The sequence below is a fragment of the Melitaea cinxia genome, chromosome 9, assembly GCF_905220565.1.
Source record: "Melitaea cinxia chromosome 9, ilMelCinx1.1, whole genome shotgun sequence".
Taxonomy (NCBI): domain Eukaryota; kingdom Metazoa; phylum Arthropoda; class Insecta; order Lepidoptera; family Nymphalidae; genus Melitaea; species Melitaea cinxia.
Window position 1 is genome coordinate 144,951 of NC_059402.1, and position 72,089 is coordinate 217,039.

The 72,089-nt window shown below is 36.2% G+C and overlaps 1 long non-coding RNA gene across 1 annotated transcript; it reads left to right on the forward strand.

The window, feature by feature from the left end:
* The first annotated feature begins 31,221 nt into the window (after positions 1-31,221).
* LOC123656445 lies at positions 31,222-51,837 on the forward strand. The gene is made up of 3 exons (XR_006743540.1): positions 31,222-31,232; positions 42,646-42,648; positions 51,686-51,837. It is a non-coding gene; the product is annotated as an uncharacterized LOC123656445 (long non-coding RNA).
* Positions 51,838-72,089: the final 20,252 nt, after the last annotated feature.

Genomic DNA, 72,089 nt, shown 5'->3' on the forward strand with positions numbered 1-72,089 from the left:
CGACTCGATTGAGAGCCAATCATCTCTGATTGAATCAACGCCTACGTCTCGGCCGACTCCACAACACTCGCTTATATACGCGTTACATAGTTGCTTGAACTTGCTCTATGTACGAGTATATTGTTATTTATTTTTTACGTTTAGATCAGTGGGCCACTTAAAATTTAATTATTTATGTATATTATATTTAAAGTTACATTTGTTCCGATGTTTACCACGTTTTATATTTTGTTCGGATCTCAATATGTATTCTATCTCATTCTCTCCTATACACTTATATTTCTTTGTTTATCGTGATGCATTATCGTTTCATGAAGTTTCAAATCACAGCGATTTTAAAGAAGTTTACTTCTATGAAATCACATAAATATTTTAAAAAGAAGAAAGAAGAAATTTTTCACAGACGTATTTTCGAAAAAGAGGAGGAAAACACAATTAATCTAACAAACGGTAGAAGTTACGACCGTACGTTTAACTTTTACATAACATTGCGAAACATCTTGATCTCAAATTCAAACATTGAACCCTCACATACTCATGCAAGCAGCGGTCTTCGTGAAGTTGCTCTTCCGCAGTTTAGTGGAAACTATTTTAATAAGCGTCAAGCACAAACAAGCGCGAGCACGTTCGCGAATCGCGCCAATATTAACATACTGCCGGCGGTCGGCGAAGTCCGCAAATATTTGTATAGCTTATGATGAGAAATTCGGAATTCATATTTTATACATTTTGGTATCTCTATTAAATATTAATAAAGTTTATATTTGGTTTTAAATTTCGGGAAAATACGTAATAATTTTATCTAATCTAAGATAGGTACAGAAAAAACATTGTTGTAAATTTGTAATGGTAAAATGTGCGTCGAATATATATTCGATAAAGAATAATTACAGTATAACAAATTGGCATAAAAGCAGAAAAGAAGATATTAAACTAATATGTAATAACATAAAAGCATGATGTTTTCAAAACAAAAATACTGGCAGAAAAATATTAAATTTTGTATTTGTATATATATAAAAAAACTTTTTTTTAATTTTAAATCCGGCCAGTGTCTAATACAAAGACTGTTGTAACAATTGAGTAGTTCGATTACATCTTGTTGTTTTTATATTAAACTCAAAGATGTATTTTTAAAACATTTCGCTAATATAAACGAAGCGCCACCGGCCTCGCTAAGCAGTATTGTAACAGAGACTCTTTGATAATATATCCCTCAAAGTGTAAAGGTTATATTAATATTGTCTATAAACGTATCTTGAATTTGTCGTAACAAAATATTTAACAAATTTAATTATGTCTGCGATAATAATGTTACATATTAACTTACGCTTCTGCCTGTAATATCCCACTGCTTGGCACAGGCCTCCTTCCCCATGTAGGAGAAGGATCAGAGGTTAATTTCACCACGCTATTCCAATGCGGGTTGGCAGATTTTATGGATACATGTACTGTATATTTTTCTGTGTTTTGGTTGGTTACGATTACTATACGAAATTTAGATTTAAAGTTTTAATTAAATTCTAGTTATCTGTTTCTTAAGTATCACCAATTCTTCGAAGTCCAATAAAAAATCTTGTAAAGAACAAACACACTAAAACATTGATTTTTGTGTATATATTTCTAGAAACTCATTTTGACACAGTGTCTATTATTGTCAATTTTGTTTATGTTACGGTAATATAAAATACATATATAATGTCTATAATTGTATTTGCTCGCAAACAAAAAAAAACCGACTTCAATTACATCGACGAGTAATACAACGTAGGCAGACGAAAAAATAGTCAAGTAAGTACGTGTTATCGAAGATTAATCAAAAAGTTGATCTCGATGAAATTTAAATGTGACCACATGATAAACATCGGCTTTCAATTAAATTAAAAAATCATCAAAGTCGGTACAACCAGTAAAAAGTTATACGCTATAATACAACGTAGGTCGACGAAAAATTAGTCAAGTAAAAACGCATTATTAGATATAACTCGAAAAGTAGTGATTAGATCTTAATAATAAATTTAAATGGGACGAAATGACACACGCCACCTTTCGATTAGAACAAATTGTCGAAATCGGTCCACCCAGTCAAAAGTTCTGAAGTAAAATATATAAAAAAATACAGTCGAATTGAGAATTCCTCCTTTTTCGGAAATCGGTTAAAAACACTATTCTTAATGAAACAACTTAAAATGTATTTTAAAATAAAAATAGTAATGTTTAATTACTCATCGTTAGAAGTTCTATGTTGACACAAATGAAAGAAAATTGAGTAATCGACATGAGTACCGGTAAAATCACATGACCTGCTGTAATTAAAGTAAAATAAACTGCCTTGCTACGCGCTCGTAGGGCCGTAGACATTAACGTAGGCAGGAAATAAGCCTTTCTTTTTCTGAAACAATAAAGGAGGAATTCTTTCAGGAAACCAAAGGCCTATTTCTATACCAGCTAATATAGCTCAAGATGAAGATGATTTTCATAAAAAAATGTGACCAATATAAAAAGAAATTTGAAAGATTGACGTTTTGTCCATTAATTTTAAAATTCTGTTGTCGGCGTCGCGCTGCGGTCGATTGATTGATGATGTTTTGATTTATAACTCACGCTATCTGCAGGCCATAGTTCTGAACTATATGCAATAATAATCAATTAAAATACTTAGATAATATAATAAAGTGAAAGCTTTCTTTTTAATTTTTTTTTTGTGAAAATGTCAAAAAGATTTTCGTAAATTTACTTTTGTTACAAACCTTATTAAAATTAAGATGACATTGTTAGGTAACGCACTCGCCACTAGATGGCGTTGACCTCAGTTACATCAAAGTTATACGGAAGAATGGATACACTTTCCTGATTACGAATCGTCTAATGATGTAAGGCACTTCTGATAGCACACTAGTCTCACTAGTCGCACTTAGTTGTTGCACGCTCTTCATTGAGTGTCCTTCCTGTACCTTTTGACCGATTGCTTTCAGAAAGTCTCAGGTTCAATACAAGTCTCTATTCGCTTCGCTAGAATAAACATTATTCTACGCAAAGTCCCTCTTTTATTGCCTTCCTCCCTGTCCGTTCGTCACGCCGCACCTGCATCACTTCTCTATCTATTCCCCGCTACACTTTGTTAAACTTTCTAAAAATTGCAAATTTTATGAACATGTTACATGTATGTTTTGCTATGTATATTGAATGTCCCATGCTAATTATTTTTTTAATACAATGCAGCAAAAGGAGTGATTTCAATGAATTCACGTGTATTTTCAATCCTACTAATAATAAATGCCAAAGTTTGTTAGGATGGATGATATTAATAGATTATTAAATACATATCGAAAGATTACATTTTACTTTGATAATATTTTATTCGTTTTACAGATATTTTACCGAAATATTTGAAGTTGTCTTTACATCTTTCAAATTGATGAATCACAACGATGGCTTACCATAAGTTTTGCAATATCTTAAATTTTAAATCACGTTATTCTGTTTATCTACAAGTACAACGTAGGCAGATGAAATTATAGTCAAGTAAATACGCAGTATCAAAGCTAAGTCAAAAAGGTATAATAACCTTGGGGGGATTGGTGTATGGCCGGCAACGCGCTCGTGATGCTTCTGGTGTTGCAGGCGTCTATAAGCTACGGTAGTCGCTTACCACCAGATGAGGCGTACGCTTGTTTGCCGACCTAGTGATATATAAAAAAAAGGTTCAATTAAAAATATTTTACTAAGCACTTTCAATTTGTCGGTAAAAGAACTACTTGGTATAAAGTGAAATTTATTTGAACAGTTAAAATGTTAATTGGCCATCAAGGTCTGATTTATGATTACAACATTTTGTTCTCGTACATAACTATTTCCAACTTTAATTAAAGGTATTTTTAACAACAACGCTTTTCATAAACATTTACCTAATAATTAAAATAATTAATCGCGCTCTCGTCATTGCTAAATAATGACTCCCAACAATATAATAAGGAGCACGCTCTCGAGACGAGACCGCAGTAAACAACAAAACAAACTACGTCCATAGAACTCATTGCGTCGTGGAGCAGATCATTACCGGTAATTGTTGTCTGAGGGTCCTTCTGTATCGATTGGAAGGATATTTACATTAATGTGATAGGTTATTGAGAGTGATTTATGGATAAAGAACTGTAGTTCTCGTCAGAATTACCATTCACTCGCCGAGGAACATAACAAAACAATTACCATATCAATGAGGGTAAAATGCGACTTGCGCTTCACAATCCACAAATAAATGCCGGTAGTTCAGAAAATATTGTTACTGAAACATGGATATTCAATTATCAAAACTAGATGTGACATTGTGTGGTTTTCGAAAATTTACGATCGATCGATCTCGATCACATTTCACCCTGTAATATCCCACTCTTTTCCCGTGTTCGAGAAGGATTGAAGCTTAATCCACCACGCTGCTCCACTGCGATCTGGCGGACGACAATTTATTTTCAATTATGTTTCTTAACATTTGGAATTTTTGTTAAGCTGTTTTATATTTTTCGTATATGTTTATAGGCGTCCGGAATTCGCCATTTCAAATTTTTTATTTTGTTTTTATATTATTATTATTATTATTATATACCCGTCACTCGGGTCATCAAGACGAATCTAACGAGACCTCGAACGTCACACACGATTTTTTAAGCCGTATACTGCAGTGGAAAACATAGAAATCTACATATATATATATATACAAAGATACATAGACACATACGTACATACATACACTTGAAAAAAATTACTCTTCTTCTGCAGTTGGGAATAAAATATTTTTAAAGAAGAGTTTTCTAAGCTAACACTTCTAAGTAACTCGAGTAAACTATAAAAAAAACGCACGGCGATATAAAACAAATATTTTATGTAGTACAAAATAATGGCAGGGCAATTAAGAGCCCGTTGATGTTATTATTATGACACACGCATTAATTATTCTTACACAAAAGTAAATTAAAACACAATATTAATTTACGATTTGAATTTATATTCAAATAAAGTTAATAAATTAAAATTTACGAAGCCTTTGATGCTCACACCGTTTGTGGCAGCCTTAATACACGTCACGCGACGACCAAAGATATTTCATTTAATATAATTAACAACAAAGTAATAAAAAAGATAAAAGTCGTTGTATAATGAAAACGAATACTCCGAAGTGTGTGTTACAATTATTATGCTATCGATGCTCATGCAATACACGCGGGCACACGAGCTCACGTTGGTAATTGGCTTTTATTACTTCGAAAAATATTTAAGTTTACTATTTTGATGTTGTTTAAAGTTCAATAGCTGTAACGATTACATATGATTTCAAAAGAAACTTTAATTACCAAATAAAAGAAAATTATAAAAATAATAAAGATAATTATATTATTTTATTATTTTATGGTATTGTTTGTGCGTAAGTCATGGCGGACATGTTTCCTGTAGGATAACCGCCCTTTGCAATTTACGGAAAAACTAATTTAATACTCTCTCTATATTTAATTAATTTATATAACGTTATTTCAATAAAGTAAAAATGTTTTCCTTGTGCACCGTAGATACATGAATTCCTATTTAACTTAATATTGCCTGGGCAATAGCATTATGTGATCTATCACAGTCAGACGATGATGATATGATGATGATGTATATGATGAGATGCTGTTGCGTTGGCGGTTGGTTCGATACATGACAAACGTTTCTATTGGCCATACAGATGTTTGTGGCCATACATGGTCTGGGTATTTGTGTCCTTGTGGTCCTTCCCACTGTGCCTCGGAGAGCACGTTAGGCTATCGGTCCCGAATGTATTATAAACGAACATATATTCGGTCGGTTGAAAAATATTGCTTGTGACGTATCAATGTCAAAGTTACAACTTTTGGATTTATCATACGTTTGCCATCATATCACTGTGAGCTCAATCCAATCACTCGCTTGGGCTCAAGTGAAGGACTCCGTGACAGCAAATAACAAAAGTTATAAAATTAACGAAGTTCAAACACTTTTGTTACAAGCAGTAGCTAAAGTGGATAGCCAAAAATGGCCGTCATGTGTCAGTCATGTGATAACCACGATTGAAACAAAAATGTACTAAATACTATTTTTTACGTGCTACCTCTTAACTTGTAACTGCATGTTCCGATATAGATGATTCTTCTCCACTTAAATTCTGGTGCTTGTCGAGTGGTCCCATTTAAATTTTAGTAAGGTCTAACGACAAGTTTTTAGTTATCCATTATAATGAGTATTTAAACTCGTTTTTTTGTGTGAATGCAAAATTATAAATAAATAAAAAATTGTTTAAGTGAAATACCAAGTTTCACAGAAATATCTTTTTGTCATCGGTAAGGATAATAGAGTGCCATGCAACTAAAAATCTTAGATTTAAAATGGACTTACGATCATGTAGCACTTAGATAACAATATATGAAATGATATTATATTTTATATTAAATCAGAACGTGAAAGAAATACAATAGAACAATAACACACTTCTACGAAAATAAAACGTAATATACCGAATAAATATTAATATTTGAGGAGGCGAACAGAAATCTTAGAGTAATGTAATTTGTAAGAGCGAAGTGAGCAAACACGTGGCGCTGGTGTTTACTGAACGACACACTATTGTTCCATACTGTAACATAATGTACCTATATTTATTTATTGATTTATTATTTATTTATTTATTTATTTATTCATTTATTTATTTACAGAAAAAAATGATACAATTTATGTGATAATCAGTACAGCAAACACAATTAATAGTTTGACAGTGCACTGTTTTTCTAAAGTAATAAAACTAAAGTACACTCGATATACACTTATGATTGAACAGAAATTTTAACGGAGGTGGGCTACAACAGGAAATATTCTGCTCAGAATCTGGAACAGTCTAACTGGGGAAGTTCCTCGACCGTACCGAAGATTACAGCTAAATAATACCGCCTACAAGCAGTGCTGTGTTCCTGTGGCGAGGAAGGTGACCAGAACTTCTAGGGGGTCGGGGGCAGGGTGGGCCACGCATGAGCTTCCAGTGTTACAGTTTATGAGCTACGGTATTTACTTACCGTCAAGTGAGCCATACGTTTATTTGCCGACGTAGTTAATTTCATCATTTTTTGGTTAATTCAGAATTACTAAACATTAGTTCTGAATTATTTTTACTTATTTATAATATACATCTTTCTAATAAAGACATGAGGATCTGAACGGAACAAATAAATTATGAGAATTTTAAGAATGGCACTTGCATTTGTCAGATCTCGATTAAATTTAAATGGAACGACGTGACAAACACAACATGTCGATTAAAAAAAGTGCAATCGAAATTGATCTACCCAATAAGAGTTCTGAGGTAACATACACGTAAAAAAGTACATTCGAATTGAAAAACTCCTTCTTTTTGTAAGTCGGTTAAAATAAATTCAAAACGAATTCAGTTTCAAAAACTAACTTTCTTGAATTTAGGTCAGGAATCTAATATCCCGATGAGCGGAGGAAGATCTAAGTGCCTGCGAGTGTAGAGCGCAATTAGACGCCCATTCAGCGGTTCCACGCCAAAGTACATGAATGAAAAGATTTAATTATACAACTAAGAGACAATTCAAAACGTTTCAATTCAATTTTGCTAAGTGAATTGTTAACCGTACTGTTTAGTGTAAGTTATAAATAAGTTAATTATAATGCAAAAGATATCAAAATATAATAAGTTCTTCGGTCGGTTCATTAGCTCAAGTACGTCAATAAGAAAACTTTGAAGATAAATTAAGAAGTTCTGATCGATCGACTTTTGATCATTCTCAAGGTGGACTCTATTTGCGTTGCTTTACTTTTAGGTAACACTCTCGAGGATAAACTTCTAACAATACGACGTAGAAAGCACGCGGTAATCATTCACTTAAGTCAAAGCATTAATGATACCTATACACATCGATGTATGTTCGTAGTTTGTTGATTGTTTAAAATGTAGTTGTGGTGTACAATAAGTATAAATAAATCATAAATATAAATAAATAGATTACGACGCATTATTTTAACATCTCCTCACCATCTATAGACCATACATTTTACATTTCAAGTCTCTTACTTCAAAAATATAGGACTTTCATACAAACTTCCAACCCCCGTTTAACCCCCTTAGGGGGCGATTTTCGTAAAATCCATTCTTAGCGGATGTTTACGCCCTATAAGGAGACTACAAATTTCAAGCTTATAAGTATTATAATTTCGGAGATCTCGTGATGAGTGAGTCAACCTACCATCCCCCGTTTTAACCCCAAAAGGGAGTTGATTTCTAAAGATACATTATTTGGACACCTTCTCACTATCCATCTTACTTCAAAAACGTAGGACTTTCATACAAACTTTCGATACCCGTTTTACCCCTTAGGGGTCGAATTTCGTAAAATCCGTTCTTAGCGGATGTCTATGTTTAATAAGAAGCCTACCTGCCAAATTTCAAGTTTGTAGGTGTTATAGTTTCGGAGATTACGTGGTAATATACATATAATATCGATTATCATCATTATTATCATTTCAGCCTATTACAGTCCACTGCTGGACATAGGCGTCCACAAGTTCGCGCCAAAAATGGAGTGCACTCACGTATTTTGCCCATAGTCACCATGCTGGGCAGCCGGGTTGATGACCGCAGGGCTGGCTTTGTCGCACCGAAGACGTCTTCCCGTCTTCGGCCTGTGTATTTCAAAGCCAGCAGTTGGATGGTTATCGGGCCATCGGTCGGTTTTTTAAGTTCCAAGGTGGTAGTGGAACTGTGTTATCCCTTAGTCGCCTGTTACGACATCCACGAGAAGAGAGGGGGTGGCTATATTCTTAATACCTTAACCACACAGCAAATATATTATAGCCTAACACAATTAACTTGAATGGAAATACATCAAGCATTTCTATCACGATTCTGTTCGGTCTTAGTCTATAAAACATTTTTTAGCTCGCATTGTAAATACTCTGGGGAACTGGTGTGTGAAGACGGCTAACACCATCGGTGGTGGTTTCTGTACCACGTATCCACCAACCCGTAGTAGAGTGGATTATGCTCCTATCTTTCTCCTACATGGAGAGGGAGGCCCAGCAATTTATCATTGCAAATACGTGGAAGGCTTTTCACACTGACATAGTTCAAGTAAATTAATAATGACTAATAATTGAACGGTATAAAAGTAAGCTGACCTAATTTGGCGCTGTTCGTCTTCATTCAATATTTGATTCCTCGTTGATCGGGAAACTTCATAAAGCTATCAGCGAGGATGAACCCTCCGCGGAAATCAAACTCTCGTAAAAGTTTACTTCGGCGCGTGATCCTAAACTTGGACATTGAACTTTTATACAGAAATATTTGGTTACGAAGAACTTATTGGATTTGTGATTTAGTGATAAATACGATAAGTTTGAAACTTTATTAGATAAATCGATCGTAATATTATACCTATATACACAAAGTTAAAGACTTTATTGTCAAATTTATTATGGTAAATTCAAAGCCATCATCATTACTCTATTATTATATTATACCTCTATTACATATATCTACTATTTACCTCTATCTCCTTCAAAATACAGCTAATGTAAAAGATAAAAATCAAGTAACCAATACAATTTCCATATTTAACCTTCCAATCTATACAAATAAATAAAATTGTTAGTGTCTGTTTGTAATATTAAAGTGACCGCTTTTTACTAAATGCATATGGATGTATACACGGTAAATATACCAAAATAATATTTTTTTACAATTTTTGTCTGTCTGTCTATCTGTCTGTCTGTCTGTTTGTCTATTGGCTAATCTCTGAAATGGATGGGCTGATTTTGACGGGATTTTCACTGGCAGATAGCTGATGTAGTAAGGAGTAACTTAGGCTACATTTATTTTAAAAATTAATTTATTTTATAACTCCGCGAACTGACAAATAACTTTTTTGTTAAATTCCACGCGGACGAAGTCGCGGGCAGAGCGAGTTTAAGAAATATATTTCACTCGCCATAATAGCGCGTTATTTTCTTTTACAGTTTGATTATTTGAATCCTCCTCATACTTATCAAAATAGTTAATCTAGTCTATATTGAGGTATTATCGCATAAGATGGTGTTAATTAATCCTCGCGCCAGACCAGCGACGTCGAGGCGCCGCATAATACGTGACACGTCGATGCTGTGCCTCGCACCTACCTCTTCACTTTAATTCATATTGATACTCAACACACAATATTGTATCCAATTACAAACATACACAGCTACGAAAGCAGACATGATAGAAGATAGAAAATTATAAAGTTGGTACATAGAAGTAATGATTATTTACACACCGCTTAATGACGCTTCTCAACCTCAAACATTTTAGTAGTAAATATCTAAGTGCATCCGTAGTTTACTGCAAGAAATTTTCGGACAAACCGACATACAAAAGTAAAGAGCATGGCTTGGTGATGTCACGTTAACGTTTTGTAAATGTAGGTTATTGTCAAACTTTCAACGTACAATCTAGAAATTCCTATATATATTCCTTATAGAACCTATCTACAATTCTTCAATCATTGAATAAGAACCTTAGAATAGAAAACGGAATACATTGGAGGTAATTTTCCGCTTGTTGCCATCTTTACACTTTGCATATAAGGTGGTTTCAATCGAAGACGTGGGAAGTGATATTTTGATCAAATATTAGCTGTTCTTGCGACTTCGTCCGCGTGGAATAGTGACTATATATGTTCAACGTGATTCTTCAAATTGACATTACTTTTTTTGTTTATGAACCGATTGACATGAAACAAACACTAAATGTTAAGCTAAGCTTGCCACAATATATTAATAAAAACTACATCTAAATTAGATAAGCCGTTTCTGTGATTAGCGTGCACAAATGCACAGACAAACAGACAAAAATCTGACAATCATTGTTTTGGATGATGTTGCGTTGATAAAGATCCCAATAATATTTTTTCTCATATACCTTAAATGTACAAACAGCGATCCGCTACATTTTTATTATCACTATGTATTGATTGAACTCAGCTGTCGCTTGATGCGTCTCGTTACGTTTCTTATTCAGATGCGAGTTTGCTACTAGTTATTGAATTATATTCTGAATTCTAATCCATTCAATGAAATACATTTAATGATCTAAATATTGCTTATTATAGGCTTCCCAAGTCGCGGATATGATCCAGGTTGTTGGCACTCCTCAAAAAGGCTCGCTGCAAATTTCGGTTCATCATTATGAACTAATTAATCACTGTTTAAATAATTATAAAATATTTAACCCAATAATAACGCTCTGTTTTCTATTTTCTTTTGAAACTAAATATGTCCAGGTATACCTTAAATTAGTAATTTAATCACAGTCTGAGCTACGTCCAGTGTCTATTAATGTAATAAATCGTCCTATAATATATGCGGTTTACTTAGTGATAGCTGATAAACTTTCGAATTTAGCCCGGAACTAAATCAACATACGATCATACGATGTTGGCACGCGAAATCGACAGAAGACAAGTCAAAAACTTTTATGATCAACGCGAGGTGATTCAATGCTAGTTGACTTTTTTATATTTCAATTTTCATGTATAATATTAGTTCGAAAATTACTGTTATTCTGTTACGCTTCTAAGCGGCAAAGATGAGGAGATTATATAAAATTACGAATGAAGCTTGAGCTTTCTGAAAAGACTTAAAAAATCCTGACAGGATGAAACATGAGTTCAATTTGCCCTCAAAGTTACGAAGTACATTTTATACGTAACTTCACTTTTAAGGAACTTTGTAATGTAAGCTTCCTTCCGTAATAAAGTAACACTCACTGTCCCGAACATATAACATGATACGTTGATATTATATAAGAATAATATTGGTAGAAATCAAACCCTCAAGTTTAATTCATATTAGATCATGACCTCTGAGACCCAAACTTTGGCAGTAATTAACAGGAACGTACTATGTAAGAACAATCTGGTCGTGTGTTGTGACGTAACGACATCGAAAGCTCTTTGAACAACATGTTTGAGTTATTAATATTTAATAACAATTTCTAATTTGGGTTGAGACGTCAACATTCAAACAGAGAACTAAATGTTATTAACAACTTTTGTGTTTTTTTTTTTGGATACCAGCGTAATATATAACAAGACCTTGTTTTGTCTATTAACTTACTCACTTAACCATCTTAAGAATTCTAAGACTTACGAATATAACTTACAAACTGAGGTAGGGCACAGCAGGAATTTCCTGCTCAAAATATGGAGCAGCCCGACTGGGGTAGTACCTCGACCTTACAGAAGATCACAGCAAAATAATACTGTTTTCAAGCAGTATTGTGTTCCTGTTGGTGAGTAAGGTGACCAGAGCTCCTGGGGGGAATTGGGGATAGGGTCGGCAACGCGCTTGCGATGCTTCTGGAGTTGCAGGCGTCTATAAGCTACGGTAATCGCTTACCATCAGGTGAGCTGTACGCTTGTTTGTCGACCTAGTGGTATAAAAAAAAAACATCTAGAAAGGATTTTCTACAGAATTTTCACAGATCATGTACTGGCTTCTGGAGCGATAAAAAGGTTCAGAACAAACGAATCTAAGTCTCTATTATTGCGACGTTATTGGATTATATAGAGTGTGTGATTTCGACACTTTTGCCTCACATTTTGTTTACATGGCATTTACAGCGGTAGTCTTGTACACCTCCATATTCAGTCTCAAAAAACAGTCAATGTTTGTATATTTAATGATACGATAGATCAGTTTGATATCATCGAAGTGGATAAATTAAAACAAAAATTTGGTTGTGTGTGAAGTTAGTTTACGGACGATAGTTTAACGTGACAACGTCATGACAAAACATCTCCTTGGACGCACAGGCCAATCGACTGGAAGAGAGATGCGACGCAAGCGTACAATGAGCGTAACGGGACTGTACGGGTTAACGCACATTGAGCAATATGATTGTTTTGCTAATTAGTAACCTCTTTAATTTAGCTGATTTATTACGAAATTGTTATTTTTCTTATGCAGATTTCTAATGAAATTGATATTTGTTTGCTACGAATGACGTCAAATGACGTCTGTACTTCTGCCTATATATACACAAAATAATCTGAATAAATTTAGTGTTAGATCGACTTTCATTGGGTTTGGTTTCCCTCATAACCTTCCCTCACATGTCATCTCTCACTCAACCATAGACTGTACCATACAGTTTTTTTGGTCCTTCGAGAATACAGCCTTGCTGCTGACAAGCTACGCAGTCATTCTGAACCTGCAAGCTACAAGACAACAGTCTTACTTCGAGGATACATACAGTCGTTTTGATCCTTCGAGAAAAAAAAAAACAAATATTTCTTCGAGAAATCACTCAAGAAAACAGTCAATCAAGACTATAAACTCTACGGATTTCCATCGACATTTGGAGAGTCCACATACAGTGGCCACAACGCTCACGTGGAATTTGTGTGACTGCGAATCGGTTGACTGGCTTCCCAGAAGCGGGTTCCACCAGTTAAATTGAGAAGGCGCAATCAAGGTCGCACTATCCACTGAGAGATTGGCCTGGACCCCTGAAGACGGTCCTATCAATTTTACATCAACGTCAGCATTAAAAAATAAATATGGAAAATATCCTGCAACGACAACAAGAAATTGTCGAAGCAATAAAAAAGATAGAGAGGAACTTCAACAAAGATTCCGTATCCCGGAAGACCCGTAAATACTTGGACGAGCGACTCGATGTCCTTGACAAATTATGGGCCGAGTTCCAAGGTAACGACCAACGGTTGTCGCTCTACCATAACGATACTGATCCTTATTTTAAAGAAAATCAATACGTACAGGCAAGAGAGTACTTTGATTCTGTACGCATCAAGGTAGCGTCATTTTCGCCAGCAAGGGAGACTTCTGTGTCACCGACACCAGGAGCTGGCAAACCACTGGAATCACCTGCGATTCCGACAACACCAAAGCTGCAGCCAAGACTCACATTGCCAACAAGATCAAATGCCACTAAGATCTCAACGTCGGATCGAGGTCAGGCAACAGAATTGATGTCACTGCAAAGAACAAACTTCCGAGCTTTTCATCGACAAATAAATCGCTTGAAAGTAGATGAAATCCAAGACAAATGGGAGCTGGAAGACGAGTTACGCAACATACAAACGCGCTGGAACGCAATAGACGCTTTGCACTTGCAAATAGATAATATCCTACAAGGATCGGATACCCAGTACGATAGTGAGTTTTACGCCTACGAAGATTCATATAAGTCAATCAAAAGGGCGTTGAATCTTAAACTCACATCGACCATTCATCACGAAAAATCGACACCACAGATCGACTTGCCTACATTTACAGGCAAATATACGCAATGGCCTACGTTTTATGACTTATACGTAGAAAGTATTCATAATAACAATTTGATTACAAAAACTCAGAAGATGCAACACCTAAAGAGCAAATTACGAGGAGATGCTGAACGAATCATCCAACATCTAACTATCTCAGCGGACAACTACGACACAGCGTGGGAATTGTTGACACACAGATATAACAATCCACAATTGTTATTTACTAAACAAATCGAAATCTTTATCAATCTGCCAGCCGCTCAAAAACAATCAGCGTACGAGATTAGACGTATTTACGACACGTCAATGGAATGTATCTACGCTATTAAAAACCTGGGTATCGATACAAGTACCTGGGACCCATTACTAGTTCATATTATTACAAAAAAGCTGGATACAGTCACCTATAACGACTACAAGGAAGCCCGGAAAATGCCACGAGAATTACCTTCACTCTCGGAGCTAATGGACTTCTTAGAGAGCAAATTCATCGCTTTAGAACCAAGCGGCATAAGAGATAGAGAAATGTCGTCATCATTCAAAAAATATAATCAACAAAAATCAGTTAATAACAAGACTTACAAGCCACAATTCCAAAAAGAACATCGGTATGGAAAATTAATAAATAAAGAATATCAAAGCGTTGCGACATACATGTCAAATTGCCCGATTTGTAACAAGAAACATCCCTTATACAAATGCGAGAAGTTTATCAAATTAACACCGGGCGAACGTTATCGAATTATCGAAGATTTTAACCTTTGTCATAATTGCTTGTACACACATAACAAGAATTTATGTACGTCAATGAAAAAATGCAAACTATGTAAAAAGAGTCATAACACAATGTTACATGACGCCTATACTATAAACATTAATAAGCAGTCTACAAACTCGCTGACTGACATGTCTAGTGGGTCATCAACCCAACTGAATACTCCATCTCCGCAGAAATATCAAGTTTCCTCCTGTGTCCTGAATAGGCGGGGTAGTACTAAGACTACTAAGAAACATGTGAAAAGTAATAAGAAATATGAAAAAGATAAAACCAAATTTTCTGTAAACGAGGACCTTCTACGAGCCTTATTAAAAAATCAAACAAGTGTCATAGAAGCGCAATATAACATTCTTCAGAGGAATGAAGAAATAATGAACAAGCAATTCGGAATACTACAGAAATATCTAAAGAATTTTTCTTTTGCTAGTAATCGAACTGAGAAGATAGCTAACAATGAATTACACATTTTGTCATCCTCAGTCTCAGCTATGATTATATCAAACCTACGACACTTGCAAGAAAGCGTTATAAACACTTTAACAAGCCTCGCAAACGGTCATTTAGAAGATCATTTTTGCTGCCTGAACAATTGGAAGAACAATTAAATATCATATACCGACATATACCGAATGACCTGACTTTGTCTGCTGATAAAAACGATTTTAAAGAACTTTATAAGTTAATGAAGGTCAACGGCGACATTGGTTCTTCTTATTTGATAATCGAAATCAAGATTCTTTTGGTAATTAAGGAAAATTTTGAACTGGATAGAGTAATAACCCTTCCTCAGCAGCATTATAACGTAGAATTTATCGCACCATACATTGCATTCAATCTACAAAAGGACTTACTACTCATCTTGACAGAATCAGATGTAGAAAATTGTGTCCACATACAGACAAACAAATTATTATGCGCTCTCGATAAGCCGATATACGAATTACAAATAACCAGCGGAATGTGTAACTTGAGTATACACAATACAACAATATGTAAAACAAAGGAGGCACCATGTCGCGTGCGCTGGGTCAAGTTACATAACAATAACATGTGGCTTTATTCCTGCTGTGGGAAATGCACAGTGCGCATATTTTGCATTGACACTGGAGTTGTATTGACAACACTGACCGGGAATGGCCTTTTACAAATCGGTCAAGGTTGTACAATAAAAGGTGACACCTTCTCTATATTCACTCAAAATAGTTACATGAGCCAAGTTAAGGTCCAAGAAAACATACCGATCCCAGCCGATTATTCAATATTAAATTCCATAATAAATACTTCGGATTTCCAACTGTTTACACCCGAGGATCATGAAGACTTGTGGCGCCGGATGAAGTCTCAGATCATTAACCTCAAGGAGCAGGAAAACGCATCACTCAGTATACACGATATACATCAGTACTCTGTCTTGTATATAATCTTAGGGTCTATCATTGTTGCGGGATGTCTCTACGGTACCATGCGATATCGCAGAAACAAAATTATACAGAGCAGTGCTGTGAAAGACGTCTCCACGACCGCAGTTCCAGTTGCAGCAGATAAGAACGAAGACCAGGAGGCCCCTGCTCCCCCGAGCGCGCGACCGCGATTCGTTCGACTGGACATACCAATTAAAGAGTAGTGCAGTGATGATTATTATATAAGTTATTTAAATCTAGGTACTTAAATTTTAATTGTATTGTTATTATTGTTATTGTAGATTTTAATATCAAAATTATCTTTCTTCTTTGAGTCGGCAGGATGTACGGGTTAACGCACATTGAGCAATATGATTGTTTTGCTAATTAGTAACCTCTTTAATTTAGCTGATTTATTACGAAATTGTTATTTTTCTTATGCAGATTTCTAATGAAATTGATATTTGTTTGCTACGAATGACGTCAAATGACGTCTGTACTTCTGCCTATATATACACAAAATAATCTGAATAAATTTAGTGTTAGATCGACTTTCATTGGGTTTGGTTTCCCTCATAACCTTCCCTCACATGTCATCTCTCACTCAACCATAGACTGTACCATACAGGGACAATGGGCGAAACGGGACAGTGAATCATCCTTTTTCGTGCATGCAGCCGGCGTTCATCGATTTATTCGACGTTGTCACGTCAAAATGTTTTTAAGTTTAATAATACATATTTATAGTTAATTTGTTTGATATACTTTTGGTTGACTGAATTTTGTGGTTTTCCCTTCATTATTAAATCATAACTTTGGTGAAATATGACTTTGAAAACAAATTACTGAGGTTATTTTATTTTATGTTATTTACACAGTTTGTTTAATAACTTCAAATACGATTATGGTAAAGAGCCTTACAAAGATAGTTTTATTCTAAATTCAAATCTAATCTAGTTTTCATTTTCATACTGTGCGAGAACATAATAATGTTATTGAGAAAACTGCCACCAAACACAGCAGGGTCGTTGTTTTAATGAATTCAATTTGACAAAAACCTCCAAACTCACGACACTTATACTAATGAAACAAACTAGGACCGGTTGTAAAGTTGAAATACAATTATAATCAAATTGGTTATAGAGTTAGAAGAACATTTAAATGTTAATTTGGATTTTCAGTCTAATTCAAGTAGTTTGGGCTTCCACTCTCTCTAACGCATACTGAACAAAACTACATATTACGGGAGTTATATATATTGTGTAGTTAACTCTCTTTTGTACTCTTTTATGTTTTGTTTTTGTATGAAAGTATCTAATATGCTTGTATATGATACATACATAATTGTAAGCGTATGTTCCAGAGACAAATGACGCTTGAATTTTCTGAAGATGAGTGAATACTTACATACAGAGTGTGTGTCTTGGATACCTCTCTCTTAACACCAATTTGATCAATGAAAATCTTCTAAGTGTAATTGAATGATGAAACGTAGTCAGAGTGAGTGTTATATCAGTTTCAGAACAATAAATTTCCATCTCTATGTGTAAATTATGATAAGTCTATAAACCGAAAAATTTATTATCTTGGAATTCGGTAAAAGGGTTCAAAACAACCCACCAGGGTGAGCGCGTCAACCTCGCGCTGCTGTCCCACGAGACGACATTAAGACTCTCTTTTTTAGACACGTTGAAAATATTTACCACCAATATTAATGTTTTGATGGAAATGTATATCTTGTCCTGTCTCTTTAGAAGACGTTGCTATTAGCGAATAGAAATCATAACATTTTGACCGCAGCTTTGTTTTTTAAAAACATTTAATCAATGTAAATTATATGGCATGAACAGAAGGTTGTTGAAGAAACAAACAAAAAAACAATTTCATTGAAAAAATGTACTACAATATACTTGCCTATGTATGCTCGTACCACTTAAATTACCAATTATTGTCATACTGGTACGAGTATTACAACAAGTTTTAAAAGACGTTCAGGACGCAGAAACAGCAGTAGGTAAAAGGGATTTTTAAATTTAGATACACGTGGGGTTTTTAACATATCTTTCATCGCTTCAGCCTGTAATATCCCACTACTGGGCATAGGCCTCTTTGCCAATGTAGCACAAGGATCAGAGCTTAATCCACCACGCTGCTCCAATGCGGGTTGGCAGATATTTCCCTACTATGAGTAACGATCGCTATCAGGTGTACATGATAACAACCGGGACCGACGGCTTAAAGTGCTCCATGGCTGTAACCGCTGCGCCAACGCGGCATCGGATATCTTACATAACAATCACAATCACATGGGTTCACTACGAGGTACTTTACGATGTTGACTTAGGTTAGCTTTGATCCCTTCTTGCCGCGACAACGAAATCGTAATTTCCGTTAAAACATTCCTAAGGGTCAGAGAACAGAGGACTATTGGGACCGTTCCTGTAGTATACATAAAACGTTTTCTTAGGAAGTACACAGCGTTTATGATAAGCGTTAGCCATGAATATTGTATGGGAAAAGCGGAGGACGCTCGCAAACGATGAACGTACATACACTATTCAAAAAAAAAAAGTGATAATAAATCATACTATGATACGACTAATTGAGACTATAAATAAGAGGCTGCAACTGGTCCGTAAGACATTATCCCGTTTTGCGAATATATATATAGACATAGGCCTCTTTCCCCATGTAGGAGAAAGATCAGAGCTTAATCCATTGTCGCTCCATAATCGAGTATATTTTATGAACCTGAGTTACAAGATGCTGACAGAAAATTTCGTGTCGAAGGAATAATTCGCTTCGTTGGGTTTATTAATCTATCAGATTTGCTGGCGTAACAAAAATATTTCTTGGAGTTAAGATATATTTTTTAGACAAACACAAAAATACTTGAAACTTTAATCTGATTCTAGTTAAAATATTTTAAAACGTAGGATATAAAACGAATCGTAAACGAAAAAGGTTCAAGCTCTTTATCACGTAGTGGCAGTCTCGCAGTAATTTACCACAGTCTGCGGAATTTTAACAAAACTCAGAGATCGCTCTTTCGGTTTGAGCGCGCGACCGATAAGAAATACAACCTTTGATACAACGAATGAGAACTCGAGCCTTTTATCCGGTTGTTAAAGGAATTGTTTTGCCTGTTTTGTTGTTTTATTGGAGACATTTGGTTTTTGTTTTTGTAATACTTCGTTTTAATTTGGTTCCTTACTGTCTGATTCCAACAACCGCCTTGGTGTAGTGGCGCGTGTAGTCGCCTAAAATGCCGACGGTTTGCAGCTTTGATTCCCGCTCGGGATAAACCCTTTTGATTTGTGCAAATATTTCTTTTCGGTTTCGATGTCTATCTTTGTGTGTCTCCGCACCGTGCCGCGGAAAGTACGTTTAGCCATCGGTCCTGGTTGTTATCATAAATATTTAATATCAGTCATTACCCATTGTAGACAACATATTCGCTAATCTGCAATGGAATAGCGTGGTGGATTAAGGTCAGATCCTTCTTCTCCGTGAAGAAACAAGTTCATACCCTAAGCGGAACATTACATAATATAAAATGTCTTGTTATCGTGATTTTCCGTGGATGTCAGATGTCACGAATATGTTATTACAATCAGAAAACAATAGTTAAATTTGTGCCACAAACGTGTACTTTCTTTTTTTCAAAAATATGCAAGTCTTTGTTGATCTATTTCTTTAGGTTGAGTCATGTTATTGCAAATTGGACGCCGCGTTGGCGCAACGGTTACAGCCATGGATTGTACATGTTGCGCTGGCAGTTGGGGGTTCGATCCTCGCACATGACAAACATTTGTATTGGCCATACAGGTGTTTGCCGTGGTCTGGGTGTTTAAGTAGTCTTTGTGGGTCTCCCCACCGTGCCTCGGAGAGCACGTTAAGCTGTCGGTCCCGGATGTTATCATGTACACCTGATAGCAATCCTTATTCATAGTAGGGAATATATCCGCCAACCCGCATTGGAGCAGCGTGGTGGATTAAGCTCTGATCCTTCTCCTACATGGGGAAAGAGGCCTATGCCCAGTGGTGGGATATTACAGGCTGAAGCGTATGTTATTGCAAATTCTGTCAGTATTCTTTTTTAGATACATGTATCTGTCTGTGTGTGTGAGATTACTGTTAAAATAATTTTGCATAAAGGGGCTCGAAGTTACTGGAAGAAATTTCAAAGTAAATAAATAAAACCCTTTCTGTTAAAGATTCTCAGTAGAATGAGATACTGTTCCAGTGAAAACACGAACAGACGTCCAACCAAACAGACGAGATAAATAATGAGTCAAATGAAAACATGTTTGCATAATTACGTTTTTGAAAAGATTTACACTCATATATTGTGTAATAAACATTAATAATCCTCTCGTGTTCCAAACAGCAAACTCGAAATTTAGATATTCAGGTTATAAGCGGCTTATAGAAGTTTTGCAGAGCAATACCATTAGGATTAGTATTTCAAAGTTTGGGTAAATATAATGATTAAATAATATAAAGAATATTAAATAAAATAATAATGCAAAAAAATAAAATAAGATTTTTAGTACAAAAAATTGTCAAATGATGAGGTCTCCCCAGCGTGCACGATTATGTAGATCCTGGCAATCATCAATGGTAATCTTAGACATTACATATACTAATACGCTAAAATTAAGATGTTTGACTCCCTTTTTAGAAAAAACCTCACAACTGCCCCACGTAAATTATATATCATTTTATAGATAACTGCTTGCTCTTCTTTAAGAAGAAGGAAGGCTAATTTTTTCCTCAAATCAACGCGAGTGAAACGAGCGCGTGGCCCAACTAGTATGATACAACAATAAAACAACAGGCTAATTGAGCTTTAAGCCTTATTCTACATCGCGAGAAGGGTTATTTCCAGCAGTGGGACCGTCACATGCTGATCAGTTAAGTTTAAAGTAAAAAAGTAACAGAATAGATAAAGCGATTCAAAATTAATAAATATTTATTCTTTCAACATTAAAGATCATTAAGTGAATGTAATAAAACGCAAATGTTCTCAGCGGAAGCAAGAACAATAGTAATGACTGCCATTTAAGATAACGGAATGCTCTTTATAAGTACTGCGCGATCGTTCCGCTGCACTGGACTTAAGCCCAGCTTAGTGTTTTCATTCTTTTACTCATTCTTTTTGTAAATGTCATTATTTGTCATCTTTTATCTTTTGTAAATTTTCTTTCAAATATTTTAGATATTTCTAAAGTACTTACTTCAAATTTGGAACAGTCCGACTGGGGAAGTATCTTGACTCTACAGAAGTTGACACCTGAATAACACTGCAATCAAGTTGTATTATGTTCTTATGGTGGGTAAGGTAGTTAGAGCTCATAAGGCGTCATTGATATGGTCATTGATAGCGTCATTGATATGGTCGACAACGATGAATATAGACAGTCAGACAATAAATCGATACCAAACGATAATTTTACGATTAATTTTTAACAAAAATGGTCAAAAATAGAAAAAGAAAAAATGATTATAAAATATATGTTTTAGAAATTCTTTTCATCTGTTTTCAGTTCAGTAAAGTGCAATTTTTATCTTTCCTAAGACACATTTAAGTAAAAAATGCCAACACGCCAGGCAGTTCCTCTGAAATAATCTTTTAAACTATACGATATAAAAATGTCATAAAAACGTAATAACTCATTTCAAAATACATTGATCATAAAGCCTGAAGTCAATTTCCCGCCAATATAGCCGCGTGAAACGACCGCGATGAAGCTCGCTAGTTTCATTCTCTCCGTCTCCGATGGCTGTTTAAATTGTCTATTATTAGCTTTTTCTAGACGATGAAGAAATATTTACGATAAAGACTGCTCTACATATCTTTTGGGGTAAAAATATATAACAGTTAATTAGAGGGAGAGAGATTGAGTTGTAGTAAAGGAAGACAAAGTAGGAAGAATGAAGTGCGAGAGACATTAAAGGGAGAACTGGTATGGCAGAGAAAATAGTTAAAATCTCCATCTATTTGAGGCTAGAATTTGTATTTTAATGGAATGAGGCACACCAGAAGACATCCTGCTCAAATTTTACTCAATTATTCTGCTTAAATATCCTGCTCAAAACTTGGAGCAACCCGACTAGAGACTGCCTCGACGTAACAAAAGATCACAGCTAAATTATACTGCTTTCAAGCAGTGTTGTGTTCCTGTGGTGAGTAAGGTGACCAGAGCTCCTGAATGTAGGGTCTGGGTAGAGGTAGGGTTAGTAACATGCTTGCGATGCTTCTGGTGCAGGCATCTTCTAGAGATATATTTAAACTTACATCAGTACAAAGAAAATCATTCAACAGACTCCTTTTTCCATTATTTATCGTGGAACTGGTAACATATATCCTAAAAACGATATCTATGAATTTTATTTAATCTGGAATCCACTGATAGAGTTGGAATTTATTTGGAGAGTAATAACATTATAAGCTCACTGATCCTTATTCATGTACCGTTTTATCGTGTTTTTAGTCACGATAAAGAAGCCGTTATTTTAAAATTTATCCTTTAAAAGCAATAAGCATTGGTGAAAGAAGAATTCTTTTATTAGATAAGAAAATTTGGCCGTAAATTTTTAAGAAGTTTGGAGGCTTTGGAATTTCATTTTAATGCTTTCATCGCGTTAAATGGATATTAAAAAAAAAGCAATCGGATCACTATAAATTTTCTCCGCCTAAAGTATAAGGTACATTATGAAAGGTAAGGTACATTATGATCCTGCAGTAAGTATTCTCTTAATTAGCTTCCCGGACGCTACGCTACGAATTACTTAGACCGTTATTTGTGGGAAAAATGGCTAAAACCTTTAATGTAATTCCATTTAACGATAACACTTGCGACGTGGAACGTTATTTATCACCTTTTTTTTTGTTTCGGTAAGTATTCTCTTAATTAGCTTCCCGGACGCCGACGTTTTCTTCAAATCCTAATGAAACTAATCTTATAGTGCTATTTTCTTCACAATTACTCAGACCGTTATTTTTGTGAAAAATTGCTGAAACCTTTAATATAATTCCATTTAACGATAACACTTGCGACGTGGAACGTTATTTATCACCTTTTTTTTTGTTTCGGTAAGTATTCTCTTAATTAGCTTCCCGGACGCCGACGTTTTCTTCAAATCCTAATGAAACTAATCTTATAGTGCTATTTTCTTCACAATTACTCAGACCGTTATTTTTGTGAAAAATTGCTGAAACCTTTAATATAATTCCATTTAACGATAACACTTGCGACGTGGAACGTTATTTATCACCTTTTTTTTTGTTTCGGTAAGTATTCTCTTAATTAGCTTCCCGGACGCCGACGTTTTCTTCAAATCCTAATGAAACTAATCTTATAGTGCTATTTTCTTCACAATTACTCAGACCGTTATTTTTGTGAAAAATTGCTGAAACCTTTAATATAATTCCATTTAACGACAATAAGACGTGAAACGTTATTTATTACACTTTTTTTTTGTTTAACCAAAACCAATTTCAAGTTTTTCAATAGTCGTTACTCTGAGAAATGTGCGCTGTGGCCGATCGTTCACAGATTTTGTAAGCTCTTTAGTTAATTTTTTACACCATTGCACGATTCTGTCACGTTTCGAACATTTTCATTTTGTTTTATGTCAAAAACAAATCATAGCATAAATTGTCCATTTGTCTAAGAGCTTGTTCTATTTATTTATATATTTAATAAAGGTATACAAACGTTTTAACTTTTTTACACATCGATGACGTGTACTGACGATATATAATACCCTTCACACTCCACGGCCCCCAGTAGGATTTTCTCCTCTGTTGGGGGTCCGGAAACACACACAATAATACACAAGCACAATCGCCCAGACCACGATAAACATCTAAATGGCCAACATAAATTTTAGTCGTGCGCGAGGATTGGATCTGCAACTACCAGAACAACAGTCAGTGCTGTGTATAATTAGATGCCGCGGTGGTAATGGTCACAGAGACTGGCTGTTGCGGTAAAACATTAATTATTATGTTATGATAATGATAATGATCTAAAATTTGGATGAAACACTTCAAATTTTCGTCTATTGTTCTCTACAAAGTGTTAAATTTTGTCATTGAACTTAACAAGTCATACTTTCGTTGGAATGATTTGCATGACAAACACGATTCCGTCTTGACTTTCGAAAAAAAAGGCGCCATAAATCCCACCATAATTTAATCACAAACACATATGCATGTACATAGCACTGTATTTGCTTCAATAATGTATGTATTCATTTATGAAAACATATGTAATATATATATATATATATATATATATATATATATATATATATATATATATATATATATATGTATAATGTATGTAACGTGTTTACATGCAAATATACACAAGTCGATGTGACACATCGACAGCGCTCGGCTCACTGAGCCGGAGGAGACACATCATCGCACTTGGAACGAGATATTGAGGTCACTAGCTCGAAGAAAAACATATTTGATTTATAAGTAATAGTTGTTTGGAATACGTATTGAAATCAGTGAAACTTTATTACTTTGGCTGAATCTTTTGACGACAGGCAGTCGTCACAAACACTGCTTGTGGCGCTAGCGATTTTACCTTCGACCCACGCTCATTATGAACTCATTAAAAATGTCCTATATTCAAGGTAAAAAAATGAAGTAAAAAGAAAAATATAAACATAATGAATTGAAATTCGAACACTACACAGAAACTTCTTATGACGAATTTATTGTTTTTTTCCTTTTATTTATATATTTTATCTATTTGTATCATTATTTACGAAGATATTGAATCATAATAATTAATTAATTCTATCACTTCATCAAAAATGTATACACCAACATAAAATATTTCCATCTCCCAATTTTCATCTCAGTTAACATGACAACACATTTTATTAACATACCACTACCTTAGTCCCTAATTAATTAGTTCTCCTTTTGGCGAGCAACAGTACGACTACTGACGAAATTAATTTATATTCTAGCCGCGTCCGCACTCGACACCGCATGTTTAATTCAAACTTGAAAGTCACTTTATCTTTTGAAATCCATGTGTTTCAATATAACACACTATTACTCTTAAAGTAAACTTGTAAAGTGGTTTTGAAAGAGGATTTTAAAATTAAAATCTAACTGAAGCTAAGAAATAAAGTACACGTTAGAGTGTATTTTACTTTGTTTTATTTTTGAATCGATTTTCATAGAAGACCTCCGATATGAAATAATATTATGAGGAGTACAATCTACTGAACGAAAGACCTCGTTACGTTTCTCGTAACGCCATCTATCGATGATTGATTGATTTGATTCGTTTATTTACCATTTGATATGGTATTAATCTTTTTCTTAGACTAGTAAAGCCTTTTTTGTGCCTATTTAGACAGTCGATCTGAAGGAGTAAGCTCCAGCCGTCGCAGCTGACACACACACACACACACTTCTTTTTGTAATTATCACTTTTTTAATGTTATAGACTGTGGGTCTGCGTAATTTTTTTCCAGTTTAAATGTTTTATATAATTTATTAGTAACGATAAATTATTTGAATTTTGAAAATGTCAAAGTTTAATACGCTTAATAAATTTCATTTAGTTTTAATTTAAAGTTTTACGAGTAAGCCGTCGCTTAATCCAAACGGACTCGACAAAGTTTACCGGTTACTTAAAGAAGATTAATTTTTAAGTAACTAAGAGCGAAGGCTAGACCTTTAGATCACAACACTCGGCTTTTGTCGTAAATATTAAAGGGCTTCAATAGTTTCTTTATATTCAATGGACGTGTAATCAGTTGTGTCAATGTAATAAAAAAAATGAATTACAGTTAAACAAGGTCCCAGACAATGTTAAATTTTTATAATAATAATATAGGAGTAAATCACGAGCTTATACATAATGGATGCAAGCGAGAGGATGAACTAAACCACTTAATTATACCATAATTATGCCTTTTCTAAGTTATGTGCAAATTAGTCAGCAATACAACCAGTACTTGAGGAATGAGATAGAATTACAACTAAACTGTAAGTACTAATTCTATTTAATAACCAAAAAAAATATCATATAACACACACACACACGGTCGTCTGTTCCTATGGTAAGCAACTTAATGCTTGTGTTATAGGTAACAGCCGACTGGTATTACTACATTTTTTTTTGATAAATATACTTTGAAATAATAAATATATAAGAAAAGAAAGCAGGACCACTACAAACTGCGCCAACGGGCTAGTAGGTATTTGCATGAAAGCTACAAAATTAATTATTACTAGCACTGTCATCACGCCATAGCCTTTGTTCACCTCTCAAAGACCGCGAGATTAAAAACTAATTAACTTCCTTCAGGACTCTTCTCAGTCTCATCAAAGGACTATTGTTTTTGTTTAATCACTGCGGTTAATTCAACTTAATTGTAAAAATACAACTGAGTATTTTGTGAATATTTCAAGTGCCTACCTGTAGTACCTGTTTCCATTATTGATTTTGAGCAAAAAGGGCAAAAAATCGCGTTTGTTCTATGGGAGTTAATTTTAAATATTTATTTCATTTTGTTTTTAGTATTTGTTGCAACAGAAATACATAATTTGTGAACATTTCAACTGTCTATATATCGCGGTTCTCTAATTACAGCCTGGTGACAGATATACATAGACAGACAGACAGCGGAGTCTTAGTAATAGGGTTCTGTTTTTACCCTGTGTGTACGGAACCCTAAAAAGGAGAAGGTTCTCAATTTGAGTGTATTTTTATGTGTGTTACGTCATAACTTTTTACTGGGGGTAGTGATTTTATTTTATTTTTAATCGTAAGCTGATTGTTGTTGAGAGCACGATTTGTGTTATTCCTAATACTGCGTATTTGATTGACTAATTTTTCCTTGCTTACATTGTACACTAGTCAATGTAAACAGATGTCGGAGATGTCGGTTATTTTTCGTTTGCGATCAAACACAATTGTTTGTAGGAATTACATTCGTCATGATTTTAGTTAGCATGTTGTGATGTGAGGTATAATTAGTATTGTCTTAATGGACGGGCTTTAATGTTGCACATTATTTTTAGCTCATGGACTAAATTATGTTGAACTTTACGAGTAAATAAAGCTAGGCACTGCTTTATCAATGAAAGTTTAAAATGTTCTTGTACAAGATGGCTAACGACACTACTGTGTGAGATTTGTTGGCTGTATTTGTTGCTTTTTTTATTATTACTCTTTTCGTTTTATTTTTTATTTTAATTTTTATTTTTTAATTTGATAAAATTTTACTTTTCATATTTTAAATCAATTATTTAAATTTTTAGTTATATTTTTACTTAATTTTGACTTTTTTTTTTAACATTTTTCATGTATTTGTGCTCTCATTGTGTTTGTTGTATGTCTGTAAGTAGTGTATGTGTCTCAAATAAATGTTTTTCTTTCTTCTTTCTTTAAGATTGCGTCGACATATATTTTAAAGTACTCGTTCTTAATGAAAATCACAGCTAAATAATACTGTTTTCAAGCAGTATTCTTATGACTAAGGAAGCCAGAGCTCCTGTATGCTCCTGGAGATTGAGTGTAGGGTTGGTGTCACGCTTGTGTGCCGACCTAGTTTTAAAAAAAATGTGTAGAAGTAGTGAACGTGTGCTATCGAATCGATTTAAAATGTAGCTAAATAACACTCTATGAAAGAAGGGCATATTTATATAAATATTCTATAGGTCGTAGATAGCACGATCTACACATATGAACTGTTCACGATGAATTTACGACAGAAATATGTATTACTATAGATCTAAGCATAACTGGCCAGTAATAAATCACGTATTTACTGTAAAAGATTTACGTCATGACGGAATAACAATAGCTAATACAATATCTGTGACGCGTCATAAAAATAAGTTTTCGCGTTTGTATACCGAGGGAGTCGTCGCCAAGATTGTGTATGAATATTGGAGAGGAGCTCCGAAACTCCGGGCTGTCCTTCACACGTTAAATATTAAATCGATCTCAAGTGAAAGTTTGTCAATATACGAGTAGTGTATCTGTTGACCTGAAATATGTAAAAGTTCTGCCCGAAATACAGATTTCGAGTGGATTTGCGTGATCCCTTTCTGGGGAAGACAATAGAGCAGTTTCAAAGAATATCAACTACTATAACATAAATTTATATTAAATATATACTCGTATGTTTCGTTTAGAATTTTAATTTCGCTATCTTAAATTAAGTACTGTATAATTATTTTTTTTTATGTCACTAGGTCGGCAAACAAGCGTACGGCTCACCTGATGGTAAGCGATTACCGTAGCTTATAGACGCCTGCAACACCAGAAGCATCGCAAGCGCGTTACCGACCCAATCCCCAATCCCACCAGGAGCTCTGGTCACCTTACTCACCAACAGGAACACAATACTGCTTGAAAACAGTATTATTTTGCTGTGATCTTCTGTAAGGTCGAGGTACTACCCCAGTCGGGCTGCTCCATATTTTGAGCAGGAAATTCCTGCTGTGCCCTACCTCAGTTAAATTTCGTTTGTAATGTAATCACTTTAAATATGTACCTATTTCTTAATTTTAATCACATATTTAGAAATCATTTGTTTTTTAACTATTTAGCCGTCTTAAGAACTTTCCAGAACAACATTTTTTAGATTCTATTTATCAGCAGAAACTTGAAAATTGGCTATCATCACATCATCATGATTACAGCAGCTTTTCGCAGTCCACTACTGGACATAGGCCTCCACAAGTTCACGCCAAAAGTGGCGTGAGAGATGTGAGAGATACTCCTGGTATTGCAGGTGCCCAGCTACGGTAACCGCTTACAATCAGGTGTGTACTTTTTTGCCACACTAGTAATATTAAAAAAAGAAAAACTGGAAGATTGTACAGAAATAAAGATTAAAAATAAGTAACATTTCAGGCAGCAATCTATTTGTAAGTGAATTTCGTCCTTAACAATGTTGGGTTCAGTATCGTTAGGAAGTTATTTTCGTGTAATTTCATTATAAGGGACAGTCAGATAGTTGGTCTATATACAGTGGAATTTTATATAATTTATGTCCAACCTTCCGAGAAAACTATTTTCTTCTTTTGTTGTTTCTTGTTCTTTGTTTGATTTCTATAAAAAGTTAATTTAGAGTATTCTGTTTACTATTTTATTAAAATTACTTTTAGTTTAGTTCTAGTTCAATTTATATTTCCTTAGCAAACAATGTTTAATTTAAAACATTACGAGTCTCATTATCAAAGTAAGATTGTTTGCACAAGTTCCTTAACTCATAATTATTTCAAATATCTGTACAGTGAGGACTAGTTAAACATTCATAAACAAGAACTCGCTACTATTTCAGAGCTACAAACACTCCTTGAAGTCGACGCAATGCATTAAATTTTGAAGGCGTTCGTTCATTAATTAATAATAACGTTACGAGCTGCATAACCCAAGCGAGACTTAACTGACGCCCAAAAAAGGAAGAGGTTCAATTTGACTTTTTTTTTAATATACATATGTTACCTCAGAACTTTTTGAGCTATATTCAATAATGCGTATTTACTTGACAATTTTTTCGTCGACCTATTTAATTATTGATATTTACTTTTATTATGATTATCGATATTTGATATTTATTTTTTGAGTAATCTTTGATAACGCGCATTTACTTTACTATTGTTTCATCGTCACGTTGTATTACTTGCCGATGTAATTGAAGTTATTTTTTTTTCGGATACGATTAAACACAATTATAAATGAAAAAAAAAGGATAGCACAAATAAGGTAATCAAGGAAACATTTTTAAAGATAAATATTGGATAGGGACAATTAATCAGAAAGTATAATTTAAATTAATTTCAAAAAATTTACATGAATCATCTATTCAAAATTTAAAATTAACGGAACTGGAAATAAAATGATACCCTTAACTCTTAACTCTTAAGTACTTAAAATGACAGCGTGTTCAAACTAGCTTAAAAGTTGTATAAAAATAAATGCTGTATAAAGTTGTTTGTTACTTGTTTTCATAAAAGTAAATTAAATGTACTTTGGGGAGTGTGCCCTGCAGCTGCACGAGCTCATACCCCCATCTCCTTTCTTCCATCGGACTTCCAGACGTACCGCAGGCTTTCATCCCTACCTGATTGATATACCCTTCATACGTACAAAGCGCTTCGAATCATCTTTTTTAATGCGCACGGCCAGGGAGTGTAATTCCCTACCGGCGTCTGTATTTCCGAGTTCATACATCCCGAACATGTTTAAAGCGCGAGTGAACAGGCTTCTTCTGGGCGAGCTCGCTCCATCTTCGACGTCGTCTCAGCTCTAGAGCTAGGCTCTACCAGCGTCTGTGTTTCCCGCAAGCTATGACCTGGGGATCTTTAAGTCGCGAGTGAATAGGTTACTTCTAGGTAAGCGTGCTCCATCTTAGACCGCATTTTCACTTATCATCAGGTGAAATAGTGGTCAAACGCAAGCCTATCATTGTATAAAAAAAAAGGCTGGTGTCAAGAGTAAGCCCATTATATAACAAATAAAAAAAATACTTTTTAGAACGGTTTCAAAAATCTCCACCACCTTCAGTATATAGTCACCTTACATTTATTCCAACTGTGTGTAGTAGCTTTAGTTAACCGTTCAGGCTATGAATACAATCAACGAATACGACTGTGGTTGACGGACGGACTTAGTAATAGATTTCTGTGAAGGGTATCCTTTGGTTACAGAACACTTAAGACCCACCTCAAGCGTCTCAATCAAATTCAAACAATAATATGAAAATGGGTTTGTAATGCTCTGTGCAATCGTCTAAGCTTTGAAGGTATTTCAAGAAATATCTTAAATTGTTTCTATTCAAAGAGTACAATTGGCCAGTATAAATGGTAAATTTATTATTTTAATACGACTCAGCCAGTGACGTCCCACTGCTGGGCACAGGCATCTATCTCCAGGCAGGAGGTTTATTTTAATATGACAGTCCAAACGACAGCGGTATAAAAGAAAACGTTACGTTTATATATCACAACGAATGCCTCCACTAGCTCACAGCGCTTTAAATATTCATTGTGTTGTAAATAGCGAAACGATTACTACATATATTACACTTAGTTTTATTTTAAACTAACTCGACCCTGCGCGCGTTGCTACGCTTTTTTTCGGTCGTACCAACTCAAAAACCTTTGTGGGCTCATGCACATCACTTTGCTGACAACCATGACACGATCAAATGCATAGTTTACGATTCTATAAAGGGTATACAGACAAACATTCATTTTTATATAAATAGATTACCGTATGTATACCTCGCTTAAGCCTGTAATGTAGTGGGAACTACTGGGCATAGGCCTCTTTCCCCATGTAGGAGAAGGATCAGAGCTTAATCTACCACGCTGCTCCAATGCGGGTTGGCGGATATATTCCTTACTATGAGAACGATCGCTATCAGGTGTACATGATAACAACCGGGACCGACGGCTTCACGTGCTCTCCGAGGCACGGTGGGGATACCCACAAGGACTGCACAAACACCCAGACCACGGCAAACACCTGTATGGCCAATACAAATATTTGTTATGTGCGAGGATCGAACCCGCAACCGCCAGCGCAACAGGCACAATCCATGACTGTGACCGTTGCGCCAACGCGGCGTCCTAGCTATAAACCTTCAATTACTTGCTTCAAAATAAATACGATTGTAAAGCAAGCATTTATTACCCGACTGCCAAGGAAGGGTTATGTTTTTCGCGCGTATCTTGTAAAAAAAAATATTAATACGGTACGGTAAAATATATTAATACTAGATAATATGCAGTCGGAGGCATGAAATTGAAGGATAAGTCAAATCATTCTCGCTTTGTGCATGTCTCCGACTGCATGTTATGTACGACGTTGCATACAGTTTCGAAGGACTACCGTATTAATATATTTAAAATGTACAGCACAAAATGTTTGATATTGTTTCTATTTATTTCGCTGACTTTGTGTGCATATTGAATTTTTATCTTGTTCCAGCTTTTTCAGTTGATTTTCTATTAGTTGTTCTTCACGCAGGCGGGTTTTTTGTTTTTTTTTTTAATTATTATTTTATTTAAACTCAAAATATTATGTTTGGTAAGTGACTTACTAATTACTTTAAAAATGCTACTTTAAATGGCATGTATGAACTTTCTCCGTGTAGAAGAAGGATCTTAATCCACCTTGCTGCTCCACTGCGATTATCAGGTATATCCCTACTACGAGAAATTCAACTTTATAAACCCCCCGGTAAATGATTTAGAAAATCCAAAATAAAAAACATTGACTTCCCCGGCTAAACGACTAAATCCTAACGAATCTATCAGATATGTAACTTTTATCTTTCGATTTAGATCGACTTAACTGTAAGCGCGTGGCACCGCGTCGACTAAACATTTTCCAATAAAAAACACCCACGCCGCACCGCACACGTTCAATCTCCTCTGATTCGAAGACTAAATGCTAAATCCACTGTGATATTGGTTTTATAAAAATATTGAATTGTGTATTTAAATATTAAAAAAACATTTTTTCGTTTTTCACAAGCTACGCCTTTCGATTTCGCCCCTATACATATAATTTCTGATCCCGTGGAAACGTTGACATTAAAAGTAATCTATGTGTTATTCTTGTTCTCCAGTTATTGAGGTGCAAGTTTTATTGCGATAAGTTCAGTCGTAGTTTTTGTGTAAGAGAAAAACATCCATCAGTTCATCCGTCCTCACACACTGTCGCATTTATAATACATACTAGCTGTGCCCGTGACTTAGTCCGCGAAAAAGTAATTGTTCATTTCGCAGACTTATAAAATAAATTAACTTCAAAAATAAAAGTAAGTTAGAAGTTACTCCTTATTACATCAGCTATCTGCCAGTGAAAGTCCTGTCAATATCGGTCCAGCTGTTTCAGAGATTAGCCGGAACGTCTGTTCCGACAGACAGGCAGACAGGAGACAGACCGACAGACAGGCAGACAGACAGACTGACAGACCGACAGACAGGCAGACAGATACAGACAGACAAAAATTGTAAAAAATGTTATTTTGGAATATGTACCATGGAATGGAATATATAGGTAACATATGCGTATAATAAAAAGCTGTTATGTCAATATTACAAACAGACACTCCAATTTTATTTATTTGTATAGATTAGTAGGATTTCTTTACTCGTAATAGAATAATAGTTAATTATAACAATTAGTTTTAAACTCGAAGAACCATATTTTAATTTTTTTTTAATTTTATTCAGTTGAAATGAAGAATGACTTTTTTAAATGAACACTAATAGAGAATAATAATAATACTAATAATTTGATTTATAAACTGGCTATTAAATAATAATTTATATTTCAAAAAAAATTTAAAAAATGTACCCCGGGCAATGTCTCATATAATTTGATATCTTGTATTTCTATCATCATTCGAACCAATTTGAACATACATTTCACCAAAGACATAACATACCTATTTACACACATTAAGACGCATCTGTCAGCTTTTGAAAACTCACATTTGGTCCGCAGATAAACAAAGGAATCACGACGAAAGTAACCGAAACATAAATGATTCTTTTTAAAACTGCTTGTTTTCAACAAAAATAAAACGACTTAAATCTACATCCACATGAATAGACTATACATATTTTTAGTCTGTCTCTAACTGCTCGTCAGCTGATCATATGACAAACACTACGCTTCAGCCTGTAATATCCCACTACTGGGCATAGGCCTCTATCCCCGTGTAGGAGAAGGATCTGAGCTTAATCCATCACGCTGCTCCAATGCGGGTTGGCGGATAATGATGATGGCAAACACTAGAAAATTGAATAAAAAAGGATAATTAATAATAATTTATTAATAATTTAATTCGGACATATGTCCATATTTTTGTTAGTTACTTTTTTCCTAAACTATGTTAGTTTCAACAATTGTGACCAAACAAATTATACCAAATCAAAAATCAATAAAAATAACACAAAAATCAAAATCAATATACTAAAATTCAATCAAACCCAAAATTCAAATTATCACAATTAAAATCGATACACCCACTAAAAAGTTATGATGTAACACATAAGAAATACATTCGAATTAACAACTCCATCCTTTTTTAAGTCGTTTTAAAATAAATAAAAATGAAAATGAAACAACTACTCAGTTCGTAACGTTTCTCGCAGTCCCCGGCATCCGGAGAAAAACAATTTCCGAACTAAATATTACAGAAGTTATAAATCGTCCCGAGAATGTTCTAGACGCTGGATCGGAAAGTATAGCCATTGAGGATGCTGATGTTTTAAAGCCAGTTCTGTATTCCATGTCAGTGTGCTGGTAGAAATAATGGAAGTCTTTTACAATATTGATTACAGTGTAGAGCAATTTCAATATATTCTTGTTACAAATTACTATTGCTGCGTGATTGTACTCGATTGTATGATCTCTTTCTACTGGTTTTTTAACCGACCTCGAAAAAAGGAGAAAGTACTCAATTCGACTGTATTTTTTATGTATACCTCAGGACTTTTATTTTGAAAAGGCAAACAAAATTATACTTCTTTTTAACGGACTTCAAAAAAGGAGGAGGTTACTCAATTCGACCGTATATATATATATATTTTTTTTTTATGTATGTTCGAAAATAACTTCTTCGTTTATGAACCGATTTGGATAATTCTTTTTTTGTTGGAAAGGAGATATTCATAGTTTGTTACCATGATAAGGAAACCAGGATCTGATGATGGGATCCCAGAAAAATCGAGAAAAAATACAAATAATATAAAATACGCATAACTTTTTACTGGGTGCACCGATTTTGATGATTATTTAATTTAATCGAAAGCCCATGTTTATCATGTGGTCACATTTAAATTTCATTGAGATCTGATTACAACTTTTGGAGTAATCTTTGATAATGGGTATTTACTTGACTATTTTTTCGTCTACCTACGTTGTATTACTTATCGATATAATTGAAGTCGTTTTTTTTTTTTCGTTTGCCAGCAAACACAATTATAGGCTCATATATTTGGTTTGTTGGTTCACGTTTTTTAAACGGTTTTATTTAGCTCACCCCGTTTGTTTTATTTTTTATTTATTATTTATTCTTGGGTCAAATTTAGTAATTCAAATTTCACCCTCTTCCTGTCAACCGATTAATCTGAAATTTTGTATACACTTTGGATTTTGGTGACAATACAATTATGTTTATTCATTATCATTATAAATTTAAGATGGCCGCCGCTACAAAATGGCGGATAATTTATGTTTTATTAATCCCATCAATATGGGTATCAAATGAAAGGGCTCAACAAGCAGAATACAATATACTATAAAAAATTGAAATCCAAGATGGCGGCCGCTACAAAATGGCGGATAACGTAGGTTTTATCAATCCCATCAACATGGGTATCAAATGAAAGGGCTCAACAAGCAGAATACAATATACTATAAAAAATTGAAATACAAGATGGCGGCCGCTACAAAATGGCGGATAACGTAGGTTTTATCGATCCCATCAATATGGGTATCAAATGAAAGTGCTCAACCAGTATAATCAATGTATTATATAAAATTAAAATCCAAGATGGCGGCCTCTACAAAATGGCGGATAACTTAGGTTTTATCAATCCCATCAACATGGGTATCAAATGAAAGGTCTCAACAAGTAGAATACAATTTACTATGAAAAATTGAAATCTAAGCTGGCCGCCGCTACCAAATGTCTGATAACAATTTTTTATCAATCCCACCAATATGGGTATCAAATAAAAGGGCTTGACAAGAAGAATACAGTGCACTATACAACCTCAATATTTAAGATGGGCCTTGCAATAATGAAGCACTAAATGAATTAAACAGAATGCGAAATAAAAACTAAAAACTAGAAAATAAAAATAGGTAAAAAAACTTTTTAAGTTAAACGGTTTTATGTTAAACATACATTGCAATGTTTAAGATAAATGTACTAAAAACCAAATAATAATAAAATAGATACAGTCGTGGGAATTATAAACATATGCATAGACTAGACTAAAATAAAACCGTGGGGCACGTCAATTGTCTACAAATTATCGACTTAATGTGCGATAGAAGAATCGTTTAATTCGTCGTTAAAATAGGCAGTTGGCCCGCAGACGGTGAGGAAATTACTTACTATTTTCTTGCTCATGGAAGTTCCAATAGTTATACACTCCATGTAAATAAAAGAGATGTTTCAACTAGTTTATCGTTGGACATTCACACTGCTGGCTGGCGAGGAATCGTTTCACTGCTCGTAGTTTGTCTTTAATCAACAAAATATATGATAAAAGTACTACTCGCTCACCACTATGAAACCCTAAAACTCGCTTATAATCGAGCTTGCTAGCTTGTTTCCACATTCTAGCCCTACTTATCACACGTCCATCGTTGTCGGTTGAACAACTGCCTAATTATAGTGTAACATTACAAAACAAACATTTTAATCAACGATTGTAGACAATTGACGTGCCCCACGGTTTTATTTTAGTCTAGTCTATGCATATGTTTATAATTCCCACGACTGTATCTATTTTATTATTATTTGGTTTTTAGTACATTTATCTTAAACATTGCAATGTATGTTTAACATAAAACCGTTTAACTTAAAAAGTTTTTTTACCTATTTTTATTATACAAGTAGGTCGGCAAATAAGCTTACGGTTCACCTGATGGTAAGCGATTACCGTTGCTTATACATGCACACCAGAAGCATCGCAAGCGCGTTGCCGATCCCACAAATTTGTAGATTTTTTTGGGTAGGTCCGGACCAAAGTCTGAGTCCAAAGACTGAGCGTTTCGACTACAAATACAATTAAAATATATATGTTTAGGCCAAATCGCGCCTTAGAGCGATTGCCTTAGGGTTTAGTTTAACCGTGGCTCTGTCATTTATTACTTACGATTTTGTAATACCATTTCGCTGCGTTAGCGACGCTTTTTTCTGTATGGGCTTCATCGGTGATATCGCCAGGTGGCACGGCCCCCCGCCGTCGCCGTCGCCTGCGCCGCTTAGCGGCGAACAGTCTCGATTCCGCTCTCACGGTAGCGGACGTATCGCTGCTCGATACGGCGAATATAGTCTCGCGTCCGCTCGGCACGGTGTGGCCGTATCGCTGCTCGACGGCCGGCCAGTTACTATTGTTGGACTTATTGTTTTGCGTGTGCCTCGTGGTTTATTAACTGCTTACTTACTTACTTTACTGCTACCGTTTTAATTGCTGTACTTATAACTTAACTGTAAGGTCTCGAGTTCGCTCTGCACGAACGCAATTTTCTGTGTAGCTTTGTGAGAACCCCAATGTTGGGTTTGGACTCTTTGCTGGCGTGACCGCACGCGGTCCTGTGAATATATCTAACGGTTTATTTGGTAACTGTAAATATTTGTTGCTGTGCTTGTGACTGTAACTGCTTGTGTATTTCTTTATAATCAATTCTGTGACCGGGGGTGCCTACTCACTGTCAAAGTCTGGGGGCCTGGGGCCTCCTTTTCGGGGACCGTCAGGACACCTATTTACACTCAACGTCACACCACACCACACGACCTACACACGTTCCCTGGCGATCTTCGACCTCAATAGACCCTAGCTGCCCTTCGAAGGTAAGTGCAATTTCCTTCTTATTTTTCAACCCCTTTTTTGTATTTGATTGCTCACGCCGCATATCCTGATCGCCATAGGTATTCCGTACCCGACCCTAGGCAGTCCGCCGGGAGGTCGCTGATGGGCCCCGACCTCTGAGGCTCTGCTGGACTGGCTAGGGCCGTAACATTTTGGTAGCAGAGCGTGGTTGCCGTAACATTTTGGTAGCAGAGCCCCCCACGCCTTGAGCTGCGTGAGTTTAACTGATAGGGGTTATATTTGTTTAGGGTATTTGTATTTGAGTAGCTTCGGGTAGGTTTAGCCTGTGTGGTACATCCCTGTTTATATATATATATATATTTTTTTTTTTTTTTTTACTGTTTATATTTTTCTTACTGTTATTACTGTAATTATTGCTGTGATTTGTATCTGTATTTTTTATTGCTGTATTGGTTGTTGGAATTTATATCACTGCATTTGTTTATCGTTATATATGATGCCGTCTCACAAGCAACCCAAGGCACCTGCGCTGATAATTCAGGAGCAGCTGCGCTGGGCGGCGCATGCCCACACACTGATCGGGCGCGCCGACCGAGTGTATAATTTAGCGCAGCGGGCGGATCAGGTTCGGGATCGACTGGCCTTGGTCGAGAGCGCATACACTGAGCTTTTGTCTGCGGATGTGGAGAGCGGAGTCAAGGACTCCGCTCGTCGGGATTATGAGCAATTCGTCGACTTCACGGACGACTTGGTTGAGGCAAGGGGCAAGCTGGCGCATGAGGCGCGTGAGAGCCAGATGGAGGGTCTGGCGAAGCTGGAGTCTCCGCGGCGGAAGCCAGCTCAAGCTGAGCTATTAGGTAAGTTGCCCACATTGGACTTGCCCAAGTTCTCGGGTGCTATTGGTGAGTGGCTGGCCTTCATAGGCCTCTTTGATAGCTTAGTCCACGCCCGGGGGGACTTGTCCCTCGGTCAAAAAATGGCGTACCTGGTCTCTTCTCTTGAAGGGGAGGCCCTTGCGGTCGTTGGTCACTTGAAGTTGGCCGACGACTCCTATTTGATCGCAAGAGACCTCCTAGAGAGGAGGTACGCAAACGCCCGGCTACTGGCTGACGAATATGCCCGACAGCTTCTGAATCTCCCGCTACTGACTGACAGGACGAGGCTACGTCAGGATATTATTAATCCTGTCGTAGTCGCGTGCAATTCGCTGAGGCGCCTGGAGCTTCCGGTCGACGAAGGGGCCGGAGGATCTTTTTTGTTGCTCCACCTCGTACTGTCCCGCCTACCCCTCAATCTGCGGATCCATTTTGAGGAGAGGTATGGCGGGGACGGAGCGGATCATATCCCGTCTTTTAGAGACCTGCTGCTCTTTTTAGAGCAACGGTGTAGGCAGGTCGCAAACGCGGCGGGCGCTGCTGGCACCTCCAGGGCATCTGAGGGACTGAACCCGCCCGGGAGGTCATCGCCGACACCGCGGAAGGCAGCTGGAGCTCCTTCCGGAGGGCGCCGCCCTCTCCCTACATATACCGGCCTAGTGGCCAGGGAATCTCCTCCTCCTCCTACTAACTGCAACTACTGCCGCGGGTCGGAGCACCGGGCCGCGGCTTGCCCTAAGCTGCGGGCTAAGCCCGCCAAGGCGAGGCGGAACATAGCTCGCGATCGCCGCTGGTGCTTCTCTTGTTTGGAGCGGCACTTGCAAAGGGACTGTCCGCACCAGCGGCCCTGTCCGCACTGTTCGGGTCCTCATCATGAGGTCTTGTGCCTGGGCCCGTTCAGAGCTCCTCCTCGCGCCCCTTCCGACCGCGCCGCTGCCACGGGCGGGGGCGCTAGTCAGCCCCCTCTGGCGCGTGACGCTTCTCGCTCGCCCACCAACCACTTCGCCCCAGGTTTGAACAGGGGACATTCCCCTGAGCAGTTGGGGGGTCACCCTGTCAGGGGCGGGGGGGTCTGCACCCCCCCTCCTCAGCGGGTCGAGAGAGTGTTCGCCGCCACTCAGCTGTCGTCAAGACCACTGTCTCCTCCCTTAGCTGAGTGGCCGCGACTGGAGCGCCACCCTCTCCCCTTTGGTCGGAGTCGGCGACCTTACCAGGTCCCTAGGACCTCTTATCTGTCCCGGCCCGCTAGGCCGGGGCCCTCTGGTTTCCGGGCCTTTCCGCTTAGCGCTACCTCGCCGCCGGTGGTCGAGTTGTTACCTGACTGCCGCTACGAGGACCCCCGGCGCGAGGACTGGTCCGATGGAGGCAGCTCCAACTAGGTAGCTGCCGCCCTATCTCCAACCACGGCCACCTCCACTGAGCCTTTAAGCTGTCAAACTGTCCTTTTGCAGACAGCCTCAGTGCAGGTGTACAACCCGAAGGGCGACTGTCTAACATCTCGCGCCTTGTTGGACTCGGGTTCACAACATTGTGTGGCCTCTATTTGGTTGGTGGGAAGACTAGGGCTCCCCTGGAGCTCTGAATCACGTCGAATGTTTGGCATCGGAGGCCTGGAGCCTCCCGCTCCTAGGGGAAGAGCTGAATTAATTTGCTGGCCCTGTCTTAGGGCCGACGCACCATCCGGAGCGTCATCTTTAAATGTATCCCGTGCTACAAACTGAAGGCCGCCATTTCTCACCCTATGATGGGCGACTTGCCAGCCGATCGCGTCACTGCCATCCGACCATTCGCTGGAGTCGGAACTAATTTCGCTGGCCCTGTCTTAGTCAAGTCGTCCTGCTTTCGTAACGCGTGCTCACATGGAGCCTACCTGTGCGTGTTCGTGTGTCTCTCCACTAAGGCCGTTCATCTGAAACTTGTAAGTGCCCTCAGCACTGAAGCCTTTGTGGCCGCACTTAGCTGTTTTGTTTTTGCCGTGGGGTCCCTGACCTGATCCGATCCGACCCTGTTTCGTTTACCGATTTGCTCGCGGACATAATGCCCTTCTGTCCGGGACGGGGGATTGTTTAGGCCAAATCGCGCCTTAGAGCGATTGCCTTAGGGTTTAGTTTAACCGTGGCTCTGTCATTTATTACTTACGATTTTGTAATACCATTTCGCTGCGTTAGCGACGCTTTTTTCTGTATGGGCTTCATCGGTGATATCGCCAGGTGGCACGGCCCCCCGCCGTCGCCGTCGCCTGCGCCGCTTAGCGGCGAACAGTCTCGATTCCGCTCTCACGGTAGCGGACGTATCGCTGCTCGATACGGCGAATATAGTCTCGCGTCCGCTCGGCACGGTGTGGCCGTATCGCTGCTCGACGGCCGGCCAGTTACTATTGTTGGACTTATTGTTTTGCGTGTGCCTCGTGGTTTATTAACTGCTTACTTACTTACTTTACTGCTACCGTTTTAATTGCTGTACTTATAACTTAACTGTAAGGTCTCGAGTTCGCTCTGCACGAACGCAATTTTCTGTGTAGCTTTGTGAGAACCCCAATGTTGGGTTTGGACTCTTTGCTGGCGTGACCGCACGCGGTCCTGTGAATATATCTAACGGTTTATTTGGTAACTGTAAATATTTGTTGCTGTGCTTGTGACTGTAACTGCTTGTGTATTTCTTTATAATCAATTCTGTGACCGGGGGTGCCTACTCACTGTCAAAGTCTGGGGGCCTGGGGCCTCCTTTTCGGGGACCGTCAGGACACCTATTTACACTCAACGTCACACCACACCACACGACCTACACACGTTCCCTGGCGATCTTCGACCTCAATAGACCCTAGCTGCCCTTCGAAGGTAAGTGCAATTTCCTTCTTATTTTTCAACCCCTTTTTTGTATTTGATTGCTCACGCCGCATATCCTGATCGCCATAGGTATTCCGTACCCGACCCTAGGCAGTCCGCCGGGAGGTCGCTGATGGGCCCCGACCTCTGAGGCTCTGCTGGACTGGCTAGGGCCGTAACAATATATAACTAGCTGACAAGTGCCCACTTCGTTGGGCGTTAATTATTATTTTTGTGATGCAAACATATAACCTTGTTAAAACTTAAACATATAAAGTTGTCATCTCGCTCGCATTTCTCCGACTTGATGTAGGATAATATTATTATTCACTTTTTTTGAATTTTTTGTTCAATAACAATAAAATATAGCCTATATCCCGTCTAAATAGTGTAGCTTTCTGTTAACGAAAGAATTTTCGTGATCGGGTCAGTATTTGCGAAGATTACCCGCTACAAACAAAAAAGTTAGAAACTTTAGCTCTTTATAATATTAGTGTAGATAAATGTAAATTTAACAAAATAATGTGTTATTCAAGGTAACTCTAACGAATTCTGCGATTTCTGGTTTCGTCTTACTTTAATTGAAGTCATCGAAGCGCCCTTCGAAGGAATTCAATTATCAGAGACTGAAGCTTCGTATTACTTAATTAGTAACCGGCGGCTGGCGGTCATTTCCTGGGGAAAAGATTGATGGATGAAATTAAAGATTAAAACCGTTAGTTTAGGTTGTTATAAAAACACAATATAAGAACACCGCTAAGGATATATTCCCCTCTCTATATTATGTTATTAGTAGAGGAAATATGAGTGAACTCAAAGTGGAGCAAGTCTCTACAATTTTCATGTGAAATCCCACTGTAACTCATATAATAAACTCATATGTCCATAGTAAGATTTACTCCAATATTGGAAGTCCGTACGAAGCAAATACCAGTATGGACGATAAAAAAACTTACCGTAGAAGGTCGATGTTGAACGGATATAAAACACTTGTAGATGAGGATATATTTATTTTAGAATCGCTAGAAGATTTCAAAATGACTCAAACGTGCCGATCGCAGCGGCGTTCACTGGACGACTAACTTAACTACTAACAAATACCTTTAAAATATTACCAAAATAAAGATTTATATTTATATAAAACATTACAGATTATATATACATGGATTACAGATAATATATTGCGTCGCATACAGTTTGATCAAACTCGCGAAAGCTGAATACCGTCAGGGCTACAGCCACTTTCTGCGACCACTGTCTCAAGAGATGTAACATTTTGCAGAAGCGATATATTCCAACATTCTTGTTTCAGTCGCAGTGTTATTTACAAAATGTATTATGAATAAATATTCCACGTTCGTGACTTTCATTTTCATGAATTAGCAAATCCATTACGCTACGCGACTGCTCTACATTGCAATAATTAAAATAGAAATAAAAGATGTACAAAGTGATAAATAAATTAAGATGATTTATTATTCAGTCGTGACTTGACTCTGTTTCGGTACAAAAATTAAAAATAAGTCATTGTTTCCTATAAAACTGACAATCATGGTGGCAGCGCCGGCGTTAGGGTAGGGCGAGTGGGGCGAACGCTCAGGGTGCTGGATATAAAAGGGCACAGTCTACCTTTGTTTTGACCCAATCACTTTTTTTTTTTACAAAAGATTGCAACCTAGAAGGACAACTGTATCCAAATGTATGAAATGGTCTGTGAGTATTATTAACTATACCTATATTGGCTGCTAGTCAGGTGAGGAGTTCTTCTAAGCTTAAGCTTTTGAAAAAACCTATTTGCAATCGACAACAACAATTCAAACAATTATGTAATTATATCCATTGCTTTCTTAATATGGGATTGAATTGTAATCAGGGAGCGCCCTTGAAATCTCACCCAGGGCGGTACTAGTAAATCATGGTAAGAAAGTAGAAAATAGTCTAAATCTAAGTTACCGTTAAGTTAAGTATCGGATATAACAATTAAGTTAACAATTAGTTGACAATTAATCCAATAAAGAAATTTTGGATTAAAAATATAATTATACTGAAAATAGCAATATCTGAATCTCACATAAAACTAAAGAATAAATTTAATAAACTAATTTGAATCAAAATTTGTTACTTTAATATTTGTCATTAAAATTAGTTGTGTGAAGTTGGTTTACGGACGATAGTTTAACGTAACAACGTCATAAAAAAACATCTCCTCGGACGCACAGGCTAATCGAGTGTAAGAGAGATAGATGCGGTGAAAGTGTACAATGGACGTAACGGGACTACGAGTCTTCCTTTTTGTGTATGCAGTCGGCGTTCATCGATTTATTAGACGTCGTCACCTCAAAAATGAAATCAGAATAGTGAATTTCAAAACAATTTTATTTTTAGCCTAAAATAGCCTTCGACAATAACATTTTAATGGATTTTCATAATCTAAATCCGGGCGTTTCATTAAACTTTTAACGCCATTTATTCGTCTATTTATTGAAGCAGAACTTCTTTACGCACGCTTGACTTGGGAAGTAAGCGGGTGAGTGCGTGACACGGGCGTTACAAAAATTTTGATCAGGATAAGTTGGTGAAGATAGAAGAAGAGAGAGTTATGTTTCGTATATTACTGTAGGACCTAAAGAGGTTTTACTTCAGTCGTGTGGTCTAAAGCACAATCGTTTTTTTTTTTAAATAAAAGAATTCGTTTTTCAAATTGTTATTTGTGAAATGGGAACATTTTTCTTTTAATAATAGAATTCGTTTTTCAAATTGTTGTTTGTAAAATGGGAACATTATCATCCTTAACGACATATCTGTATCAAACGAAAGGTAAACTTATTTAAGATATTTCGATGTTAAGAATGGATTTGATTGCTAAATATTCACTCGTTTTGTTTATTAATTTTACATCTATGTTCGACATCGCCTGTCAAGAGATCCCTCACCGACATCTGCTCTCAATTACCGACCGCGAACATTGTAACATTGAACAGAAACATCATATTCTCCTAAGCTCAATAAACTTCACGTCAAAATAAAAACAGACGGGCTCATAATAATTAATCATGTTGTAAATAATCATTAAAATAAGAAATTTAAGCAAGAAATACATTGGGTAATTTGTATTCAAGATGGAGTCTTTACCAGCGGTAGTCAACAGATCTTTGTCCTGTTGGCGCAGTTGATAATGGTAGCACTTTGCTCGATTTCCGATCAGCATGTTTCAAAAATCAAAAATCAAAACCGAATATTATTTTTTTTTAAAAAGTCTTTAAAAGCACTTTTGAATTATCATTTAGCTCCGCAGTTACTTTTTTTTCTTTATTTAAGGAGTTTTAGTCCATAAGGACTACGCCACTCCAGTCCCGCTAGAATCAGTCCAGCCGTTTTAGAGATTAACTGGAACAAAGAGACAGACACACAGACAAAAAGTGTAAAAAAAAATATTTTGGTATATGTACCGTGTACACCCATATTCATTTAGTAAAAAGCGGTTATTTTAATATTACAAACAGACATTTCAATTTTAATACATGTATAGTAATAAGAAATTGTATTTTGGGTGATGGTTGGTATCGAAATCGTATTTAAGTAGGATAAATGATTTGTCAACAACTCGTTTTATCATTAAGTGGATTCAAAAAAAGAATATTTCCGTAAAGTTTTTCAGCCTTTTACAAATAGAAATAAGTATCTGCGCCACACGATTTCACCTGCGTAACTTCCGATCCCGTGGGAATGTCGGGATAAAAAGTAGTCTATTTGCTATTCTAAATCTCCAGCTATCTACGTACTAAGTTTCATTAAAATCTGATTAGTAGTTTTTGCGTAAAAGAGTAACATAGATTCACATGTAATAATAAATAAATAAATAAAATAAAAATTATTATTGATTCACATGTACATACATCTTCTTCACTTGAATATTCGTTCAAATACAATAACGACGAAATAAACAAATTATGAACTACGTGATATACCACGCCACCAACCAAATACGAAGAAAATTCTTATCTAAATATAATATAATTCATTTTGTCGTTCACGAACAAGGAAATATCCCAAGGAACAGATGTTCTGTTGAGAGGTTTCCGTCCGCTTCGTTTCACACTGGCATTACTTTATTCAAGAAACACGTAAGTACTTTTAATTTTGCCATAATTGATTCATATTTTTTTTCTGTATGTACATAATATTATGCGGCACAAACATTTATGGATATACAAGAACTTCCAGTCCCACTTTTGTTTGTAATTGGATTTGTTTAATCATTTTATTCTAAGCATCTATACAGAGGATGTAACACTTGGAAGTACTAACAGTCAATTTGACATGTTAAAAACGACTTCAAAAGAACCCACCTAAATAATCAAAGCAGTTCTGCTAGTAGTCGGTCTCATATTCTACAAACAATAAGCTAAAGTACTGATAACTATTTAGCTATAGTTATAAATATATAATTAAATTAATATTTACGACATACACACATGGTTGTCTGTTCCTAAAGTAAGCAACTTAATGCTTGTGTTATAGGTAACAGACGACTGGTATAGCTACTTTTTTTTCGATATCTATAATATATATAAACGCGAAAGGTCATTCATCACGAAATCTCCGAAACTATAACACCTACAAACTTGAAATTTGGCATTTAGGCTCCTTATAGGAAGTAGACATCTGCTAAGAACGGATTTTACGAAACTCAACCCCTAAGGGGGTAAAATGGGGGTTGGAAGTTTGTATGAGAGTCCCATGTTTTTGACGTAAGAGACTTGAAATTTAAAATGTATGCTCTATAGATGGTGAGAAGGTGTCCAAATACTGTATCTTTAGAACTCAACCCCCTTTTGGGGTTAAAACGGGGGATGGTAGGTTGACTCACTCATCACGAAATCTCCGAAACTATAACACCTACAACCTTGAAATTTGGCAGGTAGGTTCCTTACAGGGCGAAGACATTTTTTAAGAACTGATTTTATGAAATTCGACCCTTAAGGGGGTAAAACGGGGGTTGGAAGTTTGTGTGAAAGTCCCATGTTTTTGAAGTAAGAGACTTGAGATTTAAAATGTATACCTTATAGATGATGAGAAGGTGTCCAAATAATGTATCTTAGAAATCAACTCTCTTTTTGAGTTAAAACGGGAGATGGTAAGTTGACTCACTTATCGCGAAACCTCCAAAACTATAACAGCTATAAAATTGAAATTTGGGAGGTACGTTCCTTATAGGGCGTAGACATCCGTTAATCTAAAGGGATAAAACGGGGGTCGGAAGTTTGTATGAAAGTCTTATGTTTTTGAAGTAAGAGACTTGAAATTTAAAATATATGCTCTATAGATGGTGAGGAGGTGTCCAAATAATGCATCGTAATCTATAAATATAAAAGAGAAAGGTCACTAACTCACTCATCACGAGAACTCAAAAACCGCTGGATGGTCTATCCATCCAGGTTGGACAAAGATAAAATTTGGCACGAAGGTAGATTATAGTTAGCAGATGTCCGCTAAGAACGGATTTTACGATATTCCACCGCTAAGGGGGTTTAATGGGGTTGATAGTTTGTATAAAACATATACAGCCTGAAAATAAAACTAAAAATGTGGTGTATAGAGAGGTTTTATAAAAATAACTATTAAATTATACTAAATTGTGCCTTTTAAAAAGTTACTCAGTTTGATAAGCATTTCAAGTGACTGAAACAAAAAAATAATTTGCGTTAAACAACTTGATGGTAATGCATATCTTCATAACCACGCGGACGTAATCGCGGGCAACAGTTAGTGTATTATAAAACAAAGTCCCCAAAAGTGTATGTGACCGATTTGCTCAAAACGGATTTTCATGCGGTTTCACCATTGGAGAGAGGGCTAATAGGAAGGTTTACGGAACCGCTAAGCCGATTTTGATGAGAGTTTAACTATAATTTTACCAGGAAAACTTTGTGACACACTAATTTCAACGCGGGCGAAGCTACGGGCACAGCTAGTACATACATATAAATAATACACATATAAATAAATATACCTTGACACTTTGTAAGAACGCAAGTGTCACTTATCTAACCTAATCTCTAATTAAATACCTAATTGGTAATTGAAGTGAAGACGTCAAACGTTTGCGACGTATTCGAGTTATTCCCACAAAATTAATCAACAAAGCCTCACCTGTTGCGATCGTGTGTCGTCGTGAGGTCGTCTCGTCGTCGTGTCGGCGCGCGTCGGTCTGGAACGAGTCGTCAATTAGCGAGCGAGCAATCACAAAGTGCGGTTTGGAACTAATTGACTGAATGTAGGACTTTGCAGCCTCATGTCATAATACAGATCTTGTCAGCTCTGCTTCAATTAAATCAGTAGCTTTACAAGCACCGTTTTACTTGTAATTATTTGCTGGAGGAAGGGTTTGATTGCACGAGATTTTAATTGTTAAGCAGTTTACTTTTAGATCTTTTTTATTGTTATTAATGTACTAGCGACCCGCCCCGGCTTCGCACGGGTGCAATGCTGATACTAAATATACTACAGAATGTCTTTATTTATAGTGTGAAGCTAGCTTATAGCATGGTTATTAACATAATAACAACATTCAAATATACGTCGTTAGATTACACGTTGGTACAGAATGCGTTGAAGAAATAAAGGTTCACTGCTCGTTCCCCGTAGGTGATAGCGTGATATTATGTAGACTATATGTTGACCCGACTTCTTAATAATATTCGTGCCAAATTTGAAGTAAATCCATGCAGTACTTTTTGAGTTTATCCCGGACATACATACAGACAAACAGACAAAAATTCTAAAAACTATATTTTTGGCTTCGGTATCGATTGTAGATCACACCCCAAATATTTTTTTAAAAAAATATTCAAATTCAAATATACAGTTTTGACTTTCCTACCATTTTATTATATGTTATAGATCGGGTACATTAAATCAATATAAATCAAGAATAGATTGTTTAGCTGTATTTAAATGTTGGTTTTTTAATTAATATTATATTTGCCATAATGCCAAATGATAAGTTTAAACATTTTAATTTAGGTATATATGTATATGAAGGCGTTGTCTTCAGTACCTATTCAATAAGAATGGATGCAATTTGTCACTTTAATACGCTGATGCGGGACGGTGGCCGGACAACGATGTGTTTTTGAGAGACTGTTGCATAAAATATCAAATGAAATATAATTATTGAAGAAAGTTGATAATAAAAGAGTTATCATTCCATTATTCGGTAATGTCGGCTCCTGATTGTTTTATATATTTTAAATTTTACATAAAGTTGCGAAGTTATAACTAACCTAATTCGACTAAAATATTAATTAAACTAATTAATCAATTTAGCTTGAGCCGACATGCAAAGATAAGTAGAATAATACTTTGCTTACAATTCATACGACTACAATAGCAACTTCAGACGGATCGACAATGCAAGGACCTTACAATAATGCTTTCACTACTAAAGACGTGACCATATACATTGGTTGGTGCTCACAGAAACTACTTCAATAAACGTCACCAAGCAACCGGAGCGCTACAACTAATCTCTGTCACGTTATAATGTAACTCTCAACTATTATGCGCTGTGTGACAGGAAACATGTTCTGAATTCAAGTGACAGACCATTTTAATCTGAACTAAAGTGTAAATTATTAAGTTATTCGGGTGGATGATAAAACTTATTTGAAAATAAGGTAGTCTTGAATATTGCTAAACATATAATTATTTGGTATGTGGTTTTGTCGAATGTTGAATAAATATTAAATACTAGTTTGGCGCACTGCTTCCTAGTTACAATTGCTTGTCACGTTTTGAAATTAATATTAATAAATAATATAACTTGCTGTGTGGTTACGGCATTAAGAATATAACCACCCTCTCTCTTCCCGTGGGTGTCGTAAGAGGCGACTAAGGGATAACACAGTTCCACTACCGCCTTGGAATTTAAAAAACCGACCGATGGCGCGATAACCATCCAACTGCTGGCTTTGAAATACACAGGCCGAAGACGGACAGCAGTGTCTTCGGTGCGACAAAGTCAGCCGCGGTCACCGACCCGCCTGCCCAGCGTGGTGACTATGGGCAAAACACATGAATCCACTCCATTTTTGGCGCGCACTGGTGGAGGCCTATGTCCAGCAGTAGGCTGTATTAGAGTGAAGTTAGTGAAATAATATAAAATTTGTAAAAAAGTTAGGAAGTAGTTACCATTTCTAGGATAAGTGAAAAAATTCTCATTTTTTTTTTCTAGTTTTTAATATAACTATTTTATTTTTATTTTTAGATGCATCGAGTCCTTTCATCAAGAAACAATAAAGAAGATCTTATCTAAAATGGTCATTTTAAGAACCATTCGTTTGTGTTTGTTTGTGTTTGTGTTGGGCTCGATTTTCCGCATTTAGACGCAAAGGTGGTCCATTATGCGTGAAAGAACCATACGTTAGGTACTGTATATTTCACGGCTTTTTTTTTTAGTTTTTTCGTAAAAGTGATGATTCCGTAAAACAGTTGAATCAGTAGCAAGTCTACGGTTATCGCTGTATCGTCTGACGCTTACGGACCCTCCATAAAACATGGACATCAGCTGTGCTTATGGTCGAGGGGTTGTACAAACTATCGGAAAAACATTCCCAAAGATAAATATCAGTATTTTGCTTGCTATTCATTTTTTAACATCCCGTGATGATCGACATCAAATATATTCAGATATGTCACAGGCAGAGTTTCCACGTCATAACCAATGTCACTAAGTTCACAAAGGCGAATTATTTAGTATTAATATTTTATAGCTACTTTTTATAATATTAATGACAATGATTAAGAATTATTATTAAGAATTATTATATCATTGTTACATTACATACATATACATATATAAAACTACATAACACCGGTCGAGGGTCGATGTGGACCCTGGATGTCGCTAACAATCCTCTCTTTCACATAGCATTGTCATAGAATATTTTACAGTACATAATATGTTTATCATCGTTACGAAAAGCCCTTGTCTATCGTTCTCCGTATTAAATAGTTTATTGATCCGACTTCAAGACATAATTTAAAGGTCTGAAGGCCCTGGGGTAACGTGGGGGGGGGGGGGGGTCGTTGCTCCTGTAAAAATTGTTTCATTCGAAAAAGAGAGCGATTCTTTTAATAGTTTAACAACTTGTCGTAACCAAACAAACTACGTTTAACTATAATGAAAATAATATAAATACATTATTTTTAATACTTGAGAATATTATTTGTGTAAGATGACTCCTGGTTCGGGGGTAGTGTCGGCAACGCGCTTGCAATGCTTGTAGTGTTGCAGACGTCTATAAGTTACGGTAGTCACTTACAATCAGGTGAGTCGTACGCTTGATTTTCAAACTAGTTGTACTCACTATAAAAGCTCTATAAAAGCAGATTAACATTTTAATTACCTTAATACTATAAGAGTCAGATACTATTAACATCATTCAGCTCTTCCTCATTTTACAAATTGGTCTCTTAAGAAACTAATTAAACATGTACGGAAGGCGATGTTTAATGTCAGGAGTAACGTTTCAGCGTTCAGGACCCTCCGCGGTTAATTAGCTTAATAAGAGTCCGCTCGGCCCGCGCCACTGCGTCTCTTTATAACTTGTTGATTGTAAAATCATAATTGTTTATTCTCATTGTAGTTCAATTACAAAAATACATTGAGTATTATTTATTTATTTATTCATTTATTAAACAATATTTTCAAGTAATGAGTAAATAATTATATATATATTTTTTAAGTGAAGACTTAATATGTAATTTTAATTAATTAATAGATAATACCCCCACAGTGGAGCAGCTTGGTGCGTTAAGCTTCGACCCTACTCCTCCATAGAAAAAGATGTCGATGACCAGCACGGCTGCCCAATTTCAAAACACAGTAAGTAGCAAAAATAAAATTATTGGAATATATCAATCGAATCATATTCACACGACTCCATTGGAACGTAAAATGCAAAAAAACCGATTTCGCAAAATTTGTCCCTTACTATGTTTTGAAATTGGGCAGCCGAGCAGTGGTCTGAAACATACAATGCACAAACGCTATCGTATAGAACACGCCATTACATTTTTAATTTACATCGACTAATAATAAAATAATTAACGTAATCGAAGCCAGTTAAATACTCATTGTCAGGTATAACATAAAACTTCTCGTCAGACATTTGACTCTGAATGGGTCCGTCGTGTAGCCCAGCAATAGCAATATGAATAATCGAAAACGATACAATCAATAAAAAGCTATGAGGTAACTGATAAAAAGTCGATCAGAGAACGTCTTCTATTTTTGAAATCGGTTAAAACTTACATTACAAAATGGTTTCTTAATATTTATCTGATATAAGTAATTTTTACTACAACTGAGAAGGACAACAAAGTAGCGTTTGCAGCAACTGGCTGTAGTGCTTGCTTGCTTGCGTGCTTGTTTTCAGCCATATATAGTATATCTTACAAGGGCCCATTAATATTAAATGTACTTATTGTATTCACAAAACAGGTAAAACGTGAACCCTATCTCGTCTGTCATCGCGCTGTGCTAACAAAGCCACGAGCGACTTTGATTAATGATTTAACGAAATATCTCGAGTAATTTTACTAACAATACGATCTCTTAACCCCTTTGTTTATACTTGTTACTTATCATTTTAACCGACTACAAATAAAGCGAGAGGTTCTCAATTCAACTTTATTATTTATTTTAATTGTTTTAAATTCATAATAAATCTTTTTATAATTTTTTTAACCCATGTCCCAAAAAGTAGGAGGTAGGAGTAGGAGGAATTCGACTGTATTTTTTTATGTATCATATGTTACATCAGAACTGTTGACTGGGTGGACTGATTTCGATGAATTTTATTTTAATTGAAAGGTGTTGCGTGTCGTGTGGTCCCATGCGAATTTAATTGAGATGTGACACGTACTTTTAGAGTTATATTTAATAATGCGTATTTTCTTGACAATTTTTTCCTATCTTTACAAGGTTATTAATTTGATTTGTAGTTCTAGCATCCTTTAATTAAAATCGTTACTTATAATTAATCTCTGATAGAAGAGCTAATTCGGTGTCACGGTGAAGGCTGAAACATTGGTTTAATTGTGGATAATTATAATTATAAGTTCGATGTTTGTGTTATGAGAATCTAATAAATTAATTAAAAAAATCGTTCTGATCCAATTATTTGTATTTCATCGCGTGCCTCCAAATAAGGAAATATTTTTAAGGAAAAACCGGTAAATTCTTTCCAGTTATCTTTCATAATAAACGAAGAGAGGGTGGTTTGACGTATCTTTTTAACCAATTATAATCCTTACTAAAAGAAATAAATATGCGAATTTTATTTCTCGTTAGTAATTTATTCTTACTTTTAAATAGTTACAAGAGTTATTAACTTTGATAACTTGTGACGACATGTTATTTTATGTTATATATATAATATAAAATAACATGTATGATTATTATATTTATATGTTGGTTTTAATACATACATGCTGTGTGGCTACGGCACCAAAGAATATAGCCACCCCCTCTCTTCCCGTGGGTGTCGTAAGAGGCGACTAAGGTATATCAAGGTTCCACTACCACCTTGGAAATTAAGAAGCAGACCGATGGCGGGATAGCCATGTAACCGCTGGCTCTGACACACACAGGCCGAAGACGGGCAGCAGCGTCTTAGGTGCGACAAACCAGCCCTGTGGTCACTAACCCGCCTGCCCAGCGTGGTGACTATGGGCAACACACATGAGTTCGCGCATTTTTGGCGCGAGCTTGTGGAGGCCTATGTCCAGCAGTGGACTGCAATAGGCTGGAATGATTTAATACATAATGTTTTATTTACAAATAATACAGATAATTACGCTGCTGCACTTAAATTTTAGATGTATAATTTTTCTAAAGGTTGCCTGGAAGAGATCGTTACTGAGCGATGACACCGCCTTTGTGCACTAATATATACTATACTATACTAACTCTATGTGTAAATAACTGTTCAATGTAAATCTTTTCTGAGTGGCATGCAATCAAGTATATTCTATCTATTAACTTCATTTTTAAATATCATATCAAAAATTGACCGCTCCAGCGGGATTCGAACCCGCGTCTCCGACTGACCGTGTCGACGCTCTAGCCAATTTAGCTATGGAACGATGTACCCGCCAGAGCGAAATCTTTGATATGATGATTTTTATTTTCGGTTTAAGCGAAGCTGGAGCGGTCAATTTTTGATATGATATTCAAAAATGTTTAGAATCCCTAATGTGTGGGTAACACAAAAATAAAATTGTACATATTAACTTCATAATTATATTACAAAAGACTCCTCCGATCCAAACTGATTTTGGAAATTTACCCTTTTAAACTATAACTGAATATAGAACGACACAAAACAGAAATTTTTTATGTATTTAAAAATAATTTGTGTATTCCTAGATCGCGTAGAAACTTATACATCAATATCAGAGCAGCAGAGCACACGCAAGTAGACTTTATTATAAGAATAACATAAACAAATGAGTTTTTATTAAATTTAACGCGAACTTTATAAATAGCAGTAGAGTCGGGGGCTGTTATACAAATATTTACACGGCAAGACGATCTCGTACGGCGGAGCGACCTCGGCGAACTTGGACTCATTTATTTACTCAATGAACCGGACGCGATAATAAACATTCTGTTTTTATTTGAATTCCTAATTCCGATGTTAACATTATTTGAAATAGTTGCGTTTCCTTGAAGAAACAAAGAAGCATGCAGTCTGACTGATGGCAAATGGATGCCTTAGCCTATGGTCGCCAGGAGTATAAATAAGCGCGTTGTCGCTCATACCCCTTAACCATAGCAGAGGCTTTGGCCACCTTGCTCACAACCAGAACATAACCCTACTCGAGAAGAATATTATTTAGCTGTGATCTTCTGTCAGGTGGTAGTAATCCCAAATTTTAGACATAATCTGCTGCTGCTAGATATATTCTGGTGTGCGCTTCCTCAACAATCAATATATATTTTACATAATTTCATGTGTTTAAATTTTACCCAAAATAATATCGAACTGTTATAGCACCGTTTCTTGCGGATATTATTGGAGAGGGGAATCAATTTCCGGATAATTTCCCCACCAGGAAGATAAGATAACGATCATTAAAATGGGTTATGATAACAACCGTGACCAGCGGATTTACGTGTTCTTCGAAAAGGTTTAGAGATTGAGGAGGAGTACTTTGATCAAATTGCAGTAATCTAATCTATGATGTATAGAATATTATATAAATGAAAAACAAAAAATATGGCTCCCACTTCCATCGTTTGTTTATAAATAAAGAGAAGACTGTGTTTATTATGTTGCATTTGACAATACAGCATGTAACATCCCACTGCTGGGCGGACATATGCCTCTTTCGCCGTATAGGAGAAGGGTCGCAGCTCAATCCTCCACACTTCCCCACTGCGAGTTGACAGATATAGGTATTCCCTTCGATGAGTAACGATCACTATCAGGTGAATGATAACAATTGGGACAGATAGCTTAACGTGCTCTCCGAGGCACGGTGGGGAGACCTATAAGAACAGAAATCCTAAAAGGAAAGATATCTGTACAAATATAAATATCCACCCCAAACCCATAAACCGCCGGTATGAAGACGCCGTCACGGCACACGCACCACAACACGAGAGCTGTTGTTAGTTCAAGCATAATGATTGTAATTAGCTCATAATAAAATGTATTTAGTTCCTAATGCATACAATGATTGTAATTAGCTCATAATAAAATGTATTAAGTTCGACAGTCGCCTGAAATTTTCATTTTAAGCAAACGCCGGCTTATATATTAATTTTAATTTAAGCACATTTACGGACAGAATTGATTCAATGAATGTATAGATAATGAACCAACAAAGAACTCGTATCCTTGACCCTAATAAATCGAAGCGTTGACGATTTCCGTCACTAAACACAAAATAAATATTGACGTCGTTGATTCGTGGTTAGCTTCACTGATAGATGTGTTAATTTAAGGTGATGTTTGTTTCTTATCCTTTGTATAGAGGTTTGGAGTTGGATTAATAATGATTGTGCACATTGTTAATCCAACACACGATCTTCGTAAGATTGCCGGTGTAGGCTGGATGAGGATTGCGGAAAACCGGGATGTGTGGCGCGAACTTGTGGAGGCCTATGTCCAGCAGTGGACTGCAATAGGCTGAACTGACTGATTGACATTGTTTAAAAAAACTTCTAGAAGATTTAGAAACTAACAGATATTGAAGTTTACTGACTTCCGTAGATGAGCTGATGATGCTTTAATTATTTATTTTTGACATATCAACAACAACACACATTTACGTAATGCTGATAAAAGACGTGAACAATATTCTGTTGTCATCATCATTATCATCATCACTTCAGCCTAATACAGTCCACTGCTGGACATAGGCCTCCACAAGTTCGCGCCAAAAATGGAGTGAACTCATGTGTTTTGCCTATTGTCACCATGCTGGGCAGGCAGGTTGGTGACCGTCTGGGTTGGGTGGGTTCTGTTTTACTCACACAATATTCTGTGACTTTTTAAATGAAATCTTTAAAGTACAACATTTGATTGTCTATAAAATGTTTATTAATACTGAATCGCTGTTGGTTGTTGGCAGGGCCTTCTTGTTCATGGAGTTCCTTGTACTCCGTAATCAATGAGGACCCCTGCTACTGCCAGATCAGCATCTGAGAATAGATTTTCTATTTTATTTCTCCAGGTAAATTTTCCGACGAAAATAAAATGATACTTAGTCTTAAGAGCTCCATTATCTTAAAGTGCCCAGGGAGTACCATTACAGGTATAATTGGTTCCAGTAAGTTAAGCACAGTTCCTTTTCTCGGATAGTTATTGAAATCAATTTCATAGTTGTAATCCTATTTGTGGATCGGACTTGATTAGATATTGCTTGCCTAAGATTATTTTATGTGAATAAATATACATATAAAGGTATTTACTTTAATCCTTTGTGATAATATAAGAGATTAGCAAAATAAAATTAACGAAAAATACGCCCCTAACTAAAAAAAAATTAAGCCAGTAGAAGAGTTGTGTGGCAAAAGGGTAAATGATATGAAAAAGTGGTCGTTCAGAAACAAATCGAATTGTTAGCAATTTAGTTCTTTTGCATTACAGAAAACAATTTTAAGGGTAATGATTCCTTTATCACTCCCGACATAATACATAAAATAGCGCTTTAAAAAACATATATTTTTTATTGATAATGAAATCGTCAGCGCAGCGAATAGCGCTCGCGAGGTCGCGTCGCCCGTAAACTTTGACATTGTACTTGTAACCTGTAACCAGTATATCGTATACCTTAGACTGGTACGTTATATGGCGATATAGCGTCTAAGTGTGAAATATGATCTTTATATGTGAGAGTATCAGTATAAGTAATATGTATATATATGTATATATGCTGTGTGGTTACGGCCTCCTCTTCCTGTGAGTGTCGTAAGAGGCGACTAGGAGATAACATAGTTCCACTACCACCTTGGAACTTAAAAAGCCGACTGATTACGGGATAACTATCCAACTGCTGGCTTTGAATTACACAGGCCGAAGACGGGCAGCATCGTCTTCGGCGCGATAAAGCCAGCTCTGCGGTTACCAACCCGCTTGCCCAGTGTTGTGACTATGGGCAAAACACATGAGTTCAACCCATTATTGGCATGAACTTACGGAGGCCTATGTCCAGCAGTGGACTGCGATAGGCTAAAATGATGATGAAATGATTGTCAGTCAGTTAATCATTTTTATTACGTGGTTTTGAGCTTAGAAATGTATGAATTGGAGCTAAGTCATTGTATCTGATTACATTTTAACAGTTTCAAAATATTTCACTAATGCACATTGAAAGAAATTCACGTAGAAATACAATAGCTTACTCAAGAACAGTCCCATAGAAGTGATCTTATTTTATAATTCTTACCATTAAATACAAAATTTGAGTTAATAATTAATTGCATACAAAGTTTGAATTAAAATTTTTTAGTTTCACCATAAAAATAGTAAATTAAAAATGATACCTTCTAAAAACGTAACATTTAAATTATTAATAATTGTGTTTGCAGGCAAACGAAGAAAAACCGACTTCAATTATGTAATTGACAAGTAATACAACGTAGATCGACGAAAAAATAGTCAAGTAAATACGCGTTATCAAAGATTACTTTAAAAGTTGTAATCAGATCTCGATGAAATTTAAATGTAACCACATGATAAACGTCGGATTTCGATTAAATTAAAAATCATTAAAATCGGTACACCCAGTAAAAAGTTATGCGGATTTTCGAGAGTTTCCCTCGATTTCTCTTGGATCCCATCATCAGATCCTGGTTTCTTTATCATAGTACCAAACTAAGGATATCTCCTTTCCAACAAAAAAAAGAATTATCAAAATCGATTTATAAACGACGGAGTTATCCCCGAACATACATAAATATATATATATATATACTACTAACCTTCTCCTTATTTTGAAGTACGTTAGTAAAAAATGAACATTACACTAACTTAAGATAAATTAGATGTATTTATTTCACTCGCTTGGAAGGGTTACAGTTCACGACACAACACACAACGTAATGCTTCATTAGCTATGTAAATATGGCGGTTGTTTACCCCGACAGCCGAGATAATTATCTTGTAACAAATGTAATCTCTACTCGAGATCGTATAATTACAATATTAAACCTGCGCAATAGGAACTAGACGCAGAGCAACAGGTTGCTGTCATTGGCAATAAACGTGAGAGGGGTACTCTTAGCAACGACCGCTACGGGATATTGAGTATTATCATACACTTAGCTTTTATCTAGCAGTATAATTAAAACAGCGTTTTTTATACAACTAAGTCGGCAAATAAGCCTACAGCTCACCTGATGGTAAGTGATTACCGCAGCTCACTGACGCCTGCAATACCAGAGTTGAAAATCGTCGGGATTGTTCAGAGGTGAGCCGGACAGTCCCCATGGAGGAGAAGTCTGGTCTTTTTGCTGAGGCTAGCCTGTCGCTGAAGGGATCCTGTTGCCTGCTGATCCGGGACCGTCCAATGAAAGTGGCTGAAGGCTCCCGCAAGGATTTGGTCGGTATTGCACCCCCAAGTGCTGAAGCTGACATACGGTCTAGGATTGCCTACCCGGGCGTCCTGGATATCACCCGTAAATGGGTTCCCCTGCGATACCAAAAAAAAGAAGCATCGCAAGCGTGTTGCCGACCCTACCATCAATACTCCAAGAAGCTCCGGTCGCCTTATTCATCAGAGGAACACAACACTGCTTGTGAACTATGTCATTTAGCTGTGATCTTTAATTGCTGTGGTAGTAATCTATACTAATAGTGTAAAGCTGATAGTTTGTGATATACCGACTAGTGCGGAAACTACGAAATATGTTTGTATTAAATTATTATGTTTAATGAAGGTAAATCAGTTCCGCATTAAATGTTAACTAGCAGCAAGTCTCTCCTTTGGTTCCTGTGTAACGATATTATTAAATACTTAAATATTTTTTACAAAAACAAACTGAATTAACTGAGTGACTCTCTGTACCCAGACAAAGCCACGAGGTTTTCGTGGTACTTAAATTGCAAAGTATAATGTATTTGTGCTGTGTGGCTACGGCACTAAAGAATTTAGCCACCCCCTCTCTTCCCGTGGGTGTCGTAAGAGGCGACTAAGGGATAACAAGGTTCCACAACCACCTTGGAACTTAAGAAGCCGACCGATGGCGGGATAACCATCCAACGGCTGGCTTTGAAATACACAGGCCGAAGACGGGCAGCAGCGTCTTCGGTGCGACAAAGCCAGTACTGCGGTCACCAACCCGCCTGCCCAGCGTGGTGACTATGGGCAAAACACATGAGTTCACGTTATTTTTGGCGTAAACTTGTGGAGGCCTATGTCCAGCAGTGGACTGTACAGGCTGTAATGATGAATGTATTTGTTATGTATTGGCCAATAAATTGAAAAAAAAATCAGTTTGTTTAAACGCACTAATCGGGTTATAAATGAGAAAAAATTATATATTGGCCCGTTTACCGAGAAAGGTTTAATCCCTCAATTAAACCGCGGAGTACAGCTAGTCTTTAATAAAGTGATAATCTTAGCATCACATTTAATCCTGGTGAAATAATCTATACAAATAAATAAAATTGAAGTGTCTGTTTGTAATAATAAAATAACCGCTTTTTAATAAATGCATATGGATTTATACATAATACATGGTACATATACCAAAATATTTTTTTTTTTTTTTTAATCTTATTTATTTTATAAGCCATACATCAAGTGATTAAGTCGACTTAAAAATAATAACAATGATACTTATACCCTAGGCGTTACGTTAATAGTTGGGATTGCAACTTAATGAGTATTTTATAATAGTCATATCTAAGATTCAATGAATGTATCATGAAACCTACAAATCTATCACTATATTCGGCAGTGAACCCTGAACTTAAGATTCGATGGAGAAAGAAGAGAAACTCACCAGTAGAGCATCGAGTTTCATTTAAGAAATTCAACCTAGCTTGTTCGTTGATTTTACACTCGAGAACTAAGTGTAGGAGGTCCTCTTCTCTCTCACATCGTGTACAGTTTGGATCGTCTCTTTTTTTCATAATGAAGTTAAACTTGTTAAGTGGGATGTGGTAAGTACGGGCCCGGAAGCAAACAGTTAAATATTTTCTGTTGAGGTTTCTTGAGGCAAACCAAGGTTCGCGTGGTGGTTCGTCTACAATGGTCCTGTACCAGAGGCCCTTGTTTTGAGAGCACTCATTGAAATAAGATTTAAATTTAATATAATTGTCGTTTTTTATTTTTGGAAGATGGTCAGTATAGTGCGGTACGATGTCGAGAGGTATGCCGTTCTGTAGAGCTTTGGATGCAAGTGAGTCCGCAACTTCGTTACCCTTGATGCCCACATGTGAAGGAATCCATTGTAGACGAACTTCAACCCCGTTACGTATCAGTCTATAGATACATTTAATAATGAGGTAAGCTAATATTTTTTATAATTTTTGTCTGTCTGTCTGTCTGTTTCGGCTTTCACGGGACTTTCACTGGCAGATAGCTGATGTAATAAAGAGTAACTTGGGCTCATTTTATTTTAGAAATTTATTTATTTTATAACTCAGCAAATTGAACGATAACTTTTTTGTAACATTCCATGGGGACGAAGTCGCGGGCACAGCCAGTAGTTTATATAAAACAACACAACATAAATATACAATTGTTTAGATCTAAGCTTTTACTTAGCATACGGAATGCTTGGTACCTTTCGAAGTAATAACGAAAACATGCTTCTAAAGTAATATTAAAAAGTTTCTGCTCAAGTAGAATTTCGCATAAATGCCCTTTGTACAAAGAATTATGTGAATTTGAATAAACAAAGCTGTGGATAAACCGCTTTGTCCGATCTAAGCCTCTCTTAATCATAAACTCACAAATATTCTTTGATATAGAAGAAAGGTTGTTGAGGGAAGAAGAGGTTCATTCGATGTATATTATTATTATAAATACAGAAATTTAACATAAAAATAAAAATAAATCTTATGAAGTAGATTAGATTTAGTATTCTGAATTTATTTAATTTTAAGAATAGTGGGCAGAAATGTTAAGCAGATGATAAAAATAGGTACATTCTTGCGTCATAATGATGGATCATCCAAATGCTCTAGAAGTCTAGACGGTATATGAGAAGAAGCTTTTGTCCAGCTGCGGGATCAATGCAAGCTAAACAACAACATACAAAATTATGTCATTCTCGCCAAGTCGCGAGTGACAAGATAATCTATACTAATATGATAAGGCTAAAGAGTTTATTTGTTTGTTTAAACGCGTTTATCTCAGAAACTACTGGATCAAATTGAAAAATTATTTTTGTATCGGATAGTTCATTTACCGAGGAAAACTAGAAGGCTACCTATAAACCGTAATGAACAGCTAGTACATAATAAATTAATAAGGTTTAAATACAGTGTCATCAATAAGATAGTATAGTAGGGTATATATCCGCCAACCCGCATTGGAGCAGCGTGGTGGATTAAGCTCTGATCCTTCTCCTACGTGGGGAAAGAGGGCTATGCCCAGTAGTGGGATATAACAGGCTGAGGCGTAATCAACAATAAAGGAATCCACACATTGTTTGCTGTTACCTGTCGCATTCCCTCCAGGAATGTAAACACAGCACAGCACTGAACTTGATCGCTGATCCGAACGAGCTGGCCGCGCGCCAACCACGACGTCCGCGCATCGCGCTCGGAAACTTTACTCGTTACCTAAACAACTAAACGCCTAAACACAGCGATATATTACTGCAAACAAAATTGCAATCGATTTTGTTTTTATAAATATTGATACGTCAAATAGTTTCGATGTGGAAAAAGTTATTTACGATTTTATTCTCTTAATAATACTGCTTTCAAGAAATGCTGTGTTCCTGTGGTGAATAAAGTGACCAGAGCTCTTGAGGAGATTGGGGGTAGGGTCCGAAATACGATGCGATGCTTCTGGTATTGCAGACATCTATAAGCTACGGTAATCGCTTACGTCGTACGCTTGGTTGCCGAAGAATCACGATATTGAATGCAGTTTTATCACTTATATTTTAAAGGCTTAGTTTAAAATCTAGTGTCTAAAAAAGAGCTAGCTATTCATCACTTCAGCCTATGGCAGTCCACTGCTGGACATAGGCCTCCCCAAGTTCGCGCCAGACATCCCGGTTTTCCGCAATCCTCATCCAGCCTACACCGGCAATCTTACGTAGATCGTCGATCCAGCGGGCCGGAGGACGTCCCACACTGCGTTTACCAAGACGCGGTCTCCACTCCAGCTAGTTATTCAAGCGTAATAAATTAATAATGTTCTAATAATGTAATAAAAAATAAGCTAAAATACGAGTAATTGATATAGCAAATTCTGTTGCAGTAATCGCTGCAAAGAATCCCAATTTTATTGACACTGTAAACGCCTCTAGTAATAATATAAATAATCCTTCAGAGACTCTCGGACGCGAGGCCTCACAAAGCCATTAGGACGAGTGAGGACAATGTCAGAGGATTTCCAATTGTTTGGAAGCTCTATAAGCTAAAGGGTTTTTGAATTTTGTCGTATTACTCTGTTAAATCTGTATTAATCTAAAAACAAGTGTTGTATTATGCAAATATTATAATCTTTTAAATAAGAATACTTGTGGCGCCATCTAGTAACTGTTTTTAGGAAAGGCAAGGTTTGTCAGTTATCTTTGTTCAATTGTCCTCCTCCTGTCTATTCTCTGTGTGTTTTAAAATGTAATGGTAAAATGGTGTGCATCAATATAGAACTGTAAAAGTTTACAAGTTTTTAATTATTTAACTTTTCCAACAACAAGAACTGGTTGAGTGTTGACCTTTGAAGTTTAATTAAAAATTTATTTTGAATAAAAATATATGTATTTAAGCAATAGACTCACACGCAATGACCTCCACTATTTATAAGACTTAGATATATATGTATAGAAGCCGATCCGTGCCTACTTCAATCACATCACCACAGCAGCCTTTCGCAGTCCACTTCTGGACATAGGCCTCCACAAGTTCACGCCAAAAATAGCGTGAACTCGTGTGTTTTGCCCATAGTCCGCGCTGGGCAGGCGGGTTGGTGACCGCAGGGCTGACTTTGTCACACCGAAGCCCCTGCTGCCCGTTTTAAATAGAAATTTTATTATTACAGAATTATTTCCGGATAGTTATAATTATAATCTCTTTGTTAATCATTGTTATGTTTAAAATTACTTTTATAAACATCTTTTCATTCACATATAATCTCAGATCTTAGGCTTCCACGTCATAAATTTTACTGCGCCTTATAAAACTTTTACACGCCTATAAACACCAGGATTTTTATATCGGGTAGTGCATTCCTCGGAATAAACACCTTATACCTTCATATAAAATATACATAATATGTATGATACAGGTAAATATACAGGTAAAGTTTTTGAAATGAAACTTCCTTAGATTCAAAACTCGGTGAAACGAAAATGCGTCACGATAAAGGGAGAAAAACATAAGTGTATAGAAGACCGTGATCATCGTCGATAGAACAAATCACAACACCCTACCTTCCTATGAGTTTTCAGAAGTTTCACCTCTGCCGTGTGTGAATTATCCCACACACTTTTTAATAATTTATTTGAGAAATAAATCTTGTGATACTAAATCGTAAGAAGTGATAAATGTTAATTACTATTTACTTTAAGTAAGAAACTTTCGTACCTTGAAAAACTAAGACGAATACTCGTAGTAGGTAAACGTATTTATTCACTATCCGTTAGAGGTTTAGTGGCAATCAGACGGTAAACACTGTTGACGTTACCTTTTATCTAATAAAAAATACTTTTCCTTTTTGCAAACTCATATCCAGTGAAAAGTGAAGATTATAGGAAATAGGGTTATTATTATTTGCTATCGAAAAATAGTGTTTATAATTTTTTTTTAATATCATATCAAAAATCGACCGTTCCAGCGGGGATCGAACCTGAATCTCCGACTAACCGTGTCAGTGATTTAGCCAATTAAGCTATCCGCCGTGGCCGTATAGTGCCGTCTATAGTGAGTCCTTTACAGCACTCGTAACTATTCAAAGTTTCATATTACAATGAAAATCTTTGACAGGAGACATTTGACATGCTATTTTTAATTTGTACGATTTTATTTTTGTGTTACCCACACATTAGGAAATTTTAAAAAAAATTCACGCCACGGTCGCTTAGACCGAATATAAAATCATCATATCAAAAATTTCGATCTAGCGGGTACATCGATCCATAGCTTAATTGGCTAGAGCACCGACACGGTCAGTCGGAGAAGCAGGTTCGATCCCCGCTGGGACGGTAGATTTTTGATATGATATTAAAAAATGTTTAGAATTTCCTAATGTGTGGGTAACACAAAAATCAAATCGTACAAATAGTGTTTATGCTGTTCTCTATAACACAACCATAGCTAAAATAGCTTACCGTTTGTGCCGGGGCCCGGAGTTTTCGTCCGGGCCTACCACCGGGGCGGGTGTCGAATGCTAGCGCGAATCTTGCCCCACCCGGGCGGATGGTTTTTGGTCAGTAAAAGTTTGGTATAAGTGAGGATTTTCCCCACGTAAAAAAAATGGAACAGTCAACCATGTGTATGTTGTAAGATACTTGCTGTACTCCGCGGTTTATGCACGAAAAAAACATGTGTCTAACACAGAAAACAATTTCCTTTCGAATAAGTATTTCCTGAGATTAGCGCTTTAAAGAAACAAACAAACTTCCAAGGTCGTCTCAGGTCGTCGGAGTCACACAACCAATGTATTTCAACAACGTCTTCCTTCGTTACGTAGATTGTCGGTCCAGTGCGCCGGAGTGATAATGTATATATTTTTCAAAAAATGTGTAATTTTAATGAATTTCTTTATAATAAAAAATACGAATCTTGTACCTAATTGATCAAACAGCGCTCGTAAAATTCCTACACCATTAAAAGCTTAATTGAACAAATGCTTGAACAAGAATGTTGATGGGATGGCTTTCACGGTACTCAGACGAAAGATCTCCTATTAAGATAAACCTTCCGAGGAAAAGACAGTGTTACAAGTTAGTGGCTAAGGATAATGCGTTTGTACAGACGAGTTAGAGATTCTGGGAGTTGGCGACTAATTTGCATACCACTTCCACGCATCTTAAAGGGGAGTACCCTTATCAATATACATTGATTTGAGATGCCATAGCTTTAATACGATACTGTCTGTAATCGAAGATAAAATTGTTATCAATCTAAATATTGATACGTACGGACTAACTTTTGGGTATTACACTTGTATACATATTTAGGTATTATTTTTTAACATTACCGTTTGGATTATTTATGAAAACTATTAGTAAAATACTTTTTTTTTCTTTATTAAAGGGCTTTGCCGCTACTGCGACTATGTCGCTCTGTTATTATACATTTATGTTAATACAATTACATGATTGATTGAACTTCATCGACCAATATTTATACAATTTCTTTGCCGAAATAGATTCTGGTTTTGTCAAAATAATATAACATTCCCCAACATTCGTATAAAACAGTTCATTAGGAAAAAAATAGTAAAATACTTCTTATTCTTATTATTCGGTTTGAGAGTCCCATTGAACCATTATTAATACATTAAGATTCAGCCTGTAGCAGCCCACTGCTTGGCATAGACCTCTTACTCCGTGCAGAAGAAGGATCAATACATACTAACATAATATTCATAATAAACAAATAGCTTATAATGTAACATGCACAAACGGTCTTCTGTTCACACTGTCACAGGTAACAGCCGACTGTTATAGAAAACTCTTGAAAAATATGGTAAATATAACGTTTTTGGATAATTTTAGCGATTACATATATTACACCCAGACTCAAGCGGGAATTGAACCCACAACCCCTAGAGCAGAAAGCAGGGCAGTGTATTCCAATGTTTTACAAGCGCAAGAAATAACAGTTAATTAGATTCAAGGATATCAACAATTTTCTTCATAGAAATATAAAAACGAGAAAATATTTCATAATACTCGTAACTTACAACGTATTTTATTTCTTCCTTTATTATCTCAATGTAAAGCGTAAATCCTATATTTTTTAGGTTTTCCTGTTTTCTTTTTCGGAATTTAATGAAATCAAATAATAAGCTACATTCGTTATCGTTCCATACAATTGCCAAACAAAATGTATTAAGGTATATCACTGCTCATTTATTAGCGTTTCAGAAAAAAATTCCATCACATTTTCTCTCAACGTTTTCATCGCAACGACATCGGGACACGGTCGTACCGCACTACAATTCATGTTTTTTTTTATGTCACTAGGTCGGCAAACAAACGTACGGCTCACCTGATGGTAAGCGATTACCGTAGCTTCTAGACGTCTGCAACACCAGAAGCATCGCAAGCGCGTTGCCTACCCAATTCCCAATCCCCCCAGGAGCTCTGGTCACCTTACTCACCAGTAGTTGCTTGAAAGCAGTATTATTTTGCTGTGATCTTCTGTAAGGTCGAGGTACTACTCCAGTCGGGCTGCTCCATATTTTGAGCAGGAAATTCCTGCTGTGCCCTACCTCAGTTAAAATTCATTCAATTTCATTTTTTTATATTCATTTTCCGGTTTTACTATTTACATTATATTTGGTAATTGACCACTTCCTCGACCCCAGTTTTTTTATAATATCAAGACATTTAAATCATTTTAATTAATACGCTTCAGCCTGTTATATCCCACTGCTGGGCATAGGCCCTTTCCCCATGTAGGAGAAGGATCAGAGCTTAATCCACCACGCTGCTCCAATTGGGTTGGCGGATTTTAATTAATACTCTACTTCAATATTTCTGATAATACGTAACGATACTTTAATAATTTAAAGTTTAAGCAAATATAATTACTTAAGTTGCTCATTGCGTGTTATTATTTTAAATTTTCCTTTGTTAAAGTCGAATAATGAAATCTAGGCAAACACGCACAACTAACACAAAAAGGTCTCATATAAATCTTCATATAAATTTTGGCCTCGTATTTACGTAATAAGGGAAAAATCATAACTGCTTATGAAACATTGATTTAAAATTATTTTAAAATTTTTCAAGTAAATATATGGGTCGATACGAATAGACTTAAAATCAAACATTGAAACATGGGAAGGCATCGACACAAAGTTGGTCTTATTTCTCCCTGTTTAGTGAAAACTATTCCAATATGCAACAAGCGCAGACAAGTGTCAACGCGGTTGCAAATCCCGCCAATATCGTATGTTGTTTGACAAACTGCCGCTAGTTGGCAAAGTCCGCAAATATTAGCTTCATATCGAGAACTCTGAAATTAACATTTTGTATAGCTTTATAGCACTCGATAAGCAAATTTAATATTTCATTTGAAGGAAAAATATTTACAAAGTTAATGCCAGCAGAATTTCAAAGTAAAGTTTTAATTAATATTTATAATTAAGATTCGTGACTTATCTAATAGATAATTACGAATTTAATTTAATATCAAGAAAATAATTATTTAAATACATAAAGTTATTGATATGTATTTTCTATTTAATTAAAAATTATTCGGTAAATGTGCTACGTGTATAAGATAACTTTAGCACACACACATACACACACACACACATCAGCCTATCGCAGTCCACTGCTGGACATAGGCCTCCACAAGTTCGCGCAAAAAATGGCGTGAACTCAAGTGTTTTGCACATAGTCACCATGCTGGACAGGCGGGTCGGTGACAGCAGGGCTCGCTTTGTTGCACCGAAGACGCTGCTGCCCGTCTTCAGCCTGTGTATTTCAAAGCCAGCAGTTGGATGGTTATCCCGCCATCGGTCGGCTTTTTAAGTTCCAAGGTGGTAGTGGAACTGTGTTATCCCTTAGTAGCCTCTTACGACACCCACGGGAAGAGAGGGGGTGGCTATATTCTTAGCTGTCGTAACCACACAGTCAATAACTTTAGCATATCTAGCTAATTTTGTCGCTGATACTTTGGTTACCCGAATTCTAAAGATGATTCTAAGATTAATTTAACGACGATTTTGTCTTGACTTTATCTTATGTAAGAAAAATTTAAATTTTTTATTTCAATGTTAAATCTGAGTTGTCAAAATATATGAATAAGGATCCATTACCCAATTTTATACACAATATGATTGAACGAGCAATACATATAGTTGAATAGGGGGTGCGGTTGAGTAAATCAAATCAGGTTGAGTAAGTAAAATCTACATTCTGAATCGGTGGTAGCTTTTTATTAACCACTAGCGACCCACCTCGGCTTCGCACGGGTGCAATGCTGATACTAAATATAATACAGAATGTCTTTTTTTATAGTGCGAAGCTAGCTTATGACATGGTTATTAACATAATAACAACAACATTCAAATGTGCGTCGTTAGATTACACATTGTTACAGAATGCGTTGAAGAAATAAAGTTTCACTGCTCGTTCCCCGTAGGTGATAGCGTGATAATATGTAGCCTATATGTTGACCCGACTTTTTAATAATATTCGTGCCAAATTTGAAGTAAATCCATGCAGTACTTTTTGAGTTTATCCCGGACATACATACAGACAAACAGACAAAAATTCTAAAAACTATATTTTTGGCTTCGGTATCGATTGTATATCACACCTGAAGTATTCTTTAAAAAAATATTCAATGTACAGTTTTGACTTCCCTACCATTTTATTAAATGTATAGATAATTGTTTCGTTAAAAGTTTTAAGTGTAAAGTCATGTCCTGCGTCGCAAATCCTAAGTGGAGACTGACGATCAGCGCCAGCAGTATTCACTTCGAACAAAGGGAGATCGAGTTGCATATAACTCTAGGATATTGCTTCCGGCTTTTTGTCGACTGTACTTTTTTTTATGTATGTGACATCAGAACTTTTGACCGGGTGGACCGATTTTGAAATTTTTTTTTAATCGAAAGGTGGTGTGTGTCATTTGGTCCCATTTAAATTTATTTGATATCTAACAACTACTTTTCGAGTTATATCTAATAATGCGTTTTTACTTGACGTTTTTTTTCATCGACCTACGTTGTATTATACCACTTAACTTTTTATTGGATGTACCGATTTTGATATATATATATATATATTTTTTTGTTAAAAAAAAGATATCCCTGGTTTGGTACCATGATAAGGAAACTAGGATTTGATGATGGGATCCTAGAGAAATCAAGAGAAACTTAAAAATCCGTATAACTTTTTACTGGGTGTATCGATTTTGATAATTTTTAATTTAATCGAAAGCTGATGTTTATTATATGGTCTCATTTAAATTTTATCGAGATCTGATAACTACTTTTTGTGTAATCTTTGATACGGCGTAGTTACTTGACTATTTTTTCGTCGATCTACGTTGTATTACTCGTCGATGTAATTGAAGTCGGTAAAAAAGTACAATTACAATTTATTACGATTACAAATGCGTAAGTTTGTAAGGGTTGCTCGCTATATGTATGTTTTGTCATTGATTGTCTCTATTCAGCTGTATTTAGAATATATTTGTTTCCGTACGTTATCTTTAGAGTACTATGTGAACAAGCGTGTCGTTGCTGGCACAGCGCCATCTACCTTTCCTTTTCCGCTTTCGGTTGCTTATCTCTACTAATATTATAAATGTGAATGTAAGTTTGTTTGTTACGCATTCACGCGTAAATTACTTAGCCGACCATCGTGAAACTTTGTAAACATATTCTTAGAAGTAACATAGGATACTTTTTATAAAAATTCAATGTTTTGTAATATAAATTCAATGCGAGCGAAGCCGCGGTTCAAAGCTAGTCTCCTATAAAATCTACACATGTACGTACGTTTATTACACTTTCACGCAAAAACTGCTGAACTGATTGTTATGAAACTTGGACACATGGAAAATCAGAATGACATGGTTACCTTTTATCACATCGCTCTCACAGGGTCGGAAATACACTTGTAACCTGTCAAACGAAGTAACAGTAAGACAAACTTGTTATGATCGATTTGTAGTTTGTATTTATTCTGTATAAAGGTTAAAGAGTGTAACTTAAATTGGGTATATTTTAACGTTGGTAGCTTTTAGTTCCATTAATCATAAATAATTTCCCTGCACTCACCATTGTGTGGAGTTGCGGTGACGTCCGCCAGCGCGATATTAAGTGCACGGTATTTCAAAGCGAGACGACGTAGGATTTATATCGTTTATATAAATCTTTTACAATTGCTAAAAATATAACTTGAATACTTCCTGTCGAGTGAGCTTTTAACTGTAAAAGTTGTTATTAACTGAAGCGTTTACGTTACGAAAATATTACTTCGGTAATCTTAACCGAAAAGGAGACCGTGGAATATGAGATATAGTATTTTGGAATGGTTATTTAATCTAAAATTTTCGAATTGAACTTCTTCACGCACGCTTAAATTGTACGCAGACGCTGGTGGATGTGTGACGAGAGCGTTACTACGAGGAGTGTGATCGGGCGAAGCGAACGTTAAGTTAGTGAAGGTAGAAAGTTTTGCTTCAGTCGTGTGGCTTCTAAAGCACATTCGTTTTTTTTTCGTCGTGATTCTACAAATATTTTTAAAATAAAATAAAATAAATTTTATTGGTATTAAACAATACACACTGCTTACATGAGATAAAATGCAACTCTATTTGATCTTAATATTAAATATCAAAGCTATATATAAAATTAAAAAAAAAATATGATGTCACCAATCGGACGCCCACTCAGTATCGTTGAGACATCGTTGCCCCAACACTGATTTTCAGTGAGCACCGTGTATATGAAGACAATAAGAATAAGAAGTGCAGCACGGACAGTGATAACATTAAAAAATATACATATATTTTTCTTTCGATCGTGTGAGTATAAAATTAATTGAAGATCAAAAAAGGAAACACGAAGTGTCAAAATATTTTTATGAATACAAATACGCTTTAAGAACTACAAATCATTATTTTGCCATAATATTTTGTTATGAAATGCTACCAAGCGATTGGAAATACAGACCCGTCTGAGAATAATGAGCAAGAAACTCAACCGTCACTATTTTAAAAGTATTTAAATACATTAACCGTTAACTTAACCGTTGCAAACTCAGTCATTTGTACTTCATAAGCGTCTGTCAGCGCTTACAAAACCACACATAATTATCTGTAACTAGCTTCTGTCTGCGACTTCGTGCGCGTGGAATAGGAATTATTCTTCATTCGTGCTCCGCTCCTATTGGTCTTAGCATGATGCTATATAGCCTATAGCCCTATATAGCCTTCCTCGATAAATGGTCTATCTAACACTGAAAGAATTTTTCGAATTGGACCAATAATTTCTAAAATTAGCGCGTTCCAATAAACAAACAAACTCTTCGGCGTTATAGTATTAGTATAGATTATATTCGATATTTTACGAAATAAAAGCTTAAGCTACTACTATAAACTAATATAATATAACTTTAAAGTTATTTATAAGCAGTATAACTTATGTAGCTAAAGAATAAATTACATTCACATAAACCGACTTTCTCATTATGCAGCGCTTGAGGAAGTGCGACTTATTTCAGCTCACGAAACTTCTAAGCGAGAAGCAACAGCAAGAAATGCACGGTCACGCGTCACAACTGTGAACTAATCTCGGAGATAAAGTCGCGAGTAAATGGTAATTAAATATTACGAACGACGTGCTTATAAATAAATTCTTATGACTT